At 45.3% G+C, this 60,948-nt stretch overlaps 1 protein-coding gene across 2 annotated transcripts; it reads right to left on the bottom strand.

The window, feature by feature from the left end:
* Positions 1–1,198: 1,198 nt before the first annotated feature.
* Positions 1,199–58,022, bottom strand: XPO6 (exportin 6). Of its 2 annotated transcripts, none has more exons than XM_050906067.1 (24): positions 57,960–58,022; positions 41,366–41,456; positions 39,862–39,974; positions 36,509–36,706; positions 33,664–33,823; positions 33,172–33,249; positions 27,218–27,671; positions 23,622–23,748; positions 22,734–22,843; positions 20,276–20,384; positions 19,389–19,481; positions 17,017–17,086; positions 15,130–15,289; positions 14,321–14,413; positions 12,724–12,868; positions 10,977–11,123; positions 10,262–10,451; positions 8,957–9,112; positions 7,508–7,622; positions 6,961–7,132; positions 6,351–6,512; positions 4,170–4,268; positions 2,930–3,160; positions 1,199–1,949 (listed from the first exon to the last, which is right to left on the bottom strand). In XM_050906067.1, exons 1-24 carry the CDS (start codon positions 57,960–57,962, stop codon positions 1,848–1,850), a joined length of 3,378 nt encoding a protein of 1,125 aa, XP_050762024.1. In that variant the 5' UTR covers positions 57,963–58,022; the 3' UTR covers positions 1,199–1,847. The 2 variants fall into 2 exon arrangements, with proteins under 2 accessions (XP_050762024.1, XP_050762025.1); XM_050906068.1 differs by having other exon boundaries at positions 19,389–19,478.
* Positions 58,023–60,948: the final 2,926 nt, after the last annotated feature.

Below are 60,948 nucleotides of genomic sequence, written 5' to 3'. Positions count from 1 at the left end.
TTATCACCAGGAAAAACAAGGACTCAAAGTTTCAAGTGCGGACAGTGACGCCGAGTTACTCCAAGAGCTGGCTGCTTTGAGCCACACGCTGCCGGTGCAGGTGCTGGCTGGCAGGGAGCTCAGCGCCTTTCACTCTCAGGGGAGGTCAGAGCTCTGCAGTCTGGTGGCAGATCATCGCCCACCTTCACGCCGTGACCTCTGCGGACAGAGCCTGACAGCCTCAGTTGCAAGGACTGTACCTGGTGAGGCACGGCCTCGGCAGGCTGGACTCCGGTTCACGTGCAACTTTCAACTCAGGCTGCTCATGGCAGGGTATGAAGCCCAAACATCAAACTGGTCCCAGTTCAGAGAGCCTGGATGCAAGGCTCTGTCTGTACACAGGTTATCCAAACAGCGTACATTATCTCCCAACAGCAAACACGCACGTCGCAGGATGTTTTTCACGAAACGATAACTGATACCTCCCAGCTGTCCACATGCAGCCGCTCAAGTCCACATCTACAAACGTTTACGGGAGAACACCTCCTCCGCGCTTGCTCCCTTCACAATGACCGGCGCTGTTCCCACCACGCAGCCCTTACTGCAGCTGCCCTTGTAACCGCAGAGAATTAAGACTGATTTAATGCTCTATGCTACCTACCTGACTAGAGACTTCAGGGCAAAAAAAAAAAAAAAAAATCCTTCCCAGCTGCATGATCGGAGATTCACAAGCCCCACAGAATCTGGTTCTGTCTGACTGGGGACTGGGATTCTAACCGTACGCTCGGATGCCACTATCAGGTCATTCTGGCCAGCGGCTGGCCTTCAGCTCAGGTCTCCTATGATGCAACACCGTGAACATTAGGAGATTTCTTCCTGTCAGCAGCTCTTGATCAATTCAGACAACACTCTGCTGGAGGGAATAAACAGATCATCACAATGGGTAATAGAAAACACGGGGGAACACAGGTGGTAAACACAATGAGGGGAGAGTGGAGGAAGAAGCCAACCAGTTCAGTACAGCACCTTTCAGGAGGTGTTGGACTTGTTGGGAGCCCGGACAGGGCATTTCTGCACCCAGGGCGCAGTACGGGCAATGCAGGCACCTGCTGCCGGTCCTCCTGCCTGATCGCGGGGAAAGGCTGCAGATCGCTGCCTGCATCGCAAAACGCGTTTTCATCTAGCAGAATGGTTTGGTGACAGACAGGCCTACAAGGAAACTAAAGCAAGTTACAAGTTATTTAAAACAACAAAGTAAGCACTTTATTTCCATTAAGCATGTTGTTTTAGTATCACAATGGAATGATGAGAAAACGTTTAAAAAAAAACCCAAAAAAGTCTCTAATCCCCACGAACAGCAGGGAGGTTTTCAAGGCAATTTAAAAACAAAGGGAGTGACAGAAGTGCCAAAACAGTCCCAACATCACGAGACGACTCCTCCGAGAGCTGGGCAGGGGCAGGAAGGTGGAATGACACGAAGGTACGAATGTCTGAAGTAGTCTTTGGCGCTTCTGCCTCACGTTTGATACGTACATGATCTCTCAAGACAACTCCACAGAAATCTCCGGACGCAACAAAGTGCTACGGTAGTAGAACAAAACCCCAGCGAGAGGACTTTCCGTACAGTTGAGATGCCCTGCGGTTGGGCGTTAAGACACATTCCTGCAGACAGTGCTGACTCCAGCTGGGGGCCTTTGGGTTGGGAGAGAAAAAAAAGGAAGCGTGGTGCGTGAATCCAAGAAGATGTGCCCACGTGCAAGACACCGCGTCCTGCAGTACTGACAAAACCAGGGAGGAGAGAAGGTGGTGGCAAAATGAAACACGGATCCGTTCCCTACAGTGATCAAAACACGAGTCCAGTGCAGTAACTATAGTTTCACAGTTCCAGGGGGCAAACTGTCATTGCAGAGTCTGTAGTAACGCAGGTCGTTCACCAGTCTGTGCACATTCTGGGTAAACGATGGCAGATCCTGGAAGAGATCAAACAACACATTGTACTGCAAACAGAATAATGCCTACACGCACTGTCTTACAGCGGAGAACAGAAAGGAACCGAGAGGGCCAAACACTCACGTGTATTTTCATACATGAGAACAACAGACCCCTTCCTCCAGAGTCTGAGCCCAGGAAACCTGAGTTTCTGCAGCCCACGTACAGGGAGCAGAGACGGCTCCAGAGCTGCTCCATGCGGAGAGCTGACTACAGAGATCTGGGCTCTGTTCACAGCACCGGCTTCTCGGCGTGCAGTCAGGCACTACACGAACGGTCACGATGTGGCCATCTGCGGCGGCAACTGCTCACTGCATTCCTGCCAAGGCTCCTGGCTGCCACGTACCCCGTAACAAGGGCTAATTTTCCTGAAGAGCAATTGCCAGTGATTCTCTCAAGGCTCCTTTCCTACCCTCACCCTTGGTCTCAAATCCCCATCATCTCCCACGGGAGAGGAAGGACTCAACGGACAAGCAAGCTTCAGCAGACGGAAGCCACAACCTGCTGCGCTGCCATGATGTCCCACAGGGAGGTTACAGACCCCTCATTTGCTTCACACACATACGAGGGGTTTGACAGAACTGTGAGCCATTGCAGCTACTCTGCTGTTGCCTTCACTGTAACCCTCAAACATCTGGCCAGCAGCTGGAGCAAGATTTTGGCAAGGATCTGAATGTCCCCCTCTAGAAAATGTCAGTCTACCCCTATGAAAACTTCCTCCAGGAAACATATTCCCTGACTCCCACAGCATTCAGCAGTCCAAGAGATGAGATGGCAGTTCTGCTACCTACAGTGAAAAATCCTTGGCTAGGCATCGCTCGGTATGGAAGCGTTTGGAACAAGAGGTACTGCCTCCAAACACTGCCCCGAGAAGCTCACGGCTGCCTGCCAGCGTGTTCTAGGAGAAAAACTGCGCATCCTGGGAATACGGGCACTCCGCTGCAGCGTTTCCCCTTCTTACCCTGTCCATTTTGAAATTCCTTCCCAGCACGTTTTTCTGGTTCGAGTCCACACCATCACAACTGGCCAGGAACTCGGGGAGAAAGGCTGAGTAGAAGCCATCAAAGTCCACTGAGGCCATATTGTAGGTGGCAATGCCGATCTCCTCCTGCAACAGGTCATGCGACTTGTGGACAAGCACCTGAAGTAGCACATTCACAAACTGAAACAGCATGGTTGTCCGGAAGATCTTCTGCACAGTGAGAGAAGCACACAGTTAGGAGTCTTCATACCAGCAATCCTCCCACAAGAGGGACCACAGCAGCCAGCACATTGCTTCGGAAGTACAAATTCGTCGAGGTCAGACCAGGCATGGCTGCACAGGGCCACTTCAACATCAGCAGCTTCGCAGCTATCACCGGGTCTGCAAACTCTTGTGAGCACAGGGATAATTTTCCAAGCCAAGCCAAGATCACAAACGGCTACAAGAAGCTAGATTAACATCAGCTTTAAAGTGAACAGTGAATTTGGCCACACTTACCTCATGCATCTGACCCAAGTTTTAAGCATCGGCTTTTAAGCAAACAGCATCAAGTCCCATTCAAACCCCAGCCAGTTTTAGCCCCGCACAGCGCTCCTGAAAGCCAGGGAATCTGGCTAGCTGCCTGAAAGTCTGCAACAGGCAGCTGTTACCATGACGGGCTGTCCCTCAGTTGTGACCACAGATGCTAACCAGAAGGGCAAGACCCTGGATTCCAACTTTAATCCTTCATGACAGCAGCTAACAGGTCTGAATTAGAGGGTCTGGAGGATGGGTCCTACATGACAGCGATGGAGACAACCACCTGGCAGTGACTGACTGTAAGTACTAGATACCCTGCTGCTGACCCAGATGAGAATGCTGGAGGGACTTGGCCACTGTCCCACTGATGATCCCAATTTCTGCTTCCTCAGCCAAACTGCACTGTCACTCTGCGTGTTCTTTGCTTTCCCTCGTTGTCACAGGAGGGAACACATCAAGGCTTTGCTTTGACTGACTAGAGTTTGGATCCCTCCCGTGCCCACTGCAGCAGTATCAGGGAGGTGGTAATGCCACTCTAACCAGCAACGTATCCGTCAGGATCACAGCAACCAACCAAAGGCTGTGGCATAAAAGCCCCCAAATCCTGACCTTCAGTTTCTGAGTAGTTGAAAACAAGTCTCAGAACAGCACCCACCTATTACCACGTGCACAGAGTGTATACTGGTCAACCAGGACCCACCTTGTGGTACAGCTTCTGCTTGGTGTTCAGCGTCTCCAAGTAGAAGAGATTCTGCTTGAACAGGTGAATGTCAGGTTGCAGGAAGGACTGGCCAAACGCCTACGAACAAAGCAGAATTGAAGGAAGGGGACTGATATTACAATGAATATCAGACCTGCCAGGCAGAACAACATCATTTTCACTCCGACACCAGAGCAAACCCCTGGGAGCCTCTCAGCGCAGCGAACTAACAAGACAGGCAGTTGTTTAAGTCAACCGTGCTGCTGCCAGACCAACGGGAATGAAGAAATCTTAGTGGAAACACGGTCATATCCTCGCAGAACAGTTGCTGAGCTGGGTCTGTTGGGAACGGGTGGGCCAAGCTCGCACTGAAGAGGCACACAGAGGCTGAGCACAGCTCCCTTGGCACGCAGTTTGCTCGTGCAGGATTTGGCTGTTTCTCAGGGACGCTACCTACGGTAGCACGGCAAGCATGAACGAAACCAGAACACACGCACAGGTTTTGTTCTCAATCCAAGTCAAGAGACCAAGGTGACTGGCAGATGCATTTAACGTGTTACTGCACTAAATTAGAAAGAAGTTAGAGCTGGGAGACTGACCTGGGCATTACAGAAGCAGTAAAGAGCCTAGGAACAAAGTTTACTGGACCCTGCTGAACTAGTCTGGCAGGCCTGCACAAACTCTGTGATAAAATATCCTTTACACCCTGAGCGCCTCTGAAACACTGTACAGATGATGTAGGCAGATGAGGTAAGCTCTGTACAGAGATAGGCAGCAGAATTTTACCAGTTGCTGCTTCAAGGCATCACGAACAGAAGAGTTTATTCCCCCATAGCAGCCATTTACTGTTAAATGGACAAAAATGGCCCAAGTCCCTTCAAGACTGAGCCAGTCCTGGACTCAGATCTCTGGTGGAAACCAGAACACAAACTATTAATATCCTCAACACAAAACACTGGCTGTGTGGAGAACATTTACAGAACATTAAATAAGAGTCTTGTGTCAAAACAACAGGAGCCAAGTAGTAAAACAAGTAGTTCAGTATTGTCGACCAGCCTGAAATTAATACTGAGATTACCACGTAAATACCTTCCAAAACAAGGCACTCGGGTGAGTTTGGAAGTGTTACACTGCTACAGGTGAAAAAGAGATGCTTGGACAGCCCTGCATAGGGACCAGCTTGGGCCTCAGTCACACCAAAAGATGCTAAGGTAAGGAAAGGCCAGAGAGAAACACCAATACAGCGTATGTCAGTGCAAGAGCTCCCTCTCCACTCGTGTATCAGAAGGGACCCAGGCTCCAGAAGCACTCCATGATGGGGCAGCTCTGCAAAAAGTCCTCCCACCTGAAGTCTAAGCACATGAACCTTCGCTCTAGCGTTCACTGCCCTCGGAGGAGCAAGCCCTACCCTGAGGTTGCAGAGCATGGTGCAAGCATGCTTCTGTTTACACTGACGTGGGCTGGAGGTGAAGGGCCCCACACCAGGCACTCTGATAGCACATTAGGAGGCTGATTTTTTTCTGATTTTACTTTAAGTTGCACTACCTGTTTTGGGGACAGTTCTTACATCTAGGAACTGCACAGGAACTCATTTGGGGCCAGCTCTGACCTAAGTAACACATGGAATACAGTTTTTCATTCTTAAAAATTCAAATTCCCCAACCTGAGAAGATTGGTGCTGGCTCCATGTACGTGCTGGCACACTGCCTCTGCCTTCTCTATTCCCCAGGCCAAAGCCTACAGGGTATTACCTCACTGACCTTTCTCTACCAGATCCGATGGTACAGCATAGAACAACTCCATATAAACCAAAACACATCTTGGTCTCAGGAAAACCTTCCAGCAGTGACAATTTTCCTAGTGCCAACCACAAGACTTGTAACAGAAGTAAATGGGTCAGCATCAGTAATATATTTTTAGGTCCAGATGCAGGATGAGGCATGGAAAGGAATTAACATTCCTTCCTCACTGCCTGCCTTCCCCACGCAGTGAGGCACTGTGCCTTGTGAGCACATCAGCAAGACCACTCTTGCAAGTACTTTGATTTTCAGCAGTTCCTGAAGGCAAGACCTCGCTCAAGACACTGTCTAGCCCCCATCACCCACACGGTTAGTGCCACAAGTAGCGTATGCTCCATTGCAGAAAGGGTTCTGGAGAACCGCAGGAAAATAGCTGAGTTACCTGCATAATGGCACTGAACTGTGCTTCGTTCTCCATCTGCTCTTCTGCTACTCCTCTTTGGACACTAGCCAACACACTAGATTTGAAGAAGTACCGCCAATTATGGTGGAGGACCCGGAAAAGCAGCTCGAACAACTCCGCTTTCACATCAGGAGATGAGCGCTGGGAGGAGAGGAGAACAAACAACTCAAAGCAGGCTCCTGTGCTGGAATCCCACTCATCCCCTGGCTCCCACCGCTAGCAGCACCCTGTCAGGTGGCCACCCAGGGCAGCGCTTTGCAGCCAAGGTACCAAAGCATCAAAGCATTTCCTCCTACGGCAGGCACCAAAACTCAGCAGCTGTTGGATCATGCTAAGAACACATCACTGAGTTTTGAGTTTTACCTCCTGCTTTGAGCACGTCTGTAATTTTAGCCTCTCTTGACAATTCCTGACAAAATCCTCCACCCACGCTGCTTCCAATTCCCACTGACCAGTCACCCAGTTTTCCCTGCACAGGGACTGACATTTACAGCTCCTGGAAAGCAAAAAGCTTCATTGCTCCCACACGCCCAGCAATGTCTTCCCTTCCCGTCCCCCCTTCCTTCACCTCGTGTGAGAACAGCCCTACCTCTGCAATGATGGGGTAGACCTGCTCCATGCACAGTGAGATGACGCTGGGTAGAAAAGGCTTGAATACTTGGCCTGGCTCTTGTACCACCACTTGCAGTATTTTCAGAAACTTCTCCACCACCCGACAGCCAGTGCTGCCCTCGTGGAGGATGCTCTCTGCCAACTGCTCCCTACAACAAAAACAGTCATTGCAGAGGGACCTTCCTAGACATCCCCATGCCTACCTAATTTACAGGAAAGCAGGCAGTGCCTCTAAACTTGCTCAATTAATACAAGTCAAGTACATTAAGCCACAGAAGGGAGCTAGGTTTTGACTGAGGATTGATAGACACCCCCCCCCCCCCAACAAAAGCCTGAGTGATAGCTGGGTCACTTCAGACTTGGAAGCATTTTCCTCAAATTTAGTCCTGGGACATGACAAAAGTCTGGACACAAAGGGGTTGGAAACACTGCACTCTTTAGGGGCAGGGACCCATTGTGTGAGCAGCTTACTAAGATAAATCATCCCGAGGGATAAGAAAGAAGTGACCAACATGGGACAATACCTGGTGAACATGTTTAGGAAGGTCTGTATGATCTGCTCGGTGAAAGGCACTCCCATCTGCACCCTCAGTCCTTGAAACAGAGTGAGGAAGAAGCTCAGCATCTCATCTGTCACATCTAAGATAAGAACAGGGAAGCAAAAAGAACGTGTTAAGGTAACGATCAAGTGCATCAATAAGTCTTTTATGTGAGATTTGCTCCTCCTGTACAGGGAACCCCATTTACTCTTGGAAATTTAGCAGCAGGGTCACCATTAGAAACTGAAACCAACAGCCAGTACTGCAGGGCTTAAAGATTGTTCATCCATTTCTGAAAACCGCCAGGGATGACAAGTACAGGCAGCACCAAGCAACTCAGAACAAATACGATACTATCAGCAAGGCCCTTAGTCTGGTCTGCCTATACAGAGTGCTTGGAGAAAGCTCTGGTGATGGTCTGGGCCGATTTCCAGTTGCTCACTGCTCGTACAGGGTTAATAGGAAATACAAGGAAATCCAGAACAGCTACACAGCTTGGGACAGCTAGGAGACAGAATCCAGCTTCCTTTTTTTTTTTTTTTGGCAGGAACTGAAAAGACCCTTCTAACTTCAGAAGTCATCTTCAGCACGTGGTTATGCAGTTAGCTGATCAGCACCGCAGCTAATTCTTCATCAGTCCCAACATGCTTTATTGAATAACCACGGTAAGCTGAAGCTGCGCAACTCCTCCTTCATACAGCCTTTCCTAGCCAATAAATAGCAATTGCATGAGGCTGCTAGCCTGTTCTGAAGACAACAGTTCACTGGAGTCACAGCACCAGCTTGCTGTCTTGGGTCCTCTCTGCATTTCAACTTTGTTTTGCCTTCCCCACACCTGCTTCACTGAGAAAAATCCCACCTAGCTCCAAAAGTTCTCCTGAAACGCCTTGCTCTTCATGAGAGAAGCTGCTGTATTCGGGCATTCAAGCTACCCTGACGTGATACAAAGTGTAAGTCGCTGGCCAGAAGATTGCCAAGCAATAGTCCTGGTTACATCTCAGGAGCCGAGCCTTTACAGGGGGAAAAAACAACCCACATCATTTGACCTAATCTGATGAGATCTACTCCTCTTTGTCTTCAAGCTTCTGGAGAGAATGTAAGTGGCAAACATAGCCAGACAGGGTATTTTAAAGCTTTTTTTTGTGCTCAGGATCAGCTCCATTTTGTTTCACTGCTGAACACAGCACAGGGCATCTCCATCTTCTGGAAGTGTGATAAACCTTCATGCCCGTATCCTAGATGGCAGAGAAGATCTCCCTTTCCTGTTCTGATTCAGCCCAGCCCACCCACAAGTACAGACTCACATTACACTTCGGCACAGCAAGTCCACACACTTCACATGAACACCACCACAATTCTATGCTGAGGGACTTTGGGTGCTATCAGTAGGTCATAAAGCTACTCACAGCATTAAAGCCTGTCCTATGGTTATACCTGACTGATGAATGAAAGCTGGGAAGAGGGCTAGTGAGACCTGCACGGATTCTTGCAGCGACTGATAACAGATCTGTCGAGACTTGGTGGATTCTCCAGAGATACTTTCTACAATATCTTCTAAAACGCTGAGTGTCTGATGGATGATCACTTTGGCTGCAAAATAAGAGAGGCGATACTTCCTGCATGTGTCAAAACTACTCAGAGGCAAGAAACGAAGAGAAGTCAAGTTCACACACACAGTAACTACAACAACCTACAAGGCAGCATATACACCAAACCCAGGTTGGAGTCAAAAGTGTTCCCAATTGCACGTTCATGTTTTAAACGTTTAAACAGGTTCAATTAGGTCACTGTGGCTACTTGCTTTCTTAAATTATACAGGTTTACTGCCCTACAGATGCAACCACTGCTCAACTACTCAGGTGCAGAGGCTGAGGGGAGCTGTAAACAATATTAATCACAATATGCTAATGCTAAAGAAACACTAGCCAAGAAAAAAGCAGCACATTATGACAGCAAAATATACTGCAGATTTCTATTTCTGAAAGTAACAACTGGAGTGATATACAATCACTGTATAAGCTAACCCAAATGCTGGGAGAACTTAACTGGCTCAGTTCAACCCATATGAGCAGTCTGCTGATACTCTTCTCGTGAGGAGCAAACCACCCTCTCCCGTGCTCCCTCCCTGCACACAGCTAACCAGCATGTCAGGTTTGTCAGAAGCTGTGACACTGCACACTTCTAAACAATTTTTAAAGTGATTAAAAAAACAAAAGACACCCCCAAAAGCAGTCCCAAAACATGCACAGAAACTTCCAAAGGTCCCTGGACCCCATCAGTTCAGGGCTCTCCTCCTACGTATATAAACCCTCTACAGCACTTCCCAAGTCTGGAAGAAATTCTTACTTCCCCCCTTAAGTTTTTATAACCATAATCTTCATTAACACTGCCTCCAGTCAATATTTCTAATACTATAGCATCCCAGCATTAGGCTGTTAAGTATTCCTAATGCAATCACTGCTATTCAAAGTTTTATCACAAACTTGATCCCACCTTCCCTGCACGACTGAGGAAGACAGTACTTTGACGGAAGAGTTTACAGGCAACCTGGGGCGAGAGCGCCCTTTACACACCCACAGAAGAAGGGGCTCTAAAAAAAAAGAAAGAAAATACAAATTGCTCCTTTCCTGTCCTCCCTGTACGCTAAATACAGTTTCTCAGCCAAAATAATTATTGGAAAAATCAGCTTTGCACTGCAGCTGTCAGAAGACAGCACACACCAAGAAACTTGGTACTTACTGTCCTCCAGCTGCACTTTCCTCTGTGGCAAGATGGCATTGGATTTTAATTGGCGGTATTCTCTCGTGAGGGCAGAGATTAGGCTGGCGTGGTTGGTGGAACGAACTGCCCACTGCTGTTCGCTCTCTGGAAGATTGGGCCAGGGCAGCAACAATACATTCGACAGTGCTCTGCACACCAACACCTGGGCCTAGAAGCAACGAGACATTAAGCAAAGAGACAAAGTTTTACTGTATTTGCAATTCAATTTTTGCTAGAGCACAACCCCAGAGTGAAGTGACATTTTACGGCTGTCCAAGACATCAGCAGTGCTCAACCGTTTGAGGAAAGAGTTCAATAGCAGAAGGTGAGCCCAAGTGAAAACTAGCAGCTCTGTAAGGTAAGAGAAAAGCAAAGCTCCATGACTTAAGGGCTGGAACCAGCTCCCAGCTCTGTCAGCCCTTCCCTGCAACAGTAAGTCTCTGTTCTTCATATTCATAAACCAAAGGTGATGCCACTTTCATTACTCCTTGTCTGGTTTGCACACTAAGCTTCCATGCTTGTACAGCACTCCAAATTGTATCATTGATTCCTGGATATCCACAGTACAGAGATAACTGCTGCCCCCGCCTTTTTTTTTTTTTTTTTTTTGAGGTTATACCTCGCTACAGTAAGAACTGAGGTACAGCTTCCCCAGGACACCTAATCTACGTTCTTCATATTTGAGACAAATCACCTTATCAGGAAGCCGCTGCGCAGAAGTGTCTGTGATCCTGTTGAACACCTTCTGTACTGCTGGGATGCTGATCAAGAACACTGGTCGCACTGTGGTGGCTAAAGAGACTAGCAGGTGGCATGCAGACAGCAGCAGCTTCTCCTGCACCTGAAAGAGAAGGTGGTCAGGCTGCCCGTACCACCACCACACAGAACCACACTGTATTGGGTTTGCGTGGCAAGGTTTTGGTAGCGGGTGGCTATAGGGGTGGCTTCTGTGAGAAGCTGCTAGAAGCTTCCCCCATGTCCGATAGAGCCAATGCCAGCGGGTTCCAGGACGGACCGCCGCTGGCCAAGGCCGAGCCCATCAGCGATGGTGGTAGCACCTCTGGGATAACAGATTTAAGAAAGGGAAAAAGTTACCGCGCAGCAGCAATTGCGGCTGGAGAGAGGAGGGAGAGTATGTGCGAGAAACAACTCTGTCGACACCAAGGTCAGTGAAGGAGGGGAGGAGGTGCTCCAGGCACCGGAGCAGAGATTCCCCTGCAGCCCGTGGTGAAGACCATGGCGAGGCAGGCTGTCCCCCGGCAGCCCATGGAGGTCCACGGTGGAGCAGATATCCACCTGCGGCCCGTGGAGGACCCCACACCGGAGCAGGGGGGTGCCCGAAGGAGGCTGTGACCCCGTGGGAAGCCCACGCTGGAGCAGGCTCTGGGCAGGACCCGTGGCCCCGTGGAGAGAGGAGCCCAGGCTGGAGCAGGTTTGCTGGCAGGGCTTGTGACCCCGCGGGGGACCCACGCTGGAGCAGTCTGTTCCTGAGGGACTGCACCCCATGGAAGGGACCCACGCTGGAGCAGTTCGTGAAGAACTGCAGCTCGTGGGAAGGACTCATATTGGAAAAGTCCGTGGAGGACTGTCTCCCATAGGAGGGATCCCACGCTGGAGCAGGGGAAGAGTGTGAGGAGGAAGCAGCGGCAGAGACAACGTGTGATGAACTGACCGCAACCCCCATTCCCTGTCCCCCTGCACCTCTCGGGGGGAGGAGGTAGAGAAAATCAGGAGTAAAGTTAAGCCTGGGAAGAAGGGAGGGGTGGGGGGAACGTGTTTTTAAGATTTGGTTTTATTTCTCCTTATCCTACTCTGATTTGACTGATAATAAATTAATTTTTCTCCCCAAGTTGAGACTGTTTTGCCTGTGACGGTAATTGCTGAGTGATCTCACCCTGTCCTTAGCTCGACCCACGAGCCTTTCATTACATTTTCTCTCCCCTGTCCAGCTGAGGAGGGGAGAGATAGAGCAGCTTTGGTGGGCACCTGACACCCAGTCAGGGTCAACCCACCACACGTACGATGCAACACTGGCGCCAGACAGCACAGTGAGCTGCCATCACCGGTTTTGGCAAGCAAGACAGTTTATAGTATCTATTTGCCGATCAGAGAACAGGTCAGTTCCCTTAGTACTGTGGAAGAGAGACTTCCCGGCTTTCAAGCCATAAAATCATTAGACTGAGTTTATATGCCTATAAGTTGCTTGCTCTTGTATTAGCTTGACCTACAGTGCTATTTAGAATTGCTCTTGGTCTCACCCTACACGAGACATTCGCTGTGGCTCTGGAAGACAGACATCCAGCTCTCAGACTGATTCACATCAGGAGCCAAAGTGTGGTCCAGAGCAAACCGTTAAACACCTGAACATAACAGCACTGCCACCGGAGAGTCTCCTGCTCTGGGTGGAAGCCTAGCCTCAGCCCAGCACTGACTGAAGGTACCTTAGAGCTGATGAGGGGTGTGATAGCCTCCAGAGCGGTGGAGACGAGAGAGATGAACTGCTCCGGGTTCTGTCGGTGAACTTCGCTGTAGAACTGTGCGAGCCAGTGCGCATAGGCTTGCAGCGCTGCCAGGGACTGAGCGTGGCTGTGGAGGAGCAGAGCAAGGGTAAGATACATACACGGGAATAAAAGGTACACAAGCAGGACAGCTGCAGAAGGGCACAAGTCCTGAGCATGGTGGGTAGTTTTGACAGCATACCAATATTCTTCCCCAGTATTCTCAGACAAAGCTGGCAGCTTTTTCTTTAAAAATTGTTTACTACTATTTTTTTTTGTCCTCGACCCTGTACATTCAAGGCATATTTAAAGGTGTGCTGGAACTGGACTCACCCACTGAGCAACAGTATTAAGCCAAAGGTATAAACTGATAAGGTCAAATTATAATCAACTGGTAGGTTGACTATAACCATACTTTATAATTATACTTTTGGCACAGAATCATACTAAGATTTTTGAGTCAGGACATCTCTTTGGGACCACAGGGACAGGTGTCCTCCAAACGTTTGACAATGTACCTTTGTTAGGCTGGCATTAGAAAATGGATCATAGGTTTCTTCAGGGACATTGGACAGAGAAAAGGATGAAAACCCCTCGCTAACAGATCACAGAAAAAACCTCCCGAATTATTTTAAATCAGAAAAGGAAAGAGACCATTAAAAGAACATCATCTGCACAATACTCAGTGCTAGTAACTTGGGACTATTAGGAGAAATCCAGGGAACTATACGATGAAATCTAGTGGGGGTTTTCAAGGAGCTGCTATACATGCAATTGCAAACTAGAACAAGCACTTAACGTGTTCAAAAGGACAACCTTAAATTCTGCTCGCAAAACACCAGCTGGCAGGAAACAGGTTTGTACTACACAGCCTTAGGAATGGAAGGCTTCTAAAAGGCTGTCAAGAGTGGTGTTCTACTACTAGCAGCATCAAGATTTCACACTTAAATGTCAACTTCTGGATCGAAGGCATTCATTTGTTTCAGAAATGGCTCGCATAGCTGGAAGGCATATGTTTGTCTTGGAAGCCAAGGACTTGAAACCCCGTACTAGGAAAAACATCTTTTACCTGAGCCATAGATCTGACTTTGGTAGCAAAACATCCATAAACTGGAACTACATACCGACAGTGGATCCATTTCTTACACCACCACTACTGTAACACTTATTTCATCATTTAATTATACTGCAAAAGAACTAAGCTTTTACAGACCTTAGTACAGGGCAGAATAACAGTTTGCTTTTAGAGCTAACATAATGGGCATTTTTACTTCTCATCCCAAATTTATTTTTCTTTAAATAACCTGAGTACATCAGTTTGAGGAAACAGTGGTCCAAAATGCTGGCAGCAGCCTTGACCTTCAACAGTTAAAAGAAGGTGCCCTCCTGGTTAGCTAGCAATCGCTGGGGAGATGCGCTTTTCAGAATATTTGCCAAGCAAGTGGTTAGAGCACCAGACCAAGGAGATCTAACGCTTCCTCCGCCCCATGTAGGTACCAAATTTGGATACGGTCATTTGCAGTGTATCTCTCATACTCACACATCGATAAGGTCAGGTTTCAATACAGATGGTACTGCAGTTTCGATGTTGTACAGTTTAATCTGGGATCCATATAGCGTTACTTTTACCAACCTGGAAGTGAATACATATATGGTAGTGTAAAGGGACTGTAAGATGGATACACACATGTACAAATCTGCTCAAACATCTTATCTGAATGCAGCTCTTTGCAAGTCTGCGTCCATATTTAGCTAATACGTAGACAAGATTTAGACCATTTAGTTGAAAATTATTTAGAGCCTATGTCACTGTTTGTGATAAGATGGAACAAGTACGATGTTCCTGCATGGAAATGAAAAAAGATAACCAAGACAGCTGTGTAAAGCCCTGAAATGCTGTAATTTGCAACTATGTGCTAATTAAGTTTCTTGAAGGGGAAGAATCAAATGATGTCTGCCTTTTAGTTTTCACAGGTCTTTTGATTTAAGAAAAGAGGTTTTGGTGATTTAGCTTTGAGATACACAACTCAAGTAATCAAGCTCTACATCTCATTTCATTGCATCACAAACGCAGATGCTGGAAAACAAGTACCTCAATCTTTTCAAGTGACTGATTTTATTTAATCCCTCCTATTAGTCAGTTCTTTGGTTAAGGATTTAGAAAGCCAGCTGGGAAACTTAGCACTGATGAATGTAACAATTAGGGTTCTGGCCATGGAGGAGTTCATATCTCAATTTAATCATAACAAGGGGAGGCAGAAAGAAACCTTCGTTTTCACACTCACTGCAGTGGTGACAATTACTCCTTGTACTGGTGAAGGAACAGCAAACTCCCCCTCCCGTACCTACCTCTCCACCACTGTAAGAGCATCATTGAACCTGGCAGCAAACACATCCCCAATGAAGTATTCTGCTAAACGACCAACAGCCTGCAGCAAGGAGCTCAGGTCCCGCAAGGAGCAGTGTAAACGGCGGCAATCGTTCTCCGCAGTGATGTTCAGCCTGTGACCTGAAATGACATTATGGTTCATTAGCAATGAAGCCGAAAAACCTAAGTGTAAATAATCACTTGCGCTAACAGCCACTGACTAAGAGCCTAGTAGTCTGAAAACTCGTACTTTAAAAACCTTGTGACTAATAAATACAGCTCTTTGGGATGGGGAACCTAATTACAAAGCTACAGGAAATGCAAAGTTTATTCTAATTACATTACAAGCATTCTTCTTAAATTAGCTCAGCAGTGGGTCAGAGTTCAAATCGGAGCACTGTCCAAGTGACTGAAATACTCAAACTGGGTAAGACGAGTTCAACTCTTCCGACTGCCACACTTCGTATTCCTCTTTAAAGGCTGAAATGGATGTTACCAACTACTTCAGCCTTTTACACATTTCTTTTCTTCTATTTGGTATTAATACCTATATAAAAAGGAGCCTTTTTGGTTATCCGTTGACATCAAAAAGCAACCCCAGCTCTGCGGAGAAGGTCTTACCCGGACTCCCTCTGCTGGCTAGAGTGCAGGAAGTGTTCCAGCAGCAGAAGCATATTTGGAACAAGAGTGTATTTGCTTCTGATGTGAAGTGTGGTTATTTACTTTCATATTTCTCAGATATAAGAAACATACCAATAAGTAGATTTGCCAATCCTACTACCTATGCAATCATCCTACCGCTCAGCTGCACATACGTGGTCTCCAAGCACTCCCGACCTTTTACTAAAAAAGCAAACATGTTCTGCAACACCATGTTTCAAAGAAAATCTGTTTTTCTTTCCACTGCCCATATTTAATCTCAGATTAAGTTTTCAGCAACAAGCTTGCCATTTTGTACTACTGGCACCAGCATACTATCATCCAGTTCTGAATCCCCAACTGCATCTGAGCTACTTCTCCTGACCCATCAGCTAAACAGCCAGCCCACCTGACAGTAGATTGTTGCTACAGCATTAACCTACATATTGCTTATCCTAGGTCTGAAATGATCCTAAAATTGGAAGTAATTTTTCCTGAACTGTCTATACAACAATTGCCATTCTGTCATGTACAGCAGTATTGAAGATGTAACAGAATCCTTTACTGGTCATACCAGAAAACTTAAATATAACCTTAGCCACAATCTTCCCTCATACAGATCTCACTACTACTACTTTCCTTATTTCTCAGGAAGGAGCAACAAAGCTACGCTCATGCATTTTATTCAGTTGAGAGCACTGGTATCTTTGTAAACTACTTTATACATGAAGGCTCCTGAAATGCCAGCTAGATAAGTCTTCAGAAACTAGTACTACATCCTAAATACTTCATCTTCTCATTGACTCACAATGGTTTTAATTCAAGCCTGAATAAAAATGCTCCTATGGTGGACAACTTCACACCAGATTTGAGCCCAAAGCAAACAACAGCGCAACCTTTCTTGAAATAAGTTTTAGTGGGAGGAAAAAAGTAACCATTATCCATCCACGTTACTGTAGTATTTCATGCTGCATACCTGTTCTTAACACATATGGTATCTTCATTTCAAGTACCAGAACGAGGGAAGAACCACACCAATAAAAAACCATAAATCACATTACTAGATTTTTGTCTGATATTGGTGTTTAACTACTGAGCCATTAGACACCATACGTGTGTTCAGATCCTCAACAGAATACAGAAGGCAGCAACACCAAAGCAGGTCTAGAGTGTTTTTGCAATCAGCTATTCAAAGAGTGAGGACCGCAGTGCTGGACGATGGTTGTTACCTGTCCCTGAAGTGACCACAAACTGCTGGAGTCCCAGATACACTTCCAAGTTATCCTGCAGAACTGGAAACTAGAAGAGACAAGAAATGAGCATGATTTTGGGGCTTGGCAGACAGTTAACACCCAACTACTAATTACTCAGAGCACAGTTTTCTTATTTCTTCCTAGTGCCTTCAAAAAGACATTTGGAGAAAAGGCAAGTTGCTAGGTTCTGGGCTGATCCTGCATGTCACGGCTTCTCATGTCTTGATAGCTGTCATGAAAACAACAAAGATCACCATCCTGAAGGCACTTCTCTGTGGTAGCTCTCCTTTTCCCACAAATACCAGCAATCAGCCTAACAAGATAATGGTCTGACAAGTGTAAGTGATGGCACAGCATGCCACCACTATGAATACACAGACGGATGTATAACCCAGATCAAATAAAGCAGAGGAAAGGCAGAGCCTGGAGCTCAGGAAGCCTGCGCTGCATCCGCCTCACCCGCAAGTATCAGCTTCTCAAAATGCAGCTACCAAAATATTATTCAACCAAAGAAGTTGAGTTCAGTGCCTCTGTAACAGAGTACAGAAGGGAAGTACTACAGCACTCTGCTGGCAAGCTGCATCAAGAACAGCTAAAGCCCCATGGGGAAAAGCAGCCAAGGGAGCAAACACCACAGTCGTCACGCATCCTGGTCTGGGAACAGAGCGTTAGCCTAACTCCATCATTCAGGACTGACAGCAAACATGCCTGATCCTGGTGATACTTCAGCTGAGCAACAGGTTACGCTGCCATGGGGGAGTGTATTGTGCACACAGACTAGGAAGCCTTCTAAGCAGCTTTCAGCCAGCTAAGGTGATCTGTATTAAGAGATTATTTGTGCTGTACCTCAATGCATTTGTATACATAGAGGACAAAACTGCAGACTCACCTTTTCCTTGTAGGCATCCCATCAGAAAGAATATTTTCCAGCTCTTTCAGTCTGGCATAGTTCTACTTAATTTCTATTGGCAAAAGTCACCACATTTGAGGTGGTTGGTTTTAATGAAAGTTCACTCATCCATCAGCAGAAGGAACTGCAGCCTTTCATTGTCCAGCACGGGACAGAGTAATGGCAGCTGCTGTACACTGTTTTAATTATTTGCTACTGATAGACTAGCCACTGCATTCAACAGCACTGCACACGACTGTGAAAAGCACGTGAAACTGCTTGAGCATCTCCCAGATTATCCAGTACACAAGAATGAACTAATGCAGGGCTCAAGAAAGCACTCACTACCACATTTCTAACATGCTGTGCCTAATTAGCAGTTGAGTGTCTTTGTACAACTGCAGGAGGATCACTATTTAAAAAAAACAGATAGTCTTCCTCATGTTAATGTGTTACTTTAAGGAAGCCACATGCTCTTCACCATATGACCCATATGCTCACTGAAACAGCTGCTCCATTTGTTTGCCTCTTGCTGACTCATGCCGTGCCACCACACTGCAGAGCAACTTCTACTTTCGTATGAGGACTGTTTTGTTCACTACTTCAGAGTTTCTAGTAACAGGCTTCTAATGCTTAGCTCAGCCAGAATGTTTCTTAAATAAAAATATCAATTAAAAAAAGCAGTTCAGGTCAGGCATCTTCTGCCTCTGCAGCAGCTCAATTTTCTCTGCTTCTTGGGAATATGGTTCAGAGGTCTAGGTATGCAGTAGCTCCAGCAGAATTAATAGACTTGCTTTGAGATCCCACTGCTATTACTTGCCTTCCTTCTCATCCAGCAAAAAGGCACTGACTGCTCTGAATTTTGGACTCCACTGGCTTACAGCCTCGAAATCTCCTCCGCAAAAACCATTATAATGCTACAAACCCAGACAACTTTTCCACCAATTCTAGCAACAGCAGTGGCACCAGCTGGAGAGAAGCACTTATGTGTGTTTACCAGATATAATTCCCAATTGTCCGAGGCACTCTCTTTAGCATTTATAGCTAGCCTTTCATTTAAACAAAGATTTCACTTCTCTTAAAACCCTAATAATGACACTCTCATCTGCCCAATTCACAGCGCTGCCTCCTAATATAAAGGCCAAGATAAACAGCAGTGAAGGATTGCTGCCAAATGTTTACACTCTGAGAGATGGGAATTTCTAAACAGCTTAGTGTCCAGCAAGTAGGACTCAGACGCTCACTGAAGTCCTCTCTTCAAAACACACCCAGAAATCTGACAAAGCCAAAACCCCAAGTTTTTTCCTTCAATTTCTCATCTCCCCTTGCCAAGGTTTTGCATCCAAACGCAAAATTTCTCTACTTTTTTGGCACTGCGGCCTCTATCAAACAGCTTACAACAAACTCCAGCAGTTGGTGCTCATTTCACATTGCACTTTTGGTCCAGGTAACTACTTACTAGTGTGGAGAAGGCATGAGTTGGCAAGAGCTCCATGACTTTTGCAACCACTTCCAAGCTCTGGCGCAAGTACCGCTGCCACTCAGTCTGCTGCTACGGGAAGAAACACCAAGGTAAGCACAGCACCTCCAGAGGGAAACAGATGGCTTTTTGTAGACTAGTAGGTCTTAACTGATGCTTGGGACTAGCTAGCTCCTTTCCAGAGCTTGGCTTTTGCAGACACCCAGATACTGAAGAGATACTGCTCTTATGATTCTCATATGCTGCTAGACATCTGATGGAGAATAATTTTGCCAACCCATGCTTTGGGCATGCGTGCATATGTTTCCTTGGAGTGATAAGGCACAAGCATTCACTCCTAAAGCACAGTTACTGCTCAGATGACAAGCATCCATTATGCAGAACAACCTGCCCCTCCAGTGCTCTGGCCTCATCCATTTTGGCCACTTACTCCACTTTTACATTTATCAGTGCTGAGATGATGTTTACCAATACTGATTTAGGAGAAATAAGCTTAAACGAAAGCACCAACAATATATACAGCTTAAAGCTTTTGTCTCGGAGATATTTCAGCATTTAAATTCCAAAGCAACCAGACATGGACACCTAATGCCTCTGATAATCAGAACATAAGTATCTATATTTTTTTCCCCCCGTAAGAACTAAATTAAAAACAAAGGTCCTATCTTTTCAGTGTGATTAAGTACATTTTTGTCAAAAGCATTTCATGCTGCTTTAAACCTCAAACCCCACACAGAACGGAGTGAAGAAGCAGCTGTCTAGCTTGTACCCCAAAGTACAAGCTCTGGGAAAGACATTCCAGGCATTACCAGTGCAAGAGCTAATATCTGGACCTGCAGCTGTCCTTGTTCAACTCTGCTCCTTACATCATCATCCAGTGTCTCATCATCCAGCTCCTCCAGCTGTGCCTGGTTATACCTGAACTGGATTCGATTCAACACCTCTGTCAGCAACAGAACCAAGGCGTCTTCGTACCTATGACCATGAAGAAGACAGAGCAAGAGTTTGAGAAAAGAATTCTGCAGAGATTGCTGTGCCCACAGCCCTTCCAGCAAAGGAGATCGGTAAAACAGGTGACAGTTTAAAGCAGGCCACTGCAAAGAGCCTGCAGCACAGCTTTACAGGTTTGTTGAGGAAACACCAAGCAGATCCTGGGATTAAGAGTATCATGTCATTTCAGGTCACACGCTACCTGCAAAGAAGGAGCCTTGGTAATATCTGATATCCCTCTACTTCTGAAAGGGAAAGGAAGAACTGTAAGCAATAGAAGCAGCCCAAGAGTTCAAAACAGGAAAGGTAGGAGTGGCTTGCCAGGAATAATAGCAGATGTACATGAACAGGAGGCACCATGAGCCTCTTGTCGCTTAAGCTGCTCCTCAGCAGCCTGTCTGGTGCTCTGCTTTTTGGGCACTGAACGAGGAACAGATGAAACAGGGCAGAGTCACTGCTGCCTACCTCAAAATGGGGCCTCCCCTGAGGCTATCCACTTTCCCTGCACTGTTGGCCAAAGAATTCAGGCCCTTGTCCTCTGAAACAAAGCCAGCACTTTTTCTACTTGTACTGTAACACTAAAGGCATGTCACTGAAAGATATCTTTTCATCTCTCGGAGCTATGAAGCTGGTACGGAGCGCAGAAGACCCTCCTTCTCATTGATCGCCTAAGAATAATGCCAAGTTGCAAAATTAGCGCAGAGCCACCAAAGCATGCAATCATTCCTGGTGACACAACACTGAAGTCAGAGGATTTTCAGGGGGTTTGGTTTGATTGTTTGCTTTAAAAACCTCCCTTCTCAAAACAGCTGGGGTCCAATGCAAAAAGTCATGCTCTTTTCTAGGTGAGATCAGGTTGGCAAACTAGGCATTAGCACACACTAAGAGAGATTCAGAGCATGATGCAATCCAAGTGTCAGACCAGTCAGCTGCGTCACTAGCTAAGCAGCTGAAAGTTCTCTGTGCAAGGTAGCTGAATTACCATCATTTCCGTAATCAGATGACATAACTCTGGATTCAGCAATTTATCCAGTAGTAAAAGTTGTAATGTGTACAAAATGCAAAGCTTATAAACCACAAAACAGGAAACTTCATCTGTGCTCCTGCGGTGTAACCACTCCCAGACTGTCAAACTGCAGCGTTTACAGGTCTGAGAGCACGCAGGAAGCTGTAGCTGTCGGAGCTGTCACTAAGGACAGGTAGTTCTGACAAAACAGGACAAGCTTCAACCACCTACATGCTTTTTTTATTTCATAGTCTGACATATCTCCTAGAGACAGCTATTGTTTGTTTCCATTTTCTCCATAACAAACTATTTGACACAAAGATAACACACATTACGCGCATGTTAGCCAGATGAAGAAGAGGAGCAGAACGCCAAGGCAGAGTTCAACAGCATTAGGCAGAGCGCAGCAAATTAGGAACAAATTATAACAAAGTTCAAATGCAAATACCTACTACTTGAGAAATTAAAAAGACACAGTTCCCATGCTGAAAGGAAGAGAGCTGTCTGGTGTAAGCTAGTTCCACATTTGCTCTTTGGTTTTGAAAATCAGCCGGGCATCAAAACCAACCACTTGTATTTAGTGTGCTCAAGGCAAAGAAGCTTCCTTCTGCACTTAGCAGAACATAATATGGCACAAGCCATGGCACTTTTAAGCCTCTAAAACTGGAACAAGATACCAGTATATTCAACAGATTTTTAAAATGGCAGCAAAGGGACTTTTATCAAACGAGAGCCACCCATTTCAGGACACAGCATCTACAAAGGAAGAGCTGCCAACCACTGTTGCAATTGATACATACAACCAGCATCAGAGGTAAGCAAGTGGAACTTTTAACTTCCAAACACAGTCTCATGAATGTTTCCCAGAAACATATCCTCCATTTAAACAGGAATTTTAAAATCCTAACTAAATAAAAAATTTTTCCTAATTCATTCATTAGTTGTATGAGCTGTGTAAGAACTTACTAGGCAACTTACTCTGTGGTCTCCTCCTCTAATATGTGCTAAAATGTGTTCTATGAACTGTAACTGTTAATAAATTTTAGCAAATTTATTTTAGACTGCAAGGCTTTCTTCCTCTGGCTGCTAGGTTCACACACAACATACGTAAGTGATAGTTTTTCTACTCTAACTTGCTCAGTTCAAATTCTTTTGAACGAGTGTGAAACATTGAAGTTTACACTTTTTATACTTCACGATTTTAGAAAAAGAAAGGACTCAACCACATGTGAAGCTGGAGTAAGCAATAGCTTTTCTTACAGCCCTTCCATGGTGACCATGAAGTCTCTTTGCAGCTGTCACATCCTGACAGCTTCCCGACTGCTTACCTGTTGAGTACTGCTTCTTTGTCTGCCAGACGACTTTTAATTTTGCTAGTCAGATAGTCCAAGAAGAGCGTCCAGATGTCTAAGCAAGAAAAGTAACCTTCATGCGTAGGCTGAAATACACCAAAATTCACAATGAGTATCACGAGCTATGGCAAGACTGATTTCACACAATGAAAATACGAGTTAGCATGCGCTTCAATCCATGGGAAGAACTTCTTGCTTTATTGAAAAATTTCTCGGAGATCACTGGAGAGATTTATAGCTGTCAAAAGATGAGCAACAGCTTTTGCACAAGGTGGGAACCCAGGAATTACAAGGCGTGCCTCAGCATTAACCCATCTCATGGCTTGCTGCATCAGCTTCCAGCATTTTATAAATCTGCTTCCTTGTCATTATTCACACGTGGGGGTAAATAGGGCTGAGTTGCATTGTGACAGCTTCTACAGCAAGGTAACACGTACCAAGAGCCATACGGGTTTTTTTTTAATACTAAAACTAAAAGTTACAAGGAAGGCCTCAGATACAGTAAAAGCTGGAGATTGAGGAGAAAGAAAAGCATCCCCACACAGAAAACAAGCAAGCTATAGAGATTTTTCCAGACAACATTGTCCATTCCAAGAACCAGCAAAAAAATAAAAGCAGAAACAAAGTTAAACACCAAACAAGTTGTTCTTGCAAGGTAACTACATGTGACCCTGTCTCCAACTAAATCCAAGAGCACATTAAGCCATTTCCAAGTCCCCAGCACTACGGGGGAAATGCCAGTAAGACAAGTTCATTTTTTTTTCTGGGCTAACTTCAGGTATCAACTTCACTGGGGAAAACAAGCTAGCCCTGCTGCACAAGACAACAGAACAGACCGAGGAAAATGATGTTGCAGGGGTGTACCTGATGAAAAGTGTATTTGAACAACAGTGCCAGAAATTCAACCACGGGGAACTGGGAGTAGGATTCAATTCTTCGTAGGTGGACGCTCACAAAGAGACGGAGAAAATCCGTAAACTTCTCAATGTAGCTACAAGGGAAAGGAGAAGACACAACTGAGAAAACATGAAGGATGCCACAAGGGAAAGCAATTTCATTGAAATAGTGATAAAATTCACTCAAAATCCTTTCATTAAAAAGAAAGTTACAATTAACAGCCAGTAGAACAATTAAAATATAAAGCCCTGCAACAGTTACCTACAGGACGGGCAACCCTTCATTCCATTAATACCTGAAACAGCAGAAAAGACAGTCTAGTCAAAAGCAACTTTAATAGTCAGATAAATAATTGATTTCAACCAGGCCTGCAAATAAGCACAATACCCCCCCACCCTAGAGAAATAATTTAATAGCAAGGGTCATCTTACTGATGTAGATAGGATTAGTGAAATAAACTGTACCACTGAGGAATTCAGCTGGAAGCAAGAAGTTAATGCAGGAGTTAGCAATACACGTGTTAAATTTACACGAGGTAGTGGGAGAGCCATGGAGTTGAGAGCTGGAAAGGACGGTTTCTTCTGCAGATCAACTATCCAAAAGTTTCTGAACTGTGCCCAGGTTTTTGTGACTGAATTAGACTATAAAGACAAATCTTCCTCCAAAGCACGGGACTACGCAATGCTTGGGACTGTACAAAGTGAAGATCCAAAGAGAAGCCTGCTACCAAAATTTCAGGGAGTCCAGCACGAGCACGACCTCAGTGCAAGCACTGAGGGTTCTTGAGTACGCAGCTGGGGAAAAATTACAAAGACCACAGTGGGGTAAGCTTTTATTGAGGAATAAGAACACGCGCTGCACAACACGAGCTTCATCAAGGTTAGAAATCATCTTCATATCTGTCTATACAGAAAAGAGTTAAGTACTCTATCAGTACAGAGGACCAACGCATTGCAGCATCATACACAAACAGCAAGAGCTCCGGCAATCCAATGGCAAGGGCGCGTGCAGAGAAGTCCATCCTTCCCATACGGCAAGAGCTCTAAAGTGCAAGAGTACTTCAAGTTTTTCTTTTAAATAAAAAGTGAGGTTTAGCAAAGTTTCAGACACGCGTGAACAGTCCTGTTTTACTGTACTGCCTTGCTCTTCCCTTCTGCAAACTGTTTTTCTTTGGAGGGGGGAACCCCACTCTTTCTAATGAAAACTGACTCAAGACCAGAAGCATTTCCAACTAACAAAGAGCTGCAGCACTGTTGGTTATTATAAGCCTACAAAACCACACAATACTTTGAATATGCAAAAAGATTAAATTTCCTTTTTATTTGGCATTGCCTACTTGACAAGAGATCACTAGACGTACCTGATCACGGATCAAACACTTCAAAAGTAAAGCTAGCAAAAAAATAAAGAGTCCAGACCCAAACACCTCCTTCATTCTTTTCATTTTTGTTTTCTAAAGAGGCTCTGATCCAAGGCCAGCGAAATTCTTACCTGGCCCCTAGCTCTGCCAGCCCCAAAGCCCCTTCTGCAACCTTTGCTTGGATCCTTACTAGCCATTTCCCACATTTTGGGATCTCCAAGTTAAAGCCAAACACAAATAAAGCAGAAGACAGTTTAAGCTTACTCTTTTTCTGGACTAGTTTGGCAGTACCAACTGTTCAAGACCACACTGATTTTTTAACAGAACAAAAATGACCAGCACCACGAGAGGATGGGAAGGAACGGACCCAGGGCAAGGAGGTTCTGAAGACAGCAATCTACTCAAGTTAGTTTCTTCAGTGCCAATTTTTTTCAGGATTTTGTCAGTCCGAGCCAAGATGACACTTTCATGTGGTAAGTTCTTTAGTTTTGGACATAAAAGCATAGCTATGCCCTTAAGTGACAAAAGGAAAATCCTTGCATTCTCTTCCACGGAGAGGACAGAGTCAGCTCAGAGAAAGCTCCACTCCTCCAGAAGCCAGCTAGATTTTTCCAGTCTCCGGAACATCTTAGTTACATCCCTATTTCAGACCTTCGCAATGAATAAAGAGGGGTCTCACAATTACAGACACCAACAATCTCTGCGGATAACATGTCTAAGCAGCAGAACGTAACGATATGGCAATACCGTCTCTGTGAAGGCCAACACAGCTACAGACCTTCCACTGCCTTGCCAGTGAAGGCTGCTTGCTGATGTTTTCCGTAAAGAAAGAACAAAGTTAAACAAGGGACTGTGGGTTTCCAGGAGAGCTTTTCTGAAATCCAGAGTGTAACTCCTGGCTTTCTGTGCACACAATCTTGTATGCAAAGGTGGCAGATTTCTACACGTCTTATTTCTAGGAAGCGAGCGATACTGAAGTCAGAGCAAGTTAGTAAAAAAATGAGCAAGTAGAATTCACTGTTAAACAGAAGTCACAATTAATCTAGATTTACCATCCCAAAGTTATACGTGTATCTAAAGATACGGAAAAAGGGAATTTTACAGAAGAAACATGCAAGTCATCTCTACAAAGGGATGCAGTTTTTTTCCTGAACTTGTGTTTTCTCTTGAGTGGATATAAAAATAACAAAAAAGACCCTAGAAGCTCAAAAGCCTTGCTGCTGCATCTGGGAACGGAAATTTTATACAGCAGCACAAGAAATTTATTTCCACCATTATGTATCCGCAGCAAGATACTGAGCACATTCACACAGTTGCAACCTATTTGCCAACATCAGCACCGGTCTGCCAGCCTTCCCATGGCAGCAGGCCTGCAACAAGAGGCAGCATCAAGTCATCGCCTCTTCCATCACCCTGCCAACACATGGATTCAACCACTCAACACAACAGCAAGACAAGTCTCACTTTCTCTCCTACAAGTAGGAACATCCGATATAAGAGTCGAGCTGTTTTAGGCAACAAGGATGGTAGTAACTTTCTGGAAAACGACAATACGCAGCCTCCCAAGATGCTGCCACTTCCCCGCTGCCTCCAGTCAAGCACGCCAGACAGCCTCTGTGGTGGAGCCATTCACCACTGCTGTGAGTGGAGTTCCCCAAGCTGTCTTTCGGTGTTGTTTAAAAATAAAAAAAAAAAAAGTAAAAATAAAAAAGCAATGAGAAATCGTCACATCTCAATGAAGGGTAGGAAACTACTTCTATTTCTTTCAAGTCATGACTCGCAGAATATCTACCCACTCTTTGTATGTTTGAGTTTAAGCAGAGAAGGCAGATGCCGACCAGGAAAGGGAATACTGCAATGCCTTTACCTCACTGAGCCTCTTCTGTTTTCTGTTACAACTGAATGAAGGGCAGGTTCAGCTCTTGTGCCACCTCAGACCTGCAGTCAAACAGTAACGAACGGGGGAAAGGGGAGGAAGAGGACAGGAAAGAATACAAACCTGTGCCACCACGGTCCCTTAGCAAACTCAGGCCCTTACCAGAACCTTACCTGTGGGCACCTACCTTTCTGCCTGTCTCCCTCAGCACAGTACTCTGAAAAAAAGGCGATTAGACACACCATGCATGACCGCAAAACAATAAAGACAGTCCTTTAGAAAGCAAGAGGCCCTAGCACAGCTACTCAGCTGTTTGGTTGCTCTTACCTTTCATCCAGTTCCTCTAGCCGGCTCTTCACCGTATGGGCGTTGTTCTCCTTGGTAATCTTCTGCAGGAGGTAGAAAGTCTGCTGGAACATCCGTAGCAAATACTCTTCGAACTCCATAGGCACGCAGTTCTTAGACATCAGTTCATTGATGCAAGACATAGCCAAGACGCCAAGTCGGCCACGCTCCTGTCCCAACACCGAGTTCTGGCTGCTGCCATTGACAGAAGACATCTTCCGAACACGGGTGTCGCAGCCAAAGCGAGCAAAGTGGAAAATGGTGGTGAGGAGTGACGGGGTGATACTAGTAGACAAAGGGATCCAGCTGAAGAGGTGTGCCAGGCACTCCAGTGCCAGGGAACATATATATTCACTTTCGGTATCAAGGATGGGGATTGGCTGGTTCAATAATTTGGCTGCACTGGGACTCTGCAACAGGCTACTTAACAGGTCACCTAGGAAACAAAGCACACATCTGCATTATAAATCAGGGCAATTACCTTCAAATGGTGCAACTGCCAGCCCTAGCTCTAAAGCAAAAGCCATCAGAGCCTCTGGCATTCAGCAAGTTAGCGTACAAAGATTTGTCTGCTCTGAACAAGTGATTTTTGTATTCAGGAATTTTCTGAAGTTTTGTTCAGATCTCACATCAGATCAGACCAGCTGATCAAACAAGCAAAAGTTTAAGCAGCAGCTTCACATGGCCCTTCGAGCCTTACTGGGAAGCACACTCACACAGTGTTGTGGAAAACAGCAATGCCATGGGGTGTATTTTAGGGATTTATTATAAAATTCACTCCCCTCACACGGTCGAGCATCCTCGGTGTAAGCTTGCACAAGTTCTCTGGCACATCCATGTTACACTGAACCTTAGCAGACTTGCTTCTGCTTGCATATGACAGCTTGTGGATGACGTAAGAGCAGATGTTCAGACCAAAAAGCCTACTTAGTACGGTACCTTTTCTCAGTGACCAAAAGCCCATGGCAGGCACAGATCACATTCCCCAGCCTCCAACCACTCGCATTACAAAGCTTTCCCGAGCCAAGTGGGGTTTGAAGAATTCTGCACAGCCTCAGGATTTATCTTCCACAATTTTATCCAGTCTCCAACTGAAGCCACATAAACTTAGTATTTGCAACATCCCGTGGCAGAGTTCCACAGCTTAACTATACACTGTGTAAAGACGGTTTTTGTTTGGGGCATGTCAGCTGCTAGTTTCATTTCCTACCTCCTGTACCCAAACAGGGAAAAGAAAGAAGCTCTTTCCATTCACCTTCTACATGTCACTCAATAGGTTTCTATTGGAGCTCCTCGCTCTCTCTTTCTGAGAGAATGAAGAGTACTACTTTTCTTGTTACTTACATGGAAGACATTTAATACCCTCAATCATCTTTACTGCCCTTCTACGAAGCTTTCGTTTCTACTCTACACCTATTGACACAGGAAGACCAGAAACCGCAGCCGCTATTCAAGGTGTAGATGAACCTTAATTCCATACAGCACCATAGCAGATATCTATTTTTGACTGCTACCAATCTGAAATTTTTGTAGAATGATCTGGTGTAACGCTCAGAAGTTAATCCCGCATACTGAAGGTGAGTTTGTAGCCTATGATTTGGCACGAGATGAGTATTGCTCTCCTTGCCCAAACGCAGGTTATACTTATCTGCATTGTGTTTCACCTTCCATTTGCCCAGAGACACACAAGATCTTCCTGCAGGTCTTCAGTCTTACCTTCTTTCTCCTCATTCGGATCGTCTTGGTGCCGTCAGCAAGCCTCCTTGCTGACCAAGCTCTTTACTGAGCCCTTTCCGCAGGCCTCTAACAAGTATGTCCATCAGCACAGTCCCAAGCAATACTCCCACAGGTGACCTCCCCCCTCACAGCAAGAGGGGACCATTTCCAGTTCCTTTTATCTCCTACCTTCTAACCAATTAATCAACAATCCAGAGACTCCCTTATCCCTGATGGCCTTTGCTTTCTCAAAAGCTTTTAGTGAGAAGCCTTGTTGCAAGCTTTATGGAAATCCAAGCAGACACCACCAGCTAGGCTGCCCTTCCCCACAGAAGCTGCCCACTAACTTGCAGGCTTCCACAGACCACATGCTGAAAACCTATTCACCTTCCCCAGGTTATTCAATACACTTCTCTTCCTTGAGTACAAATATTCTCTTCACCTTTAGAAATTCACGGGCACTTGCTACATTACAGAATTTAAAGTTCTCCCCAGAAAATCTGAGTAATTTTTTTTTTTTGAAAGTGAAATGACCCAACACACTAGCAGTATGAAAATAACAGGTATGATTTACTGAGCTATTTCCAAAATACTCAAAAGTATGCATGATGAATAAATTCCTCAAGTCTCCATTTTTCATCACGATCAATGTCTTACATCACTAAATTCATAACTCCCTGCCATACCTTATCGTTGTTTCTTTCTCCTCCGCTCCACAAATTTAAGGCATCGTGCTACTTCAGCTGAATTAGATAACCCTGCACTTAGTCTTAATATTAAAGCAGCCCCCATGGTAACATTCACAACTATATATATGCTGCAGTGCAAGAGCTGCTTGCATTGTGCTTTTACAGAAGCAGACATGCTTCTTTCAAATGTCCAGTCCAGCAAACTCTACAAAAATCAGTGAGAACCAAAGATTCTCTTCTTTTAATCCATCAACACCAGCAACTGTAAATTAGGTCCCGTAACTCACAGCAGTTGGTCTGAGTGCTTTGCACCCAGTTAATTACTGAAGCTCAGAGTTTAAGGGATTTTAAGTTATATTTGGTGTCATATGCAAACAGGTGATAAATTTACAGGATCAACTGCATTCATGCACAAGGAGAAAACTCTCGGGGAGGGGCTGGGATCAGGCTAGTTCTCTAGAAGTAAGCAGCAGCAACCGTTTCTGTTACTCATTTGTTTACCATACATGAGTGAATATGCCTAAGCAAGGGATTCATCAAGTAAAGAGCTATAAATCATGCAAAGGCAAGATTTGGAGGCTGAGAGATTATTGCTGAGTAAATTCTATACTGATGCAATAACTCAAATGTTTCCCAACATAGGACATTACCAGAGTTCCTTCGCTTAAGTGGTATGAGAAATGAGTTTAACAGTGTCTTCAAGTGCTATTTAAAAACTATGCAAGAGTTGCAAATAACCACTTCACTCTGCTTCCCTGCGCAAAAAACAAGGAAGCATAGGTTTTCCAAGTTCCTGAAGAGATTTTGGCTCTGACGGAAGATATTAAACACTTATAGGGACTCTGAAGCTTATTTTGCCTTTTGAACACCTTTAATTTCACCTGAATGTAAAGAGAAAAAGGTGGTGGCCTCATCTAAGCAGCAGAGAAGTTTAAGTGTCACCAGTAAACAGGAATACTTTGCTGCATGAATGAGGCTCAAATATAACAATGTGGGTAAAAAGATTTGGTCAGCTTACAGATTTCACAAATTGTAAGGACAGAGAAACAATTAACATCTTCAGTGTAGAATTTAATGGCAGAATTTCACTAAACCCATGTTTGTCCCATAGCTCACCTTCCAATCGTGCATTCATCTCTGCCTGCAAATAAAGACCAGCAGATGTGCAATGCCATGACTGCCGCTCGCTGCTACTGACTCGTGTGTCCGGCTTTAAGCCCCGTAGGTTCTCCATGTCAGCAACCCCATCAGTGCTCCTACTCCACTCTGAGTCTTTTGACCGATCATATCACCAAATAGCGACCCAAGGGGCATTTGGTTAATAAAGAAAGTAAAGAAAGAGTCCTTCACAAAACACAGAAAGTGAGCAAGCAGTGGACAAGAGGGAAGCACTCAGTGCTCTTCTTTTTGGACTTCAAGACCTTGAAGCACAACCAGTTTTAACATGGAGAGAGTAGTTAAGGCAGAGCACAGAAAAAACCCGAGAACGTTTCAAATAAACAAGTTTGCACAGGCAGGACCCAGTGAAATTAAGCCTGAACTTCTAAAGGACCTGTCAGTGTAGTCTTAATTACTAGCAATTATCTTGAAAATATGCTGTGTAAGAAGTTTGTTTGTTTTCCCTGAAAGGGGAGAAAGGAAAGACCCAGAACAGAAACATGGCATACTTTCACTTTCAGAAATATGATCTAAAGTCACAAGGTGAATACTCAGGTGGATGCAAAGCTGCCTCAGCACAAGCACCATCCAGTGATTCACCGAGGAACTGAGAGGACATCTCAAACCGGCTTCCACTGACAATCAGCCCAGAATTTGTTGTGCCGGTTATTTTTTTTATTACAACTCTAGACAACAAAACAGAGGTTGTCTGGGTTGTATCAGTTTAAGTTACTAGCACCTCAGAACAAACCAGTGTTAGTTTTTTTCCAAGATAATTCTGGAACCTACTGTTCACAGTGCAGTACCCGCTCCTGCAGGCATGGCCTTGGATGTGCCTACATTAACCGGCATCTGCTAGCGTGCACCCAGGCTCACCGAGCAATTCAAGCTGTTTTGTACAAAATACAGCATCATTCTTGGCCACTGAGGCACCGGCTACCACCAGTTCACACTAACATTAAGCAGCTTTTTACCGTGGAAGACCCCAATCTTACTCAACGTCACATCAAAGTACTGAGGCTCTTGCTGCCAGGGTGGGTGAAGCTGGCCCTCCTGCCCTCTCCAAGCAGCACGTTCACTCTCGCCAAGTGATACTACAAGTTTTGTTCTTTTCTGTTAATATTCTTTTTTTCCAGACTTTTGCTAGCTACAGCAAAATCCACCCCCCCCCCAAAACCAAGGAAATATTTCTTCCCATTTAAGTTTATGTTTTGTATACAAAAGTGCCTTAAGCTCTTCTACAGGAAAGAAGCACTTGAAAACTTAAACATGGAAGTTTTAACACTAACCAAAACATTAACAAAAGCTTATCACAGGCAACTGTCTTAAGCTGACCAGTGCAATCTGGCCACAGGGAAGTGATCTGCAACTCTCAATTAACTGTTTAAGGTCCCAAAGACGAGTGAAACAAAGGTATCTGATACAACTGTGTTAACTCACAGAACATGCTGCAGCGAGCACAACTCGGTATCAGTACAACCCTGGAGAAATAATCGGATCCACAGGTGTTTCATCTTCTCCCTACGCACAAGCGGGTATATTACAGGTTTCCAGACCCTAAGCCCTTCTTTTTCCTTGTTAAAAGCAGACAGAGCCAAGATCAGACAACATATTGATTTCACTGCATCATGGTATTTCTTCTTGCTTTGTTTTCCAAGAAGCAGGAACAAAGACACCACAATCTGCTGGACAATGCTTGGGTGAGCTGAATGTAACAATGACCCACATTACATCAAGGCACATGAGAAACTGGTAGTCATCAAGATCAGCGTTATGCCTGGGGTGACCCTATACATCTATCCCCTACTTAGCCTTAACAGGATAAGTCAAATGTGCGCCAAGTACAAGGACATAGAAGTACATTCTCTATTTTGAGGGTAACTAAGAAACATACATGTAAATGAGTTTAGATCTGATAAACACCCACACGAAAGACTAACAGGAATAAGTAGAACACAAACTTTCACAATATATATACACAAAGTCCTAGCCACCTTTTTTTTTTACTTAGGGCTTCAGTTTTGCTCCACTCTAGCTTTTGATGTGCTTACAGCTGAAATTCATAGAGGACAATGCCAACTCACTGACATTAGAGCATTTTGCACTGACACTTCAGAAAGCTTTTTGCCATCTGAGGACAACATGAGGCTGTACGTGCACTTTTCAATGAGGTGGCATTTTCAGTGGGGCATCCCCTGCAGTGGAAATTGCTTCTTCATGTAAGGTTTGTCTGTCTGACCAGAAATTTGTTGGCCTATGAAAAGCTCTAGGAAAGGATTATTACAAGAGGTTAGACAGTAAAGAAGGATCTATGCCTGATATTGCAAGTTTAAGTACATGGAAATAGCATCTTGTAGCTTTAGCCATCCTTACCACTTTCTCCTGAAGTTGGGGATGGTGGTGGAGTGGCAGCAGTAACACTGTGTTTGTCCCAGATGCTCTCCAAAATACCTGGCCAAAGAGACATTTTTCAGAACAGCCTGCTAAAAGACAGATTGATCTAACAAACATACTGGAGACTGCAAGAGAACTTTGGTAGAACACATCTTTAGTGCTTTGACAAGGAACATTGTCTTCTTCTAGTGAGCCCAAAGGAATTACCAAGTGCTTACACACACACAGTCTCAATCCCTCTTCATAAAGAGGGGGACATATGTAGCTATACAGCTGCTCTGCGACACAAGTTTGTTTCATAGTAAGCTGACCCAAATGCCAAAGGGTAGAGCTGAGTCTTCAAACTGCAGGAGCAGGCACTACATCGCCCACACGTTGCTTCACTGAACCCAGAATGTGCAAGCTCGCTAGCATCTTAGGGACGGTGAAGGAGGACATTTGTTTCAACGCTGCGAGTGCAGTAACTCATACCTGTGAGGAGCCCAAGCACTGTTTGCACCTGGTCTAGGAGCAGCTTGCGTAGCTCTTCTTTCCGGGCTACGCTGAGATCTTCCCGCGGACATGCCAGTTCTTCCGAAGTAGTTTTCAACATGATCAGTCCCAGGGGAGTGGTCACAGGAGACTGAATTAACTGAGAGGAAAACACATGAATGCAACATGTGATGATAACATTCTGCAAAGCTATCAGCTGACAAACAGGGCATTAGTAACACTATTAGCAGTTTACAAGTGCTTCTAGACTGAAGGAGTATCAGTTCCCGCAGTTTGCAGTGCTGCATGTTGAGGGAAGAGAACTGCAAATACTTGATTCCCCGAGACATTAATCTACAATGTTGCAACAGTTCAAGTACCATGGGAATCCTTGGGGTTTCAAGAGAGCTTTCATAATGTCATTGCACACGTTCTTTGTTGCAGCATGTTTACCAGTAACAGTTTGTTCCTTCTGTTTACTGCCTTCTGTTGACATCATCACTTCTCAGAATTGCCTCAGCACCAGCGGCTTCACCACGTAACAGGGCTGCCACTGCAGCCACGCTCAGGTCAGGAGCCTGCACCATCAGCCGAGCGGTTTCCCATTAAAAAGCCCATCCTTTCCCATACAAAGAGCTGCAACCAATATCAGATGACACAGGAACACAGCTAAGGGATACGACCTCTCCTTGCATCTGTATCGCATCTCGAACTGGAAATCACATTTACCCTAAAAAGAGTGACTTCCACCACGGACAGAATGCACAGGAATAGGACCAGAGAAAGCAATGATTTTTGCCTTCATTAGCCGCTGGGATATTAAAGACACATTGAAGTGGGACAAAGTTTTATTTTCAGCTGAAATTCAGTGCTGCTCTTCTCTGTTGACCTGGAACATCCAACACAATTTATGCGCTACTCCCTCTGGGAGAAAAAGCCTAAAGCCAATCACAATTACTACAAGCAATCCTTGAAGTCATAAATTTTGTAACACAGGCTGACCTCGGTCCTAATCTCCTTGACCCACCAAACCAGAGACACGCTGCGTTAACACTGCTAAGGCTACACACTTTGGTGAAATACGTGGGGGGAAAAAAACCATCTAAAAGCTCTTAGTCTAGATGTACATTGCTTTCAGAAAGGAAGCACGATGGCACAGGAGCAGACAGCTAAAAAAGAAAATTAAATGAAAAACACAACTTGTTAGTAAGTTGCAAAGAGACTTAACATCTCCTCTCAGAATATTTTCTGACAATACCAGGAAGTTTAGCAATACCATGCACTGACACTTCAGTAACGTTAAACAAATTTCATACCTCTGAAGAAGCAGCACTTTCTATGTAAAATTATTGGTTTTGCATAATGACAATACAACAGCTCAAGTTACTTTTCTTCTCCATCCCCCCAATGGTTCAGCAGAAGTTTTAAAGACTACTTAGAGTACTGGGATACAAGTTAATGCCAAAGAATCAAACAGTTGCTTCAAATTATCTCAGAAGAAAGTCTTGAGAGAGGACTCATCTGCAACTCTAAAAGCAAGTCATTCTGCTCCTGTGCTGCTACTCTTTATTTTGAGGTCTTGAAGTTCAGTATTAGCGGTTTTCTTCCACTTTCTCTGAACATTTTTGGAAGATGTCTGCTATAGAAATTAATTTATGGGAACATTTCCCTCTGAAGCTGAGTTCACAAGGAGAGGCTTAAGGAAAAATAAGACACCCAAAGCGGGCTCTGCAATCACTTAAGATAACCTACAAAGTGCTAGAAAAGCAAGTAGAAGCTCAGAAATTCAATTGCAGATCCAGGTGAAATGAGAGCCAAAACTGTAAGCGTAGACAGTTGTCTCAGAGTACTTATTGTCAAATTGATAATTCAGGGAAAAATTGCAGCATGTCGCACTACGTGATTACAGAAAGCTATCTGAAAGGAGATTACACCAGTTAGTAACAAGCTCTGTATGCTACGTTAGCATTTTTTTCATTTTGCAATTAATACTAGATCCATTTGTCTTAACAAATAAACTCCTGACACTCAGGGCCTTTGATTTTTTTTTTTTTTTTAATAACTGCCTTGTGGCTTGTCTGTGGGCATAGCTGCATTCAAATCATGTAAGCGTGTCAGCAGAAAAAGACTGTGCAGCACTTCAGTTTACACTCAGCTTCTTTAAGCCGATTATGAACAAATTTTAGGAGAACTGGAAGGAAAGTACTCGAACCAAAAGAGGAGTTTCGCACTAGCCTAGCCAGGCTCCAGCAGCAGTGAGCTATTAGCCTGGCTCAGGCTTCACTGTGGAGATACTGAATTACAACCAACATTCAAACTAATGGCACTGTCTCGGCCAGTATCCTCAAATACATACTCTAGTCTTCCTGCAAGAGCCCTCTTAAACACCCCGACAACATTCCATTCGTGACTTTACATGATGAGGTGCCAAAGATTTTAGGGTATCTTTGGCTATTAGGTGAAAAATCTCCAACAGCCATTCAGAAACTTCACTTTTGAGAATCATCCAGTGATGCATCCATAGTTTTACTGACTTTTTCCTTTAAAGAACAACCCACAACCCCTGCATTTTCAACAACTACTCCTAAATATTTAAAATTCAAAGTGCAGTTGATACTTGTTGCATAGTATTGTTCCTTTGTCAAAAAACTTATAACACTAGAAAGAAATGTAACACATAGGAAGTTAAGGGTTATTTGCAAAATTAAAAAGGAAAAGGAATTTAAGAAGCAACTTTGTTTTTCATGTAATTATTTAATCTTCGTCAAGGGAAGTCACTACTCAAGGAAACAAAACAATGTCTCCCCGTGAATGAAACCAAGTTTTCCCTTTAGAAACTTCTTACCTGCAAGATGTTAGTGAAAAAGTCGTGGTAGAACATTGGCCAGTCTTGCCGGCCAATATCCACAATGACTTTGCAGAGTTTGTTCCTGATGAAGTAAGGCAGAGTTTTATGGTGAGCTAGAAGGAGCTTGGGCAGGCAGCTGCGGATCTCCATTTTGTCTTGAGATGGGACCCCAAGCCACATCTTATTGATTAGGTTCTGGAAAAGAAACAGACCTCCCAAATGAGCTCATCTTAGACATGCTTCACTGAAGTTAAACAGCAAGAGAACGTGGATATATAATGCAGGGACTGAGCGCCAGGCAGAGCTGCTGCATCTTATGCCCCAGGATTGCCAGCGCCTGCCACAATGCACAGGCAGGGAAAAGGCTATAGCTTTCAAATCTATCCAGGCCTCTCACTGACCAAGCCTGGTCAGTTAAAAACTTAAGCACCTATATTTGATGTAGTTCAACCTTCTCTGCTGCCATGGGCAGACCTGCAGATAAGGAAACAAGCAGGCATTAGCAGGTTAAACAGAAGATGTTTCTCTTTTGTTAGAGCTCTGGCACAGGCTCGCTGGGCAAAGAGCTGAAATTTAAGATGCTTTACCTGCTCAGCAGTCCAGTACCAATCCTGACATCTTTAACAACATGTAGAGGTGAGTGTGTGCAAACTAAGCTAAGCAGAACAAGAGCAGCTTAACAGAGGGCAAACCCTGCACCACTGACTAACCTGGAATAAGCTTTGCTACCTAATGGGGTACTCGGGCAACCGAAGACGCTGGTGGCTCAAGCTGCTGAACAAAACTCACTGAGCTTGTCTCTTACAAGCCACACAGTGTATACGGATGAGCTCGAACAAAACCCCAAAATCCAAAACCCTACCACAAGTGTATCAGATTTGTAGAAGCCCTCCAACATTAGTGTTTCACAAAAGATGGGTTTCAATGCCCCAGAAATTGCTACCCAAATCTCTTTGAATACACCATCATTTCTATTAACTGACAAGTGACAGCAACCAGCACGTTACCATTTTAACTTGTTTTGGGTCAAGCAGAACTAGTTGGCATGCATATAAAGTATTTCCACTATCTTTTAACCCTGGACACCTGGATTTTCCCCTTTAAAGGGGGAAGCATAGCCTTGTATGAAGCAGGAAAGAAAAACAAAAGAGGGGAAGCAAGTTCAGTTTTAGATGACTCCGATGCCACCCCGGTCTCCTGAAGCTAAGCTGGAAGGTCACCGTCAGAGTGACTGCCTTGCAGTGACAGAGCACCACTTTAACAGAAAGCTTTTAGTCCACTTAAAGCCAGACAAAATCCATAAGAAGGCAGAGTTGTAAATTGCTTTCCTGCCACGCTACAATCCCATTTAGGGGCTCTGGAGCATTAGGAGCCGAGCCTCTCAGGATAACGTACTGAGAAGGCCTGCGACTGAGGCAATGTCTGTACCCACCTGCAGGCATATAGCTTGGAGAACCCAAAAGCAGGAGATGCTGCAAAGGGGTTTGTTGCAGAAAATGGAAGATTATTTATAGTCAAAGCAGATCCAATTCACAGTACAGATGTACTGTACAGAGGTACCAGTTCACAGTGTAGAGATACAGAGGTATATTTATACCTTAAGTTCCTCAAAGAGGTTGCTTTTTGGGTTTTCTCACAGAGAAGATCCAGCAGTATTGCTTAAAAACAACGATGAACCAACCAAATGAGAGTTCTTCAATGCAAGTCCAGAACGATAGTTTCAGAAGCCCCAATAAAACTGGAAGATGCTCTAGCTTTAATATTCATGCTTTAATGCCCACTGAGTTTCGTCCTACTCATTTGACCTGGAAGTGGCAGTTTTCTCCACCTGCGAAATGTTTTTGGGAAGATGTTCTCTTTTCCAAAAGCAAGAAGTGAAAATGGTTCATCTGGGAGGGGGCCATGAGGATTTTTATTCCAGATCCACTGTTAACTTCCTAGACATTCTAGAAAATACAACATTCTCGGGAAGTTTTGGGAATGATCTTTGTGTTTATATACACGCTTTTACTGACATGCAGTACTCACAGCCAGTTGAAGACTGATGAAGTTGCAGACTACAACAGACTATGGCTATGAAGACCAGTCGAATGCACAGCACTACAGTAGCTAACTTCGGAAATTCAAGCTCCTCAATACAGAGATCCTGATCTCTCAGCTGAGCTACGGACTCATGTCCCTCACTTTACACTTGGACAGTGATTTCTTTGTTCTGCTTCGTTCTGGGCACAATTATTTCTTCAGTACTACTTCCCCACCACCGAGAAGCAGAGGCTCAGTAATCAAACATGTTTTCCTCTTTATGAAAATCGGTTTAATTATTGCAGGCTGCTGCTGTGTGACATCCATCCCCAGATCAGGGAACAACTCCCATACCATTTGTCATGGCTATCCCTTTTTGAGAGGAAGGCAAATCAGATTCAGTTTGCAGATCGAGTCCAGACTCCCTATGCAACCCCAGATAAATAAAGTGAACGTTTTAAGTGAAGAAGTCTACTACAACAACGACGACAATTTGTCAAAACAACACAACCTTTAAGAACAGAGTTGTTTGCTCTATCTAAAATGTGGCCCACTGCAAAGGATATAAAACCCCTCTGATTTAGGACCAGAGCTCAGGCCGCCAACCCAGCCAAGAACACAGTGCAGAGCCCACAAACAGACCAGGGTGAGGCGTGACATTGACCAAGCCCCAGAATATCGTTAGGGAAAGACACTGCACTCGTCACTGAGAAATCAGTTGATAAAACAGAGCTGTTCACAGAATACTTTTGTTTTTCCAGTAGATACACAAATCAATATTTAGGCTTTTAACCATAACTTTGTTCCTACCTATAAATAGGTAAAGAGTGGGATGTGGTCTTCTAAAAGAGACCTTACTTCTACAACTAGCACATAAGCTTGAGGGATGTAGCTCAAGAGCATCAACCACAGCTATGAGATGTCAGAAAAATAAAAGCAACTTTGTCTTCCCTCTTAGCATTAAAGTTTGCAGTAGCTAGTATCAGGTAATCATGCACATATTTCTGACCATAAAAAGAGTATAAAAGCAGTAACACTCTTAAAAGCATTGTGCAGAAAACTCAAGCAGCCTCTAAAACTGTAGGTAATTTGTACTTGGAGATGCCAGGAAATTAATTCTTCAATTTGTGTACAAAGATTCATATTCTCCTACTCTTAGCCTGCCATTAAGCAACCTCTCTAGGAGAGAGCAATAAAAGCATCCTTTATCACCGTACTTACTAGGACTGCCATTTTAGACAGACATTTTCAAATAAAATCGATTGCCATATAAAATATGTCTGCACCAGATAGAAAATGCACTAAGCAGGAAACAGTACACATCTTACCTCAAACACAGTCAAACTGTACATCATTACATAGTCGTTTCTTGTACTTGACAGGAAATAGAGGCAGAATCTCCAGGCTCCTATCTGCTGGGCAAAGTTATTCAAAAGCTCCTCTGAAAAAATAAAGTGTTAAAAAATTACATTAGAATTCTTAAGCTGCAAACAAATCCATAACAATGTATACTGATAGCACAACATCACACTGAGCATGGAAGAAACACCATGTTCAGGGAATGACTCAAACAACCTGGAGGAGGGAAAAACACAATCACACTCCAAAGTATTAAAAGCAATCTAACAACAGGCTTTAATGAAAACAAAACAGGTATGTCATTTTAGAATACAGTTTTGACATAAATACTACACCAGACTAATAGCTGAATATTAAAACAAATCACACAAAAATTATATGACGAGCATTACCATTTTATCTATAAAAGCCAAATGTTGGGATACCAGGTCACTCTGAAAGACTAGGAGGTACTTCAGATCACACACAGCATTATAAAACACTCTTGTTTTAATGCAATTGCTCCAAGAACCATTGACTTTGTTGTAGGTCAGCACATCAAAAACCTCTCCAAACACTCAGGTACAGGATTTGGTCATCTCACATCAAGTGACTACGTACCAAATGTGGCAGAGGGAAAAGCTGCAAGGGCTGTTTTACAGGCTAATCGCATTTAAGCCTTAATCAATTGGTTTCTTTCCTGCAACGTAAGCAGGAAAATGGGGGATGCTGAAGGTTGTTACCTTTTCCACAGCAGATCTCCACAATAGGAAAAAAAACCACAACCCAAACAAAAACAGCCTCGCCTAGTTGCTTATTCTTTATTTTACCAGATTTCTGGGAGAAGTCTTTCATGCTGATCATACTTTTGGCACTGAAGGTAGAGATGGCAGAAGTTTGAGAATAAAAGCAAACTGCCTATTTACAGCCATTAACCACGGATGCAAGAAGCTCATCTAGAGCCCCTGTAAGATCTCTGCTGGTTTTCAGAAGGACGTATTTAGTAACACCAGCCAAAATGAAACCTCACTGTTTATTCCTACTTGTCATGTCACATTAACTAGGACAGTCTTCTGCCTTCCCTTCTTAATGCTGAACAAATCTGAAGTCCATGCTCCATCTCTAGGCAGAAGGTAGAGGTTTTCCAGGACATGCAATTTAACAGCGTACAGGCAGAGAAAAACATAACATCCTTCTCCTACCCTAACCAACTTACTACCCTTGATAAAAAACTACATTTCCACGCTCACAGCAGTAGACAGATACCGACATATTAATTATCTATAGGACCTGCCACGGGATCTCCAAAACCCAAACTACGTAAGCCTTTACTTCAAGTTCATACATAAGCAGCAGAGGCTAAGATGCCAGTTTGGTACCAGATAGAGCACTTCCATCTGCTGTATTTGTTAAACATAACCAAGTCACCTCTGCTGAGGTCTGCAGGCAGCAGAAAGCAGAGGGAATTATCCTTTAGAAGTGGCATGAACTCACCTATCTCGCGTTTCCTCTCGTTCGTTGTGCAATTGTGGAAAAACTCTGTCATTAGACTCTCCAAAGCCCGTAGCGAGGCCTCTTCAGATGCCTGGGAACGACATTTAAAGGAAGAGTTAAAACTAACTTCCACTCTGACTTGCACTCAGGAGGTCGGTATCATTTATGTCATACATGCACCCAAAAACCAACAAGAGTACGAAGTCCAGGTGGAAGGCAAAATAATCTGGAATTTAAACTGCTCATGGGTGTCAAGTAGCAACAAGATTTGTCCACTGCAACTGAAAGCTCTGGATGTGAAGGACCATTTGCTCAGCCACATTAAGTAATGAAAACAATACGAGAAGTTTCCTTTTTTTTTTGGTGGCATTTAGTAATTTTAAGTTAGCTCATCCTTGTCAAATAATTCTCACAAAGACAGCAAGTTCAAGTGAAGATGCTTTCAGATGTTTAGAGATGATAAATACAGCAACAGCACAGGGAGCATGAACTTTGAGAGGACTCCTGACACCTATTCCTGTCTTTGCCTCCGTGCCACACTGCCACCTGCAACACCAAAAGGGCTCAGGAAGTAGCAGCTTGGAAGATCAAGGAATTTCCAGCACTGTGAAAAGCAATATACAAGTATTCAGCAATTTGCTTCAAGAAGAACATCCCCCCATCCTCAAATTTAACTTTTATTATTGGAATTCATCAGTTATAGCTTAGTGTTTATAAGTCCTAAAAAAAAAATTATCAGAATTAGTATACAGCCATTGCAAGGTCACTATAGTTTTGTAACTCTCTGGAGCTGGGATGATTTTATTCTAGTAACAGCTCACCACCGAGCTTAGCCTCTCTTAGCTGCGCTGCACTTCCCTTACGGTCTAAGCCTTAGAAAACGGTACTGCTACAGTACAGACCATGCCATTAGTCATTCCTCTAATGTTTTCAACGCATGCTATCAATAATAAATGCATCAAGATTCAAGCCCTGACCTTCCTCTGCACAGAAACAAAGTAAACCGTTAAAGAAAACTGAAAGTTCTGCCTCAAAAAAATAAAAACAGAAACAAAACCCATGCCTGACAAGTCTTCTGCAAAGAGATAAGCAAGTGAGACAACGTGCAGAAACACTATACGGGCTTCTGCTAGTTTCCATTTCCATGTACAGCAGCTGCCCCAAGGACCACCACAGGGCCAAGCAGCAGGAGACCCTCCTCAAACAGCCTGGGGTTGCATTAACCCCCCAGGAGAACAGACAACTCAACACAACAGCGTGGGAAGACAAATTCAGCTCTGCTCTCCAAACAACTGGAAATGGATGCTCTGAAGGACACCACGCATTTTCAATTCCTTAGCAAAGGAATCCTGAATTTCATCCTACCTTTCCTTTTCCTTCCCCCCCCCTTTCTTTTTTTTTTCTTTTTAAAAGACCTGCTCTAGAAAGCAAGGACTATTTTAGCAAGAAACATTGTTACTGGGAAATTGGCTTAAAATAACCTACAATCAAATCAAAGCCACTTTGCCAGCTTAAGCAAGATCAAGCACCCATTATCACCTCTTTAATCCATTTATACATGGTCTCTGCAAACAGTCCCTTGCACTGTAAACTTCCCCTTGAAGCCGGCCCTTCAGCCACCAGTCTCCTCCTGCCAGTCACCGTTTCCCAGATAACGGCAGCACTGTGGATAAGAGCCTCACTTCAAAAAAATATATGATTAAGTGGAGTCCTTAATGACATTAGGATATAGCCACACTGCCATTTCTATGCATTTCTTTCTGGGACATTGTTGCAAGTTCCTCCCAACTAGATCCAGACATACATATCCAACATTTTCGTAAATCCCTGCAGTTTACTTCTCTGCTGCTCAACACGGAGTAAATCTCACCAGCAGTTTCTGATGCCAAACCCCCAAAGAGGAGTTTCCAAACGTTGGGCAAATCAATTTGATGCAAATTCCTCCATAAGAAGCACTGTTCTCCCACTCCACCCCTCCACCAGCCAAGATCACCTCAATTCACAGAGCAGTGCTAGCTCTTCACACAGGAATGGCAGGGCTTAATCATTTTTGGATAGTTAATTCAACCCTTCTTTAGGAAGAGTAGGTGAGATAAGTCAATTTTTTCCAAGATTCAAGATCTATTTCCTACTTTTGGAAATAAATTGCAGAGTTCTCATAAATCTTGAATATCTGACATGTCCTCCACTGACTTCAAACTGCCTCAGCACTGAGATTTTGAAGATGACAGAGCGTACTCCTAGGAACACATTTAATCTTTTTATATAAAACACCACCATCACAATGTTCAACATGTCAAAAAGCAAGAAAGAAAACAGAGAGCACAACGCAAGCATTTTATGTAAAAAGCCCAGGCTGGCCAGAATCCAAGGCCAACTTGGGCAGAAAGAAACAGCGTGACCTCCGAGATTGTTTTCTTCTCCTATTTGACTTCTCCCGGCTGTTCCGGAGGTTTGGCCAAAGAAAGGTGGAGTAGCACAAATTATCTGAAGTAATCAAAACCCAGCCCGCAATGGGCTCTGCAAACAGGAGAGACTCCCAGGTCTTCCCCCAGATGCTATGGGATGGCCACAGCAAATGCATCCCCTTCTAGCAACTGGCAGGACTTAAAAAGGTGGAGAGCAGCGTCCTGCATTTGCTAATGCCTTTGGGTATTCCTCAAGTTAACCGTTCCTGGAGCATGCGGTAATCACCCACCTTTCAAGCAAAGGCTCTGATAACTAGGTCATTGAGATAAAGAGGACACATGCTGCTGGAGAGCTGCAGAGGAAATTTACTGGAGCTATATCCAGACACCCCAAAAAGTAGATTATCTAGTGAGGCTATAATAAAAGTAGAGCTGTTTGTAGGACCTGCGGCTGTACCTGTCTGTAATATTTCCAGCTGCACCTCAGTATTACCGCTCACATTAATATGCAGTTTGCTTTCTTCTAAGGCTCGGTGTTTACTCTGCACTGAAGAAAAGAACAGGAAAGTATCACCAGAGTCTGCGAAGAGAAATGCCAATGAATCCTGACACTGAGCAGCAATGCGTGGACATGAACGCCTGCCTCAGTCCTGCACAGTCAGGACAAGATCAAACCCCACGGGCAGTCAGAATCGGCAGCACTCACTTCACTTTCTGTCTGGTCTGAAATTCAGCCATTTGGGTCATATGCAAATTTCATTTTTAAAGGTTTTCAGGGAAAGTCATGAAGTCTGGACCATCATTAGCAGAATTTACTACAGACTTTCTGGGTAAGGGCTGGCAGTTTGCCTCACCTTCATGAGGCAAGACAAAATAGTCAACTATTAAACCAGAAATACTTCCTACTCATTTTCACAAGTTGTAAAATCTGACCCCTCTACCCCCAATGTCTCAGGCTACTCAGGGCTGGATCAAACTGCCAGGAAATGCTGTTTGCTCTCTTCTGTCAACCACTTAAGAAAAAAAATACTCAATTCTATGAAACCCCTTTGCAGAGCAGGTAATGTGAGCTTTTTACCATGAAAACCTCTGCAATTCTCTAAAACCAGTCAAGGTAAGATTTGACATGCCACCATCCCCACTAGCTCCACTGCTTCCGATTGCTCAAATGCTATGGTTGAGCTCAGACCTGCAGGCTGCTGCAGGGAGGATCTCAGCTGCCAGATTCAGCAGATCCTCCAGCCAAAGATGATGTCCTCAGTCACAGCTTGGTTAGGTGAACAAGTTAGTGATACATGAAAGTAAGCAAGCGGGTCTAAATGCTAGTGCACCGACAGCTACAGATTCCTGTGTTCCAGTAGGAGATCCATACATTGACCTAGAAATTGTGTCCAAGATAGCATCTCAGAGAGATGTGTCATAGCTGATTCTCCCCAAAATAACTGCTGCTGTGCTACGTTGGGTCCGCGCCACACGGACTGGGCAAGCATCAGGTCTGTCCCAAGTCTGCTGTTCCTGGAAGTGCCCCATCTGATCTGAGCATGACTTGATATGGATCAGGGTGGGAGAGAGCCACTGTCAATCTACATCCTTACCATCCCCATTTTTGCCTCATTAAGTTTGCTAAAGGTGTTTCATTAACAGTTATCAAACTAGAGGCGTGTAGCTGCTTACTCATACCATTTATCTATGAACTCCAACCTTTAATAGCAGTCTCATACAACCAGAAAAATGACAGATTCACAGCTGAGACTACAGCTTCCTATTTTGACAGAAATTATGAGATTTGCTACCAAGAACTTGCACATTCAAAGACATTCTCCATCCACCAAAGTACCAAAAGAAGGATCTATAAAACCTGGATGTACCAGCTGATTTCAGGGCTGTCGTTCAATTACATTTTAAGATGTACGAGCCATTAACTGATTTCTGTTGATTCAGGAAAAAATATTAATAGCTGCTAACTTACTGCATTTTAGGCTGTTCAAACTCCAGTTCACTGCACCTCAAAAAGGCTCTAGAGAAGCAAAATCTTTGTACCTTGCTGCTTAAACCAGGACTCCCTAACAAGTTCAGTTTAGCCTGTAGCCTATGACTAAAGCATTCGGGTAGTTACTCATCCAACTCTGGCGAATAACAGAGGAATGACTTTTGGATTGCAATTTAGACATTGCACATTTACTTTAATAGAAGATACAACACTAATTTTAGTTTGCATAGTACCTGATCATTCTGGAAGATATGAAAGTAAGTGCTTTATAAAGCTATTTCAATTTTCTCCAGAAGTGCTTTCATTTAGAGTTCACTTCCTATCTTTTGACTTCATTTTACATTCTCTAAAGCGATTGTTTCTTTTAGAGGAAAGCTTTTCTCTAATGCTTTGCCATAAAACCACAAGCTGTTAACCTTTTAATGTTTGCTATTAACAGCTCGGTAGAGTATCGATCATACAAATGATGCTCTAAATACGGCAACTCAGGCTGATGAGGCCTGTAAGAGGAGGGTTATGTCTGTTGATTTTTTCCTAATGTGTTTGGAAATGGATATCACTCCAAGACAAAATTAAGGTAATCCCTCTACAAAGCTTTTTTTTTTTTAGGAAGATGTTAATTGCAGCTGCAACAATTACCAATGTGACTTCAACCATCCTTCAGGCAGTACTGGAACACCTTCCTCTGACACGGAAGAACGGATTTTACACCACCCAAGTGGAACCTTAATAACACCTCCTTCAGTGGCAGGTAGGAAAAATACTTGCATCGCTGAACCCCAGAAGCCCTCACCGCAGATCTAAACTCCCCTGCAACGTCTCTACTCTTTATTTAAAGAGGACGGGATCTCTTTCTGTTAGGGAGTTGTTATTCACCACTCCTCTGCAACCCATCATGTTTTTAATTCAGACGCCCACTCTTGTTCCATCCCTCCCTTCAATACCTGCACTGCTGAAGCACTTTTCACACTGTATCTAACACCTACCAGCCCATAAAGCCTCCCTACACCATACATTGATAGCAAATGTAGATATTTTTCCAGCACAGCCCTGGCTTCCTAATTTTTTGGAGCCTGCTTCTACATCCCCTTCCTACCCACCATGTCTCCTACCATCACCAGTGCAAGACACACAGCCCAGCACAATTCAGCCTCCTCCTGGTTATCCAGGTTTGGATCTTATCACATTTTACCCAGCTCTGCTAAAATGAGTATCAGCTACATCTACCAGCTTGTGCTCGTAACGGGCAGCTCTTCCAGGAGAGGAGGGATTGCAGGAGAGCACACAATGTGAGACCCTGTTTGAAGCGTTCCCAGCAGGAATTGCTATAATGCCACCAACGAGCCAGTGCACAGGGTTAAGAAAAGGGAAAAGAAAAATCACGCACACACCACAATGGCAGCTGCTAGTATAAAATAACTCATCATCACCCTGCCTTTGCTAAATTACGCTGTCCCATCCTCTTCCACCTCAGAGCCTTCTGCTTCCAATTTTGTGCAGTTACTTAACAGTACAGGTATTGTATACAAATACAAACCACTACACTTTAGCTGCTGAATTTTCTTCCATTATTTTTTTTCTTTTGTAGATAATTTTTGTAGATAATTTTTAAGGAAACTCAGTCGAGACTAATGTAATAATACACATACCTAACATGCATATGTACTAAGGTAGTAATTTACTCATTTGAGAATTACCAGGGTGTCTTTCAGAGCCCCTCCCTGCCCAAGCCCTAACATGATAATGAACACTTAAATCAGTAATTACACTCTCAGAAAGACTGTAGGTCATTTCAAGCCTGCTTGTGTGGGTCACAAAAGCCTTCCTTTTGCAGCTATCAGCAAAGCACAGATATTATCACCACTTCACTGAACCCCTGGAACAGCCTTGGGTCACTCGATGCAGTGAAGTTCATGAAAGAAGTGCAGTATTATTGTTAGCAACAAAAGCAGAATTATGAAGTGTTTTAAAAAAAAAAAAAAAAGTTGTACGACACCCAACACATCCTCTAGAAAGGATGAATGCACGCTACCGAGGCCGAGCTGTGCAGCTCAAAGGCAGTGTTACTTACTACATTTAATAATTTCCAACTAATGATTTCAGAAGTCTGGGGTTTCACACTTATTCCTAGGGTCTCCTTATCAGTATAACTCACGCAGAGGTCTTAAATTAGGAGACAGCATGCAGACCCTGCAACATACGTGCTCCCTGGCAGCACACTGCTGATGGTATCAAGACACGGCTCAGTCTTTATTCTCAGTTTCCTCGTTGCATTTCAGAGATGTTTTTGTGGTTTAATGAACCGAAACTAGACTCGGCTTCACTTTGTGCTTTGAGAACAGTTCAGGCTCCCGGTGCCATTTCAAGAGGTCTCCTGGCTGCAGAATACAACCCCCTTTATCTGGCTCATTCGTTTCAAGGGCCACAACTTTGGCAGCTCATTAGTGAGACGTAGATTTTGCAAACTCATTTCTGTTATACCACAATTTAAGCAAAAATTCTATTATAAAAGTCATGAATTACTGTTCTACCTCAAGGCAATCGGCAGAGGAATAAAAGCACTATGCTACTCTCGATCTCCTGCTGCGATGAAGCTGACGTCCAGCACCAGAGCTGCTCAAGGCCCTTCTGCCTGTACAACTCATCACTTTAGAAACCCCAGACTGCACTTCAGGAATCAATGTATTTTATTTAAACATCAGCTAGGGACTAAAAATGACCACAGGCTGAACACTACTGTGTGGAACAGGCTATGGAGAGCCAGCAGTGATAATCTGATTTCTCGAACAGGATAAAGAGATCATCTTACCTGTAAACACTGCCTGCTACACAAGTAATCAGGCACCTTTTTGAATATCTAAGGGATCTTATTTCTTAAATCTTCTTGTACAGTCAGGTTCAGTTAACCAGGCTTCAGGTTTTAAGGTTGAACTGTTAATCGACATAATCAAGTCCAGCAGCCAGCATGTCCCCCACCAAGCATTTCGCATTTGCTTTGCTGGTAACAAAAGATGCTCATTACACGGAAACAGCAAGCATAGAGCATTAAAATCCAACACCTAGAAATTCTCTTAGAAACCCACCGAAGGAATAAAATAATCATAGCAAGCTGGCATAAGCAAAGTGAGGTTTAGACACAGCGCCGCTACCAGCCACGCTCTCGCCGAGGACGAGCACAAGAGCGATTTATGGGCCCTCGCCGCCTGCGGAAGGCGGGCTGGTCACGTGCCGATGACTTGCCAATTGATTTATTGCGGTTTAGCTGCTAGAAAAGACTTAGCAACACATCATTTCCCCAAACAAAGAATTGCCAAAATAATGATATACAGATGAGAAGTGCAGAAGTATCCAAAGCAGACTACTCGAGATCGATATTCTGCATCATACGACTGTGTATCACCATAGCACAGGGGACCCAGGTGGGTACAGGCGGCACTAGAGTCTATTTTTGGACTGACGACTTGAATTTGACAATCCAGCTCCAGTCATTAGACTTTCCTCAGCAAACACTCGGTTCAGACAGTTCTCAGCTGCTGTCCACCACTTTTTAAGCCACCACTGATAACAAATTTTTGGTTTGGGTGTTATCAGAAAAAACAAGCCATAAAGTCACAGTATGCTCTTCAGATGGAGACCACACAAGGTTGATCATCTGCCAAGGGTGGTCAGCCGGGCACGAGCCATTTTCCAGACGCTAAAATACTGCAAGGTGACTCTAGTTCTCTCCCAGAGTACAGAAGTAACTTAAACTCTTCCACTGAAGTCTGGAAACTCGCATCTCTAATGGGAACAGTTTGCAATCTCGGTGTTTGGGTCTATCCTTTCACCTCACGCTCTCCCTTTGCGGCATTCCCCAGGATGTGCCGCACTTCAAACTTGCCTGCGACACCTTGGAGAGAGATCCCGTCCTTTCTTAAAAGGCAATGCTCGGGCAGGAGCTCCGGGACCGCGGTCACAGGGTACAAATCACTTCCCTTTTCTCTGCATAAGCAAATCTAGGCTTACACAAACAGAACCACAGGCCTGGCCCAAACAAATGCATGCAACTTAACTCCTTTTAAGATAACACTTCCCCTGCCGTTTTAGGTGAAGTAACCTGAGTTTTAAAAAGGCAGGTGGGAAAAAGATCCCAAGGCTATACTATTTTGGACACAAGTATGTTGGGGGGAAAGGTATTTGTGGAGGGAATAAATTCTTTTAAGAATTGTTTATAAAGATAAAAAGGTGCTAAGAAAAAAATGCTTGGATCTTCTTACTCAAACGGTCCAGAACAATCAACAGATGAGCAGCACCACGTAAAATGAACTTACGAAAGGTACAAAGTATGGCCTTTTTAGTTGAAGTCAGTTTTAAAAAACACACCTATCTTCAAGTTTTAACCGAGTCTTCCTACAAAAAAGACTATTATTCTTGCTCTTACAGATGGATATTTGACACTTAAAAATGCTAAAAAGCTTGCTCCTCACCACTTGTTCAAATGTGGCAGCTCCTTTGACCAGAGAGGAGACTAGAAAAAAGATGCATAAGTGATAGGAGTCATAAACCCGGCAGGCTTGCATATCAGCACTAAGCCATCCAAGATGCATTAACACATTTTTAAAAACACTTCTCAAATACTTTACTGCCTGCAAAGCTGCAAGTAAGGCCTTATTTATCTGAACCTACAGACAACTCACAATAATACCCGGACAAACACTCTGAACTGCAGTTGTTTGCAATCCTAACTTAAGGAGTCTCTGAAAGTATGCACATATGCAGAGTTGGAAATGGAAAGCACTAGGACAAGCAAAAAAGAAAGCGAATGTAAGAAAAAAACCAATTATTCAGCATATTTCTTAAAGTGCCACTTCTATTCAGATGCAGCTCCATCTACAGAAAGGCAAATCCCCGCTGAGATTTTAACTGCCCTGACACATCCCAGCTGCTCATTTTCCAGGTAGTTCTCCGACATCCACTTCTGCCTGGCAGGATTAAGCCCATTACCTTGGAGAAAAACTCTCCCAACACCAGATTATGCGAAGTGACATGAGTGCAAGGTTTATGGTAAACTTAGGAGCAGGATTATACCTTACCCAATATATTACACCAGCCAGACCCGATTTCCAAGGAGGTATGATTACACTACACAAAAATACGATATTGTATGAGACCCTCACCCCCTGTCAAAGAGAAGAAAAAAGGACTGCGATATTGCAAGTTTAATTCCTGGCAAGAGTGTTAAAACTTGTCTGGGGCATTTAAGAGCGTATAACGAAACTATCATGGATAACACCATGGGAATAACTCTGCAAGACTTTTTTTTTTTTTAATTTTAAATGTTTCCAAAGGACAGCACATGCAGGAAGACCATCTAGTCCACTTAAAGAAAAACAAGATCTTGATATCTGCAATGTTTCTGCACTTTGGAGTATTTCACAACAGCAGGCTGCTTCTCACCCTTGCATCTCCTGCAGCTCTGGGGCAACCGTCGCGTGTGGCCTCTGGGGAAGGTTGCAGGGCTATCCGCCCCTGGGACCGGGACGACTCCGACGGCCCGACACACAACTAGACTTTGGTCAACACAACCCAGCCCACTTCATCAGGCACCAGCAAGAAACAAGAAAAGCTGAAACTTTGCTACAAGCTGCTGCAAAGCAGCCTTTTCCTCCTTTACCTTTCCCCCCATCACGAAAGCTGCTTCTCCTGGTCTCCTGGGTTGCTGGTGGGATCAGAGGAGCAGCTGGTGCAGCCCTCAGCCATGGACAGGAGCAGGAATAGCCTTGCTCCTGAGCCCCTACCTCACACTTGCACGTCAGAGATTATAGGCCATGGATCACATTGCTGTCCTCTTTTTTTTTTTTTCCTTCACATTTGCAAAAAGAAAGCCAAGGAATTGTAGAAAATTCAATCTTATCCACCATAAGCAAAGGAACGGGGTAATGGTATGGGGAACAACAAATCTAACCACTACAGAGCAGCTGTCTTTACTGTACCCCTTCCAGACACACTGTGCTTCGACACCAGCTACTACTCCAGGAAAACAACCAGAGACAAACTTCAGTGGAAGAAACTGCCCTCAATCCCAAAGAAAAGGACTAGTGGTATTGCAACGCAGAAGAAATCTGTTCTGGTTTTACCCACTGAAGCAGGAGAGAATCAACCAAACACAACACATTTTTCAGAGAAAATTATCTCTCTTAAGGAAAAAACCCCACTCTCTGCTCTAGAAGGCTGCATCCCCTGCATTCAATGCTAACTTTGGTGTCCTGACAAGCCAGTATACAACACAGATGAGTACGCTCCTTTCTCAAAAGAGGGGACAAAAAGGAATCATGACAATCCCTCTCGGGAAGAAATTCATGCTGCAATTAAAGCCGTAACAAAATATTAAGTCAAACTGCTAAAAATACACACAGGCTTGCAGACCCAGCCACAAACTTGGAGATGCTGAAACAAATAAAAGATAATTTGGAGCATGAATGCAAAGTGCCGGGAAATGGTAAAAGAAATGTAATTCTGGGCACAATCCCCATTGCAGAGGGATCAGGGAAGATTAGGGGGGAAAAATTAAGGAATTTGTGATGTTGCTAGAAGAGCCTGAAACACTTCAGGTGGAGTGAAAGCTTCCTATCCTGACTGTAAATGGAAAACAGAAACGTGAATAAAGAAAGGAATAAAATGGGGGTGGGGAAGGTAAGATTCGAAAAAAGTTGCTTCACCACAGAAACACATTTCATAAACATTAGGTGCTCCTGAGCCCAGGCTCGGTGAAGCTGCACGGCTCCCGACCTTCCAGAGGACAGAGGCTCTCACTGGAGGACCCACTCCATTTCCGACCACAGAAATAAACCCCAGGGGCTGGCTGGATCAGTAAGCAACTTCTTGAACATCATAATCAGTAGGGGAAAAAAGCCAATTGCTTTTCCTCTACCAAACGGTTAATATTTACACTTTTGTTGGAACAATCAGACCTTCATGAGAGAACAGGCACATGCTACACACTTTACCTCTATAAATGGTACTCTAAGCATTTCATTTTGACAAAAAAAAAGCTGGCAAACACCTTATTTTTTTTCTCCAAAAGTCAAAGATTGCCATGTTAACACCTGGGACGCAGAGAAGGCCAAGGCAGCAGTGACCCAAATACAAATATAGTTACTAACAGGAAATATCTGCTGACTGATAAAGGATAATGATTTGGAAGGATTTTAGGACACATTATCCAGACAGGTATCAGCCTATACACGTAAAAGCTACATTTTTTTCTACTTCGCATATACTAGCACCCATTAAGAAATATAACAACCATAATAGCAGCTCCTTCTCCCTGATCTAAATGACAACACCTAATAACGTGCATTAAAATAACCAAAAAGAATACGAATTCCTCGGAGCTTTTAGGTATCCACACACCGAGCGATCTCTTTGCAGCGCCGAACCCCACTGCACAAGCTTAGTAGTGCATGCCAGGTTTTAATGCTTTTCTACTAAAATAATCGCAGCAACCAACGCTCATCTATCAGCGGATTGCCACGATCATCATCTACCAGAAAGAGGCTTTTTGAGCTAGTTTAGTAGACCTTGAGGCTCAATAATTTTGCCTTAATACCTTTTAGTCCATCTGGAGACAGTGCAGCCTACATTCAGCTACCCAGGTCTTTGAAATACGGCATATGTACTGTAGTTATAGACCCTGAAAGGTATTATGTATAACCATTCCACTACATTAGCTATTTTCTTCAGAGAAAAAGCTTTCATTCTGGGGGAAGCACCCTTAACAGCCATGCTTGAGACCAGCTTTCCTGCTACAAACTCAGTTCCGATTCCCCTTTCTTCTAACTCTGCCAAAAGGGACACACAGGTTCAGCCTTCACCCGGGGCCACCGCAGGCAGATGCTACTGCCGAGGGTGTCACAGCAGGCAGAGCTGCCCACCCGGCTGCGCACCACACCGTGCTGCGCTCTGCAGCTACACAGGCTTTGCTGCAGAACTAATAAGTATGTGAAACAGTTCACCAGCATTAAGTCTCAGCTCCCGTCTCACGATTTAATAAAGCGAGGATAATAAAGGGGCACAGAAAGTTACGACGTGACTTGAAGGCCAAAAAAGGAAGCCAGATGTTGGAGCCGAGGCTAGAACTTCGAAGTTCCTATTCTCTTGTTTCTCTACTCAGTAGAGTTGAGTCAGAATGGTTTTAAAAAGGGTTTATTTTTATTTTTAAACTATGTACTTTAAGGGGATATACAGAAAGCTGACAGAACTTCAGACTACTGCACCACAGCGGTCTAGTTTTGATGCTGCACACCAGCCGGCAGTGTCGGAGCCTGGGGGAGGGGACGACACGCTCCAGCTCCCTCTTGGTCTCAAAAACCTCCCCGTCAAGCAGAGGCCACCTCGCCATGCGCGAGCGCTTCCTGCCTGCCCTGCCTGCCGCAGCACAGGCAGCACGCTCAGCGTTACCGCCGCCTTCTCCATCTCTTGTTACGGCAGGACATCCCCATAGCTCACCTGCTTCAGGACCGGGCGGCAGCAGCCCAAACGCGATTTAAACGTCTCTAGCGCGATGGGACAGCCAGGCAGAGGGTTTTGGCAAAAGCAAGAAGCTGCTGCCGCCTCCTGCCACAACAACGTCCTCAGCCACCTGCACAGTAGACATCAGGAGTGGTCCCGAAAACACAGGACTGGTTCACAGCCCGCAGACCTGATCCAGCCTTAGGGCCACCAGCTCAGCTACACTGACATACATAGTAAACGCGAGCTATTTTGGTAATTCAGCAGCAAGCTCCTTGGCAACCAAGAGTGCCAGAATAACCTATGGCTAACCAGCAATACCTGGCTAGATATGCTGCAATCCAGACAAGCTTTATTCCTTAGCAAATGGAAGGCTTAAACCATCGTCAGGTCTCCAAAGGAAGCTTTAAGCATAAGAAAATGACAGCACTTCCTGCTAAAAAAAAAAAACAAAATAATTGGAAGGTCATAATAGGAGCTATAAAGTAAAAGCTAGGATGCTGCTGTGGAAAATTTAGAAAGATTCAGGCTACACACGCCCACTGCCTACTTCCATTTTTGCAAGCTATATTTGCTTCATGCAGAACAGGGACACAAGCTTCTTTGGATCTGCCGCCGCTACTTCTATTGTCTGCTTCCCACTTTGCTACACATTTGAGGCCTAGTGATAACCTGAAAGAACTGCAACTTGTTTTGTAACTAAAGCCAACATGTTTGAGAAGCCTGTTTGCAGTCTGCTGACTGAAGGGTTGACTTCATACGACATCTTTAAATCTGATACCTAACACAATAGCATTTCCTGGAAGAAGTCCCTTTTCCTAAGCTGTTCTTCTAGTCGCTGGCAGGATACAAATCCCACATAATTGCAGAATACATTTGCTAGGAGGTAATCACCTGACTTCCAGCCTCACATGGGAGTTACGAATGCGCTTGCCAGGTGACTGATACGGCTCGGGAGACCGTAACTGAGCTCTGATGGTTTCAGACATGGTTTATCTTTGCTAGTGGAAGAAGAAAAAAGGTGAAAGAATGAGCGATGAGACAAACGCACAGCTTATTTGGACGTAAAACACAAACGCATTCAAGGACTACTTCCACGAACAACATTTAATTTGAAGCTGCTCGCTAAATCATCTAGAAGGATCCTAAAAGTTGACTAGGAAACCATATTAATACTTTGTGGTCTATTAAAGAAGAGCAAAGCTTGAAGAGTGCCACCTGAGTGCGTAAGCTGGAGCTAGTTACTCTGTGTTTAGAGGTTAACTTGACTCCACAGAAATCCACTTGAGAAGCCTGTATTTTACAATTCTCTATTTTCTCTACAAAGATATCACATCATCAACGTTGACACACATTTTTCACAGAAAGCCACAAACTGGATGCTGTACAAGAACTATTTAGCAGACACGCAATGTGCATTAGTCGTCTGACATGCCACAAGCATGTAATAACTACCACAGGCAGTACGATGACCAGAAAGCTTGACACAGCAGGGCTGCTCTTTACGAATTCCTCAGAAAGCAAAAGAATGATTCAAGCTTCCTGTGAAACTAAATAGCTTTTTAATGGTGGCGTAAGATTTCTGAGCCATTAGTGGCATCCAAGCACACTGAACTGGCACCTGTTCCACAACATATGTACAGTTTCTGAGCACACTGCGCATCACTGGTTTCCCCTCCTGCCTTTGCTGGGTGCTCTGACTTTACAATTTGTTCTCAACATTCCTTCCCAGTTAATCAAGCTCTAACTTATTACTGCTCCCATCGCTTACTCCCTTCCATATCAACCCAATTCAACTTCAACTAATAAAATCTGCTTCCACAAGTCTGTATTTCTGACAGCAGAGTTTAATTATGTTTTATTTGTTCCCAGTATGCCTTACAGCATCTCATCTTCACACTTTTCCAACTGTTTCCGGGAAGGAGGGTACACTAGCAGCAGAACGTGCCCATCTGTAAGCTCCAAGCAAATAGGAACATAAGGAAAATCTTGCACCGTAGTCACATGAAGAGTTACAACAGTAAATTCTGCAGTATAGACCAATGACTGCTTCTCAGCTTCCAAAGCCAGTACTCTGCTTGTAGCTGAACCAAATATTGGATGTTGAAGAAAAAAAAAAAAGAAAACAAGGTGTAATTCAGGAGGCTAAATGTGCATATCTGTATGAAGGCAAGGGAAGAACCAAGAAGTCCTTTTGCCGCCTGCAATTATTAGCGCACACCCTGAAGCACAAAACTCTGCAACCTTTTTCCACACGCAGAGCTACAGTTTGTTATATACAACTGGTCTACCAAATTCTCAGAACTCAGCCACAGTATTTATTCATCTTCATTAACCAGGGGTATTCACTAAAAAGAATCCACCTCAAGAATATCAGTCACCCTTTGTTCTAGCTTTGGCTGAAGCTAAATTCAGGAGTCCACCCTGAGCAGGCAGGCATATCCCTCACGCATGCAGACCCAGTAGTAGCAGGCTGCTACCTGTATTTATTGAGGAGACCACCTCCCACCCCAGCTGACACCGTATGGAGCAGCAAAGCCTCCCAAAGGGACTAACAAAATTCAACTTAAATGGGCTACAGAGAGCAAGGTTTCAATCAACTAGCAACAGTGTACCAAAAGCACATCAAACAACGTGCAAATGTGATTATTTCAGCTCTTGGGTGAAGAAATTCACAGCAAGATCCCAACTTCCTGAAGAAAAGGGGTGCAAGGCCTGAGCCTACATTATCTAAGACAGCTTAAGCTAGAAAGTGGTTGAAAACTAGATCAGTAGCTACTGCCTTCGCCCAGTGGGACACTCTGGGCGAGACAGGACAGGAGATAGATTTCCATGAACAGATCCAGGGCTGCCGAACACATCTCTCTACTTACTGATCAACTGCAAAGTACATGTTTGTGGCTTCCCTTTGTCAAGCCAATAAATTTTGGGATACAAGGTTTCCCTGCAGGTAGAACAAGGGAAAAATAAGAACAGCAGTTGTTACTGAGCATATCACTGCCAGCGCTTGGTACAGTGATAGTGAGCAACACTGCGATCCCCTGAAGACAGATTTCCACCTACCAGCCCTCCAAGCCTGACTGTGCATGCACCCAATGGATTAAAGATGTCTTCTCTTGCTTCTTACCAAGAGAAAAAAAGATTGTGCAAATCAAAGCATGCCATAGCTCAGCTCTGTATCTCTCGGTAGGATTGCACGCAGCTATGACTGCTGCTGCTGGAAGGCAGCTGAAAACCAGTATCTACAGCAGAATTAAATAATGCTCCGCACAGAAAGGAATCCAGGTCATTTCTGCAGCTTATCCAAGGCTAAACTGGAGGCGAACACGGCAAGTCCACGGCTGGCACTGGACAAAACCTGTAATTCTCAACACTCCGGCACAAACGCTCCCAGGAAGAATTTCTGCCTTCACAGCTTTTTAAAACGTGTTACCGCAGCGGCTCTGGGGGTGAAGGCCTCTCTCAACACCCGCAGGCCCCTCAGGGCCTCCAGGGCCCGCAGCCCCCCACCGGGACGCTGCCCAGGGGGCTCCCCGCAGCAGGCCCCGGGCCGCTCGGTCCCCATACCGGGGGCAGGCCCTGAGGGCTGGCCGGCCCGGGACAGGCCGCAAGCCCCGCCAGAGCGCAGCGGAACCCCCCCACCTCCCCGCCCCGGGGGGGGGTGCTCCGCAGCGGCGGGGCGGCCCCGCTTCCCGCCCGCACTCACCATGGCTGCCGGCGGCTCCCGCGGGGCGGCTCTAGGCAGGGCGCCGCGCTCCGCTCATGTCATGGCCGGCGGCGGCCGGCGGCGGGGCCTCCCCGCCCATGCACCGGCGAGTCTCCGCCGGCCGCAGAGCCCCAAGCACCGCAGGCGGCCCCCCAACCCGGAGAGCCGCCGCTGCTGCTGCCGCCGCCGCCTCCCAGCCCCCGGGCCTCCCCCGGCCGGTGGGGACGGGGAGCCCCGGGGCGCTGGGAAGGGCCGCCGGAGGGCAGGCCCGCGCGGGCCGGGAGGGCGCGGCGCTCGCCGGCGGAAGGGAGGGGAAGGGACGGGACGAACGGAACAGGAGGGGAGCGCGGCCCGGCGCGGCGGCTGTCGGTGCGGCCGCTGGCTACGCCAGGCGCATCCTGCCGCGCACCGGGGAGGCGGCTCTGCCAGCCCCGCCCCGCCCTCCCGCCGGAAGCGGTCGCCGGGCCCCCGCGGCCAATCGCGGCCGAGGCGGTGGTGCCCGCGCATGCGCATCTCGCCGCGGCACGCCGCCGGCCGCCATCTTGGAGAAGGGCGCGGTGCCTCGCCGTGCGGGGCGGGGGGGGCGGGGAGGGAAGGTGCACGCCCGGAGGTGCGCCTCGCCCCGCCCCAGCGCTGCTGCGCATGCGCGACGGGCCCTTCCCGCCCGGCAGGAAGCGGCGGTCGGGGTGGTGTGTGTGCCCGCCCTTTGCCCGCGTGTGTCGGGGGGGCGGAGGGAGGGGCCCTGGGGCGGGGCTCCGTTTGGTCACGCCTCCTGAAGGCGGGGCTTGGGCGCGCCCGGTTGCCAGCCGCCGGCCTCGGGAGAGGGGCACGCGTTGCCTGGCAACGCGGTGGGGCAGCCCTGGGCCTGGCCTGGGCCTGGGCCTGGGCCTGGGCCCCTACCCCGGCCCCCAGGGAGGCCGGTGCTGCCTCCGGGCTCCTCCCGACCTCCCAAGAGAGTGACAGAGGTACAAGGACACTATCCGCGTTTACTGGCTTCGTGCCCGTGTAACTAATTAAATAATTAAAATGAACTGGGGTGGGGGGGAACCCCCAACCTTGCAAGTCCTCCTCAGCAACAATAACGAAGCTACATGGCATAGAAACCCGTTCCTAAACACCTATTCCCTTCCCCCAGTTTTAACTCAGCCTGGGGCTCTTTGTGGCCCTCGGTTTTCCAATGCCTGACGTGGCTGGGACAGAAGACGTTAACGGAGAGATCCAGAACAGCGGGTGAATTTAAAAAAAGGAAACCCTCACTGCTGCCTGACAAAATCAAGGAGCCGGGACCAACCAGAGCCCCAAACAAATGAAATTAATACAGATCAAAATACTACTTATGGTTACCAAACTCTCCTGTGGCACTCGCAGTTACAAGAGATTGCTGAAATCGGCGACTTAGAGGGGACAATATACATGTGGGGATATTGCAAATCCTTGCAGTTACAACAAAGAAGGAGGAAAATAAACCCTCCATGGGGGTGTAACTAACCATGATGCTCAACAAGAAGATTATGGTTGAGCAGTCCCGTGTCTTTTCCACGGCAGATTTTCTTCCACGCTTTCAGCACAGCGCTGACCCCACGGGCCCCCGTCCTGCTCACCCCGATCAGCCTTTCCCGCTGGGTGGAAACGCTGTTCCTGGGCCATGCAGGCTGATAAAAACTCACCGAGAAGGAGACGTGCGGCTTGCAGCCGAGCAGACGCTGCCTGGCCGCCCAGGAGATAACGTCCGTTTGCTGCCACGTGCCGATGAATTACCATATGCACCCCCAGGCAGAGCACCGTCTCCAAAACCTACCTCTCCAACACCTCCAAAACCCTTCCAACCTCTCCAAAATCTCTCCAACATCTCCAGAACCTCTCCAACACCTCCAAAACCTCTCCGACATTTCCAACACCTTCAAAACCCCTCCAATGCCTCCAAAACCCCTCCAACCTCTCCAAAATCTCCCCAACATCTCCAAAACCCCTCCGACACCTCCAGAACCCTTCTGACACCTCCAAAACGCCAGGCCGGGCCGAGCTACGTGCCATGCCCGCCAATGTGTTTAACAGAGGCTGGAACTGCCTTCAGACGCCACCTCAGCGATGGTTACATCAAGATACTGCAGCTGCGCTGGCAGAGGGCAGGTTACCATGGTGACCATTAAAAAGATAATCTTATTATCGCCGTTCGTTATTCCGACGAGGTTGGTTGTTGACACGTGCTCCGAGGTGCACATTGCCGGCCGGGGAAAACCAGCTGCCGGACACAGATCTGCTGAGCCATCCACACCTTGCCTCCGAAGCCGTGGAGACCCCGCTTCTTCCACCGCTCTGTGTTTTGGGGTGTGGGGGGTTTTTTGGCTCCCCAAAACAGAAGCGGCTCCAGCTCCCTGGGCTGGGGCGGGAGGGATCTGGTGTGCCGCCGGCACAGAGCAAGCTGATGGGGACCAAAAGAAAGAAGAGAAACCTTCCGCCAAACGGCTGGATCCTTACAGGGAGCTTTTCTCCTCTATTCCTATTTCCCCTGCAAAACCCAAGGGGGTGGAACACCTTTTAGCACGGGATTTGGGGCTGACAGTGAGCCCCGAGTTTTGCAAGCCTTCGCCCCTGCTTTAGAAACACCTGCCCCAAGGCGAAGGAAGGTGTCCTTGTCCCTCACACAGGAAATAACAGGGCTTGTACGGTCCCATCTGGGACCTCGCGGTGGTGTTGATCCGGGAGAAAACCGGGTGCGAGGACCACGGCTGCCACCAGCGTCACTGGAGCGTAAGGAGGAGCGTGTCCCGGAACACTGCAGTGCCAGACCCCAGGCCTGCCTTATCCCATTTCTGGGGCTCTGCCCATTGCTGGAAGGGCCATTTCGTAAAGAAAATAAGTAGTCACCCTGACCACTGACTGTCTGCAGCCCTAATGTTTTAATTTGGGGCTCCTCAAGCCGCTTCCTAAAGAGGGAGGCAGCAAGGCTCAGACTATGCCTGAATCAGCCCCAAGAGGGGAGAAGTCA

The sequence above is a fragment of the Gymnogyps californianus genome, chromosome 15 (genome assembly GCF_018139145.2).
Source record: "Gymnogyps californianus isolate 813 chromosome 15, ASM1813914v2, whole genome shotgun sequence".
NCBI classification, from domain to species: Eukaryota; Metazoa; Chordata; class Aves; order Accipitriformes; family Cathartidae; genus Gymnogyps; species Gymnogyps californianus.
This window is presented reverse-complemented; position numbering and strand designations above follow the sequence as displayed.

Coding starts and splice junctions, on each gene's coding strand:
- XPO6 (XM_050906067.1), bottom strand. Junction 33,250..33,663: donor AGTGCTTGGGCTCCTCACAG/GTATGAGTTACT, acceptor CTCTTTGGCCAG/GTATTTTGGAGAGCATCTGG. Junction 7,623..8,956: donor AGCTTTCATTCATCAGTCAG/GTATAACCATAG, acceptor TTCTTATCTTAG/ATGTGACAGATGAGATGCTG.